Source organism: Poecile atricapillus, chromosome 7 (genome assembly GCF_030490865.1).
Source record: "Poecile atricapillus isolate bPoeAtr1 chromosome 7, bPoeAtr1.hap1, whole genome shotgun sequence".
In the NCBI taxonomy this organism is placed as follows: Eukaryota; Metazoa; Chordata; class Aves; order Passeriformes; family Paridae; genus Poecile; species Poecile atricapillus.
Genome location: NC_081255.1, coordinates 7,557,256 through 7,620,792, shown reverse-complemented (window position 1 = coordinate 7,620,792; position 63,537 = coordinate 7,557,256). Strand labels below are relative to the sequence as shown.

The window sequence follows — 63,537 nt, the reverse complement described above, 5'->3', positions numbered from 1 at the left end:
GGTGCCAGATTTCTTGGGGGAACACAGGGGTGGAGAATTATCTACCCCAAACACTAAAGGATCATGGTAACTACTGGAGCTACTCATTTCAATTTTTTTTTTTTTTTTTTCTTCACTAAAAAGGATTAACCTATTTTTACATAGCCTCTCCTCTAGTAAATGGTTAACATTTTGCATGTAAGTTATTCCAGTATGGGAACATCATAGGAAGACACCATAAATACTGAGAGATTACAGCTATGAAGTTTAGGTAATGCCAAATTTAATCACGTCAAAATTACAGGATACTCATTTAGCCTTAATTTGGATCTTTTACATATACAAGCTAATTACAGAGTACATTTTCCTGCATAAGCATACCACTTTTGGAAGAAAAGGTAAGGTCGAGATGTCAGTGATTAAACCTTTGGAAATTACTTTGTTTTGCCAGATGAGGAGAAAAAAAAATGCCTGAGCATGGAAAGACAAGCACAAGTCCAGTGGGAAAGAGTGGTAAGTAGTACCAAATCCCCTCCTGAGTCCTCGAAGAGCAAACTTGCTGCTCCCAAATGCAAGAGACTGTAAATAATAATAATAATAATAATAATAATAATAATAATAATAATGACAATTTCAGTCAATGAAAACAGTATTACTGCAATGTATGGGAGCACTGATTGCAGACTAGGGCAAATTAAATTTTCACATTCCCCATCATTGCATAGTGTTTGCTTAAAATTACTGCTTAATATTGCTGGACTGGCAGCCTGTTTAAATTATTCAGCACTTTTGTAATGTACTGCCTCTTTAATTATGCTTTTAAACATAGTTTCTCTTTTCTGCTTGGAAGCAGTCAGTCTAGTTTCACGCTCCTCCTTCTCCAGGCAAACTAGGCATCACTTTAGAATTTTCTCAAACATGGAAATTATTTAGTCTCAGCCGAATATAAATTAAAAGGCTTGCATTCTGTTTTTGCTCGTGTTTGTTCTCTGCCAGTGGAACCTAACTGAAACACTTTAGATTACACTTTCAAAGATTCCCTTGCAGCGAGTGGAAAGCTCTGATGGGCAAACGTCCTCCGCGAGACTAGAAGGAGATTCTTGTGGAAAACGCAATCACCTTGTGAAATTCTCAGCGATCAGAAATAAAGAAACCGTTTACCTGCAAACAGCCCCAGCTGAGAGGACGGGAGGAGTTGAACACTCTCCAGCTGGACGAGCCTCCCTAAAGGGCAAAGCAACGCAGGGAACAGCAGCGAGCGCTGCCCCAGCACTGGAGGTGGTGGATGGAGACACGCAGTAAGTTAAAAGTAAAGAGCCACATTCTCATCTTTCACTAACTCGGTTATTGCAGCTTTAAGAGAGAGGTTTGGAAAGTTTTCCACTCCACACTGTTCTTGCACACCCCTTCTAAAATTAGAAATGGGCAGCTGGCTCCTGCAGCCAAGAGCCCCCAGACTCCCTCCCCCCTTTCTGTGATTGACTCCCAAGGGCCATGGAGGAATTTGGGGAAGGGTGCTTCCACCTGTTGGACATGGAATGAGATTTTCCAGGCATACAATTATAAATCCAACTGTCAGGAGCTGACAATAAAACAGGACACAGGACAGCTGTGAGGACTACAGGACACCCGCCTCCCTTCTCTCTACTCCTACGATTTTGCAGTCCATCTGCCAGCAGAAACAATGCATGAAAAATTGTTCTCTTATAAAATAAAGGCATCGCTTCAGATTTCTTCCCACAGTTTTCCAACTGTACCACAAGGTCCTAACACAGAATCTGGCAAGTTGTTCATGTTTCATTACACCCCTCCAAAACCAGATTATTTTTCCTAAATACAGCATGCTGGCAATTGCACTGCAGATGGTGCATATAGCTGTGTCCTGTACAGCAAATAATTTTATGCCTGCCTTAACATGGAGCTCTTACCTTACCTTTTGCACTCAGTTTGAGCTGGACTTTTCGTTCCATACACAATTTTCAAAAACAAGGATATGAAAGCCACAAGTTTGTGGGTTTTTGTAGTTTTATTTGCAGAAGGTATGATTTTGTTGATGTGAAAAAATGGGGGGAAAAAAATTCCTTTTTCCAAACCTGCTTAGCACGTTCCAAACTCAGCACAGCATGACTCAGAGCAGGGTGTGAGAGACAAGGTAACAACAGCTGGGCAGTGCTTTGTTCTGGGTCCCTTTCACAACATCCACTGCTGAAGGCAGTAAGGTGATTTCCATCCTGCAGGTGCCCACAGGTGACAGCAGCAGAGGGGCCACACTCCCCCTTCCACCTGCAAGGGGCTCTCACCAGCTCCTTCTGCTCACAAGCCAAGGAGCACTTTGACCATTTCCAGTCCTATTTGCAGAGTGCTGGAAATCTTACTGCAGTTTGGTGTGTAGCTGGTTCAGCCCCCCCTCCAAAATATCATGTTCTACTCAGAAGTTTTTTTGCTAAAGGCCACAGAAGAAAAATCCCCTTCTTGGTCTCAAGGCCAGATCTGGTGTCTTTGCTCTGTAAAACCACATTTTTTCTGTCACAAACTAATTTCCTGATCTGCTGACAGTCAGGGACACTTCAGCTTCACAAGTGAGATTTCTCAAGAAGGAGCCAAACTATTTTACAGTTTGGAAAACATCAAATGACTCCGTTTGCCCCAGGCAACGAAATAATTATACATGGATAGCAATCAGCTGCCTGTGAGGAACACAGACAGACATTACTCTTCACCTCTGGCTGAGTAGGAGTTGCTTAATGAGATCTGCATTAAGTACCTGTGGATATTTAATGAGAACCTTTTAAGGACAAAGCCACAAACAGCTACAAAAGGACCTGCTGCTTCAAGAGCAAGAAGAGTCTTCTAATCCTCAGCCTTTCCCCCTCCAATGGAAGGGGCAACTAACCATAATATCTTATTTTTCATTTTTTTCAGACTAAGCAGCACAATACATTTGGAAAGACACCCTTGTAGGCTTTCCCTACAGTTCATAACAGAAAAAAAAAAAAAGTGATTTTCCTTTGGCTAGCTACAACATTAAGTCTTTAGTTTCCAGACATCCTATTTTTTCTCTTGAACCAAGAATATACCCCTTTAATACCTATAAGGAAGAAAAGTTTTAAAAACAGAAGATAGCCTGCATTAAATATGTTTTATTTGTATGTGTGTGAATCTCCTGTCTTCATATCACATTTTTTTTTTTTTCGTGGTAGCCAGTTCTGGTAATTTATTTTTAAAGTTACTTTTCAGTAAGATTGTCCTCTCCAGTCAGTTCACAGTGCATTAGTTTGCAACACCAAAGGTACAGAACATGCAGCTAGGAGTGGAACAAGAATGAAGTCATCCCTTTTGTCAGCTGCTGACTCTTGTATAGGCTAATGAAACAAGTGAACCATATCTTATCATTAGTTCCAGCTGAAATCAGAACTGGGGAATTAGTAAAAGAACACCAAGTAAAAGACAGTTCACAGCCATTTCCTGAAATCTTGTTCCATGTTAGACATAAGACCTGATATTATGAAATACATGCATCTGCATCCCAGTATCTACCACTCCACTCAAGTTTCTTAAAAGTTCCAGGTTTTGCAAAAGGTCGTATTTTAGGCACCTGTAGCTGGTCAAAGGTGAAATGAGCAATTTAAACATGGGGAAAAAAAAAGTCTGACCATGTAAAATTCAATGGGCAAGTCTTAAAACAGCTTTTATAAAACAAGTAAGTGTGTTTATTTTGAATCATTGCTAAAATAGTTTACGTAATATACAAACAAGTATGCTATGAGGACACATTTGAAAATAAGTCACAGTTGGTTTTTTTTATTAAAAACAATTGTCCAGTGAAATGTTCAAAATGTAAATGCCATCTTTTCCTTCCTGAGCTATTAAACATCCAGAATAACAGCACTTCCATGTCTGTTTACTGTTTTTATTTCTGCCCATTAAAATAGTAAGCATTATCCATTGCTGGCTCTCCATAGTTAGAACAAATCCACCTCTGGTTTAAGTGAGCACAGCTGTGTGTCTCCCAAACTGCTCCTTTATTGCTTCAGGTGATTTTGGTTGATTCCACTTAACACCCCCAACCTTGCCTTGCACAAAGGAGCCAGAAGCTCCAGCTCCTCAATGGGTTTTCCTGGTTGAAAAGGATTATTTTGCAACAGGACAGTTCAAGGGGCTTGTGAATGAAGGATGGGCCAAATCTCTCAGCTGTTACAAGAAAACATCCTACTGATTTGAGAGCATCTTCTCACATTCCTTCATATTCAATAAAACCAAATGGACGTGGACCAATAGCTCAGAGCATGAAGTAACAGCAATGAAATGGAAGTGCTGCTATTCTCTTTTATTTTTTTAAGCAAAGTACTAAACAATAGAAACAGGTACATGTTTTTAATCTGGTGTGAAGAATTCTTGACATGAGAGACTAAAAAACATATTAAAAGCATGCTCTGCAAATCTGTTCTTTGCTAGAAATGTATACAGCAAGCAGCCAGTTATACACAGATACAAGAAGAAAACTTATTTTTTTAGGATATCAAGTACCACAAATAAATAGATTCTCTCAATGCAAAAATAATTATCTTAGTAAAATGAGAAATAACCTATGTCTTCCTAAAGTTTTGTTTGGAAAGGATATAGTATGTACACAGGGATAAACATTTTATCATTTCCATCCAAATTTTAAGACTTGCAAAACATTGAAAAAGAGTAGAGAACTCCTGCAAGCAGCCAGGCAAAGAGGTACTGAGGAATCACTTAACTGACATTAGTACTACTGACTTTATGCAACCTTTGTACCTCAGCTTTTCTCTTGCTCCAGAACTGTTTGTGCCAGGCTCATTTAAGGAAGAAATGCTTGCTGAAAGGTTCTCTACAGGTCACAGATCTTTCAAGCAATTTTGCCACTTCTACAGTGGCCAGAGACAGCTGACATCTATGTTGTGATCCAATGGATCAGGAAGAAGCTTGTGCTTAGACTCACATCACTTTGTCATAATTTTCAGTTTATTTCTTATGTTAGAAGAAAAGTAAGCAATTCTGGGAGATGAAGGTGATGGTTTTACATTCTGTTACCTTGTCAAATGTGATACCAGCTTTATGCACCACCAGAGGATCCTCACAACAAAGCCAACAGTGCTTCAACACAGGTTGAGGCAAATGAGTGACTGCTCTGATGCACAGCAATGTCCAGCTCCAGGACACCAAGGCTGAATGCATCACTGAATACAATTTACCAATAACCAGCAAATTCCTTGCTTATATCCTGTAGTTTACTTAGAGAAGTCAAGTCCCAGTTACTTTGGCAGAAACAACCCTGCCAGTTGGTGGAAAGTCTCTGCACAGAAAGGACTGGTTTGCTGCTGCCTGAGCTCAGCAGCCACACTAAATTCTTCCCTATTCTGCCTTGCAATATATATTTTGTGTCTTCCTCCTTTCCCAAGTGCCCTCCAGCAACCTTTACGTGCATCCCTCCAGAGGGAGGCCCTTTTCAGGCCGAACAGGCAACACCAGATGAGATATCCGGCTCCACAGTCCACTCAGCTTATCTGTGTCCATGCCGTTGTAAGAACTAGGAACATCTGAACTGGTGAACTTTGCCCAGAGGAAATCCCGGACTTTCTCCTCCACTTCTTGAAATGTGAGGCTCTTTCTCAGCGACTGCTCATCCAGGAGAACTGTCAGCAGAAGAGCCACATCCTTAAATGCTGCGTTTTCATGGTCACAGTACTTGTAAAAGATTAAGGTGGAGCCTGCAGGCAGTGACTCAAATCGATGCACCACTGCCACCTTCTTGCCTTCACTGAACCCAGAGCTGAGCTCTGTGTCCACCTCCAGTTTGACAGAGTCACTGTCCTGTACAGCCTTGTCCACTGCGTTGATGCTGATTGTAGTGGCATTTTGGGAGGAGGCAAAAGCGTTGGCAATCTCATTGCTCAGGCACCTCAGGGCCTTCTCAGCTTCCTGGCCAGCTGTGAGCAGCAGGATAGCAGGCTCCAGATGCACGTGGGAAGAGTTAAGACGTTTCTCAAGGAAAGCATGGGCTCTTCTCCACAGGTTGGGATCCTGACTTTGGTAAGTATTTTTTAGTTTTTCCATCTGGGCCCGAAACGCTTGCAGAATTTCAGCATCTCTCCTTGAAGAGGTTCCATCTTGAATTCCACTCCACAGGACATAAATCAATGGGACACTAATTAACAGAATCAGTAACAAAGTCCACATCTTGTGAAATCCATTCTGCGATTCACCATCATCTATAGAGAGGGGAGCAAACAAGAAGAAAACAATGTTTTAAAAGGCATCAGAAATCAACAAGTGAAAGGAAAATAGGAGGAAACAGTGAAATCATGCCATTCTCAATACTGGTACGGTAGCTGAAAAGCACAGAAAAGATGATCTAGTTAAAAAAACCAAACAAACCACAAAAGAGAGAACACAGTTTTGAACTTCTTAAGCCACTTCATGAAGTGACAGCATTAAAAAAATCCCCATTTTTACATGTTTCCAGATTGACTGAGACTATATTAGATGATCTTCAGAAAAAGGAGCTCCTAAATTTCATTAATATTCCATTCAATTTGATAAAATCCAAACTAAGAGCACAAAACAGCTCTGAAAAAGGTCAACACTTTTCCTACATTTATGGTCTGCAGAAAAGATCCTGTGGAAAACCTGGCTGCACCAGAATGGTTTCTGTGTTATTTCTCATTCCTGTTCCCATAAGGATAAAACTGCTGCAGCGATTTTTGCATCTCAAACACTGGTGGGTTACCACCATCAGAAAACATTGTGGCCTTTGGATCAGTGAGCTTCAAAAAATACACACAGCAAACAGTGCACATCAAATACTAAATATTTTGATTTGATTTCGTATTTGAACAGTTAAATTAACACTTGTTTCACATACTGCAAGCAAAAGGCTTGATTCTGTTCCCAGTAAAATGAGTGACAAAATACACCAATCTTCCTGGAAACAGAAAGAACTGTATTCCTTTTGTTACCTTTTTACATCCTTTTATCAGGACAGCAACCCAACAATGGTTAAATAACACCACCACTAGCCCTGCCTCGGTTTTCATCTTGTAAACATTACAGATGAAAGACCTCAAATTCAGGTGAAAATGTTATTCATTATACAACACCCTTCCTTCAGATGAAAGACTTCAAATTCAGGTGAAAATGTTACTCTTTATACAACACCCTTCCTTCCTTCATGCTGATGACACGTCCTAGCAAGCAAATCATCTATTCTGGCAAGGACCCTCAGCTTAACACCAACTCCCAGGAACTGAAATACTTGGAAAGGCATGAAAATGGTTAAATGTTACACAAGAATAAAACAGAAGTGAAAGCAGAAGTCTTACTTTTGGCCAAAGGCTGTGACTGCTTCTCTGTACTGGACTGATACCGAGATTTACTTCCGCCTGTTAAGAGATTAAGAAAGGAACATGAGAAGAACACTAAGATAACAATTATGAACAATCTTCCAGCAGGGAGTTGAAATCACCAAACTGCATTATTTTCAACAAAAAGCTGTCCCTAGCTATGCTTTTACATACAAAATTCCACAAAGCTTACAGGATGGCTAACAATGCACCCTGCTGAAGCAAACACAGTCCTGCTAAGTCAGAGCAAAGGTGAGGCTGTCACCTCACCCCAGGTGGGGCTGTGTTAAGATCAGGGTTTTCAGTTCTTTTCCACATTGTTCACCCTCTCATGTTCAACAGAAACATCTTGAACAAGAAAAATAACCTGCACCACTATTACCAGCCAGAGAAGTCTCACTCAACTGTCAGAGCAAATCTCCATCTCTGCTCTTCGCCAAATGCCAGTTCCCAAACCATCCTGACGATCTCACCTAGAAAGCCAAGTCCCCACTCTACCACAAATCACCCCCAAAGATTTTCAACTCTTGAACAATTATGCAAATAAAACTCAATTTCAAGGTGATAAAATAGAAGAGATTTAACAACCTGTTACTTTCTGCACAAGGATCCCATGTCCCAGTTAAGTTTCCTGATTTTGCTCAAGAATTTAAGAGGCATAAAAATGGAAACTGAATTAATGGACACATTAGGTAAACAACATAATGCAAGACATAAATAGTGTCTTGGGTTGCAATGCAAGATGTAACTAAAAGTATGTATTCTATTACCATCTGTTAAAACCAGGTGGGGCACTGTTCTTTATCTTTTCTATGATCTATCTTTCATAACTGCAGGGGGATCTCTTCTGTTAATGGGCCATTGGGTCTCACTGCATGACTGATAAAATGACATCATCCCATGGGGAGATGCTCCACCCAGGGGGAGCAGCCCAGCATTCCTACCTGGATATAATCTGAGCCTTGGAACACCACAGCCTTTCTTCCTCTGGCCCATCTACACCACCCCTGGACCTTCAGAGGAAATCTACACCCTTCCACAGGGTCACTGCTTCAACAGAACCACATCTGCCACTCCAGGAGGACTGCAGCCACCATTTAATTAAACTGCTACCAACACCCTGCCCAACAGGGTGTCAGCTTGTATCCTGACTCTGCTAGTAGGTTTTTTTTTTGTACTGCTGCATTTTTATTTTAATTTTCCTAGTGAGGAACTGTTATTCCTATTCTCATATCCTTGCCTGAGAGCCCCTCAATTGCAAGATTATAATAATTTGGAGGGCAGGAGGGTTTTTACATTTTTCCATTTCAAAAGAAGTTTCTGCCTTCCTTGGCAGACACCTCTCTTTTCAAACCAAAGCAATAGAAAAAACAAATGTACAGTCTTATTTCCCACTCTCCATGTAGCTTGGGTTGGAGGCCTGCTTCATCAGCAGTCAGTTTCTTGGGATGAATTATGCTTTTAAAGCAAAGTGCGAGCTTTCAACTTCAAAATAATACTTTTGGTCTATTTAAATGGGCTCACACAGCTCAGAAAGTACAAGAGGCATTATCCATAAAGTATTATGAACAACTTTCCCAAGAGACCAGTATGAATATATACCATGCAATTTTTGGTCAGCGTGTTTTCTGCATTTAGCCAGTTAATTAAAAAGACAGGAGAATTTATGTCTCCTTGTGAACTACAGCAATTAGTTCAAAGCTGAAGGCTCTTTAATAATATATAACCAAATCAGGACACTGTCAATGGCACTATTGAGAATAAATTGAACAAACATACCCTGCAGTAGTTATTTAAAGACACTGAAAGAAACTTTGACCTTGTTTCTGTATGAATGTAATCGCAGAAGGTGCGAAAAGCAGCTCTGGTTTAAGCTGGGGCTTAACTGGCTTAATGAACTGCCCTATTCTGTAATTTCAACCCCCTACCCCAAAAGGGCACAGCCATGGAGCTTGTCACTGGCTAAGCTTATCTCAATCTTCTAAGAGTTAACAGTTCAAAATCACCCCGATTCTGTAATACGTCACAATGCAGCTCTGTTTGCACAGATCAGCTTTCATATTTAGGTGAATGAGCTGTAACTCGTACACTAAAGGAAAAAATAATTCAATAAACAATCTAAAACCATATCCTACTCTGCCTAAGAACTGTGCCTTATTTACAACAGTTTTCACAAGGGCCCAGTAAAATTTGTCTTACTTAATTCAAAAAGTCTAACTTCTGCAGAAACCTGAAAGATTTCAGAGTTTTAGGTGATCTTCCAACTAATTCAGTCACAGCAAGTTACCACTTCTCAGGGAAAGGATAAAAGGGAATGTTTGTGTACAAACTAACATTCACTGCCACCAAAAGGTGAAGGTTTTGTTCCCTTCCTCAGCTTACCCCCACAATATCTCTACACCATGCTCTGCACTTACTGTCCCATAAGTCAAGTCCAAAAAGAAAAATAAAAGAGAAAGTGGAACATTTTCTGTGGTCAGCAAGTTGAGTAACCTCACAGAAAGGCTCTGACTGGAATGTACTCCCTTCTCCAGCTTCTGTTTGAATCTGCCTCCTGATTGCCTGTCCATCTTCCCAGACAGCGTCCCAGGGTACAAGAAAAACCAGAAGCAGAGGAAAGGAAAATAACTGTCCTTTTCATCTCATGACAGGGAAGGACTGGGTTCTCTTGTTTTACTTACTCTGCGGTGCAGAAGTTGAGCAGCACCCTTGATTTTTCTCAATGAAATCAGCCTTTCTTTCTGAAACCAAAGCACAAATGGAAGAACTTGGTTACCACGTAAGAGGTCAGAATAGGACAGAGCAGCCAGACATGCTTTTAGCTCTTTTCATGAAATCCTCAAAGCTTATTAGGGCAGGTGGATATGCTGTGCTGCCAAACCAAGCCTGCAGTGTATGAACAGCCTCTTTGACCCCTCTGAGCTGGAGAAAGCTACTGTTACCTATTAGAAAGGACTTGATTTGGCCCTTCACCCCGCTTTTGCCAATATGACAAATCAATCTCCTTATGTTTTCTTTTAAAAGGACATATATAACTTCCTTCTGTTTCTAAAAATTATCTTGATTTTTTTTCTCATTGTACCTCCCCACTGCTTCTGTAATACACATTGAGAAAAATCTCTGAACAACGAGCAAAGTGCTCTCTCACCTTGAAATCTCTTGGTGTAGTCATTCTCCTTGCTAAAGTCAAAGATAACTCACCTTTTAGAAAATTAACAGTTTTATTTTTTTTGCCCGGGGCAAATAAAGATCCACTCTCATAAGTTCTTTGAAGGCAGTTTTTTGAATTTTGGTATTACTTTTGTTTTTGTTTTGCTTTTCAAAAACCACACAGTTAGGTATTTATCAAAGTCGGTATCTGCCTTTTCTTGAACTTTAAGGTTTTGCACCCAAGCAGATTATCATCATATTATAATCAGTTTTACTTTGGCTCAGGCAGGAGTATACACTGAAACTTTGGGTTTTTTTAAAAAAACCCCACCTTTTTCACCCATTCAGATTTCAGCTCAAAAACTCCCCCTTTCCTAACAGAACTGAATAATTGTTATTTTAATACATTTAAGCAACCATTTGTTAGACCATGGAATAAGTACTGATAAAAGCTGTTACCTTTTAATGGTGTATAAATGTTTGGTTTCTCAGTTTCATTACTGTCACAAGCCTTTGCATTTTCCCTTACTGGATTCTCTTCAAAGTAAGTACCACCTGTCAGGAGCAAAAAAAGAATAAAAAGAGGATTGGCAACCTCATAAATCTGAAGGACCAAGTTGTAGTTTCCAAACATCCATGATCTAAATCGGTGATTTTCCAAGCTGTGAACTCACAAAAGTTACTCTTAAAATGCAACAAAAAGCAACTAAGACTTGAATTGCTTATGGTAAATTTGAGTTCACTAGAAATACAGCTGTCTACACCACCACACACTTCTTTTAAAAAAAATAAATTATTATTAGTTCTTGGCTTAAAAACATGAACACTAGGAGCCAAGAAATTCCTTACACTAAGGGGATTCAGTGTAAATGCCATGTATTCCCATGAGTTTTTCCCACAGCTTTGGGCACTCAACTTACAAACAGTAATTGTACTGTCTTATGAATCATTGGACAGAGGGGGAAAAGAGACAAAACTAAATATAGAAAATAAGTTCCCTTTTAATGGAGTCTAAGCTATCCTTCAGTTAAGTCTCATTCTCATCCCTAACAGCAACTTAATTTCACCCCTCAGGTAGCTGGGAAGAATCTAAACCAACATCTTTCAGGTGTTTGCCAAATCACAGAGTCATTCAGCTGTGAAACCAAACTTATTTAATGTCACTGACTAGAAAAAGTAAAGCCCTGTGGAGTATCAGAGGTTACAGAGCAAAGGTCAGGGCTGGGAAACCAAATGCAGGAAAGGATAAAAGTGCAACCCCAGAATCAAGGGGCTGGTAAGAAAAAGCTCAGGTATAGAATAAAAAGCTATGCAACAGTTGGGGGACAGAGATTGTGGCACAGCTGTCAAGCATCAGCAGAGCAAACAGCAAAGGGAAGAATACAATTGGTAATTTCTTTCTAACATTTACTCTGGGCCCTTTTACTCTTTAAACAGCCCAGGGCTCTGCTGGGGTTTAGTGTGTTTCTGTAGCTCTTTCACCATATGCCAAGGGCAATGCACAGCTTGCCACCTAGTGTTTAGTAATTTTACTTCAACAAAGAAAACAGCCTTTTTCGAATGTGTTCTGGCTGTTTCAGCACACCAATGTATGTCAAACATACTAAGGAGAAAAACAAAACTACCAGACCCATCCAAACCACAAAAAAAAAGTGAAAAAGCTGTAAGTTTTAAACTATGGTAAATCACAGGTGCAACAGTAAAGTATTTGCAGACACTTAATGGGGCCTTATGTTTTAAATCCATCTTAAAAAGCTGTTCAGTGACTGATTTCCCACAAAGCTCAGAACAAAGAGACTCACCAAATTACTTTATTTTCAGGAATGCCAAATCACATATATCCATAATATTTCACTATGTATGGAGGTTTTACAAGGAACATCTCCCTAGTAATTTTGACCAGAAGACCAAAAAAAATTTCTAAATCTACAGATGGCTACTCAGGCAGTCCCTGCTCTTAATTCCTCTCCCCTCCTTGGCATCAATCACTGCTCTTTGTGTCTCAAAGACTTCTTGGAAATTGCAGAAAAGAAAGGTCTGTAAAAGACAACTTCCATGGAGGACTGCTAGCACGTATCTTCAGCTCACTGATCTAGAAGCTGACTGATTCAAGGCAGGGCTTGTTAGGCTCTTAAAACTCTGCAAACTCCTCTTACAGCTCTTAAAGCTTTTCAGCTCCCCAAGCAAGTTGCCTAACCTGTATTTAAAACCTCTTAGTAGAAGACAGGAACCAGTTTCTCCAGGTGTGGTTTTGCTTCCATTCTGCTCTCAGGGAAGCAGGGCAATCATGCTCCCCTAACGACCCAGCCTGCTAATTCTCCTGTCTCACAGACAAACACCTAAACTCTGCAGAAAAAGCACAATATTGCATATACTGCACATCTACAGACAAGGGAGGCTACTAATCCTCTGCCTCTACATAAACAATTAGTCTCTTATCATACTTTTACACCTGTTGTGCCTATAATCCAATACAGCTGTTAAGAGCTGGGGGGGGGGGGGGGGGGGAGTAGCCTCATTTTTAGAGCCATCTAATTAAAAACCCAACCCTCAGCTGCACAGCCATGTTTAATACACTAAGCCTATTATACCCTGTTAGCCACTATGTGGGAGCAAGACCTGTTTTACAGATAAATCTCTGTATTTGCGTAAAGAAACACTCATGACCTTGCTCTTCCTTCTTCAAGGTAAAATTTTTTCCATGCCTCCTGAAAATTCTGCTTCTGGAGCAGAATACAAGCGGACAATTTTTGATGACAAAAACAAAGATGGGAATGGAGAACAGTCCCAGGCTAGCCCAACTGAGCACTACCCCACACTGACAATGTACATGCTCCAAAATAAAGAGGAAGGAAATACAATTTATTCACAGTTTCCTGTTCAAATGACAGGCTAAATCTACATGACTGTGTTACATGGAGTTAGCGCATTTCTATAGTTTAAAGAAAGACGCAGGTTTCATCAACTAAAGCAACAAGAAGACACCACACTGTGCTAACACAGCAGCTTGTCCAGCCCAGTGTCCAGGAGCAAGTACAACTCTGTACAAAGTCCCAGCACATGCTTGGTGTTTCAAAAGGAGAAGCCACAATTATGCACTTCCTCATAAGCAACGCTGCTCCCTGTAAGGAGCACAGCCACTGAGGGATTGATTTCTGCAGCCCAGGATACCTTATTTAAATCCTGCCTTTCAAAACCAAGCAGTGTTAGTAAAACTTGAATGCTGGGCTCAGATACTGTTCCAGATATTTACTGTAGGAAAAACAGCCCCCTGAGGGTTTCAGCGTGCTCTGCATACACCAATCCTTTACAGCACTGCTTCTCCTTCCGTCCCTCGTGTATGGGATAAGAGCCACAGTGCGATTTCCTCACCTGCGTGCCAGAGCCACGGTAACACCTGCCAAGGAGCTAGAACCCTACAAACCACATTTCCCTAAGTTTGGGGCATTTTCAGCCCCTCTGCCTGTGGTGCGGACTGTGAGCTCCGGGAGCTGGAGCCTACCTGGCGATCTGTAGGCTTTAATAGGGGGTCGCGTCAGGGAGTCTGGGGTCCCAAAGTGATGCTTGTCCCCTGAAACGAGATACGGGTAAGGAGCACAGCCGGCAACTCAGCTCAAGCCCAGCGGGCCCAGGCCCGACAGCCTTCCAGGAGCACCGGGAAGGCTCAGAAGCACCTTCCAGGACTCACCGGGAGCCCGCGGCGCGGCCCCGTCCCAACACCCCCGGAGGGGGAACCACACGGCGCCCACCCGCCCGCCGCACTTCGCGCCGCCCCACCGCGCCCTCAACCACAAGATCCACAGCGGGCCGCTGCGCCCGCCCGCGCCGCTTACCCTGCAGCGTGCCGTGCTGGGCCGCGGCGTCCACCTCATCCTCGGCCTCCTCCGGCCGCGCCGCCGCCAGCCGGGGGCTCTTCCGCCGCCGCTTCAGCCCGGGCCCGTCCGGGGGAGCCAGCTCGGGGCCGTCCGGCGCAGCCGCCTCATCATCGCCGCTGCCCACCATCCTGCCCGCTGCCGCGCCGCGCCTCCTTCCCCGACCCCGTCCCCTTCCGCGTCCCCGTCCGCCCACCGCCGCCTGCCCGGGCCTGTGGCTGCCGCCTTCCCGCGGCGGCGGGAGCGGCTCCGCGGGCCTCACTTCCCGCGGGGCGGGACCCGGGCCCGCCGCTTCCGCCCGCGCCCGGAGCGGCCGCCGCGGCGTCACGTGGTACCGCGGCCGCTCCGCCATGGCCCCGGCACCGCCCGAGCCGCGCGTGGGGGCCGGGACCGGGACCGGGACCAGGACCGGGATCAGGCCCGGCGGGAAGAGCCCGTGGAACGCCCGTCCGGCGGCCCCGTGGCTGCCGCCCCCCAGTGAAAAAAATGCGGGACGGCCGCGGCCCCCCCAGGCCCGCGGGGCCCCGCTGGGGCGGCCCCTGAGGGCAGCCCGGGCCCGGCGCTCCCCACACGGTTCTTCTCTATGTGCGGTCCGATCGTAGCCAGTTTTGCATTTCTCGGAGGCAGGAAAACCTGTAAAATAAGCAGAAATAGCAACTGAATAGCAGAGAGAGGAAACTAGGAGCTACTTCGGGGGATCCTTTGCCACTGATAAGGTTGCACTAGCCTGTTCCTTAGTGTGGGAATCATTTTGGCTAATCAGATCTGGAATATCGCACTAAGCATTTCACTTTTCCTACCCATTTGTTCAGATGCCTTGCTAGTAAACGGGGATTTTAAGATGTGTTTGCATTCTTGATAAAGCATTTTTACCCAGGCACGTGGCAGAATTCCTATGAGTGGAAGTTTTCAAGATGCAGTTTGATGGGACTACAAGATCTTCTCTAGACTCCCTCCCTAGCAGCTCACGACCACCTTGGAAATGAGTTGCTAAGCAAATAGAGACCTTTTTACAAATTCACAGAACGACAGAATTGTTCTGGTTGGAAGGGACGTCTGGAGATCATCCAGTCCAACACACCTGCCAAGGCAGGGCCACCTGGAGCAGGTGACAGAGGAACACCTCCGGGTAGGTTTGGAATGTCTCCAGGGACAGAGACTCCACACCCTCCCTGGCAACCTTTCCCAGTGCTCTGCCACCCCCAGTGTAAAGAAATTGTTCCTCATGTTGAGGTGGAACCTCTTGTGTTTTAGTTTATGGCCATTGCTCTTTGTCCTGTCACTGAAGAGAGTCTGGCACTCCTGTGCAATCCAACAGGAAGGCTGCGTGAGGCAAGTGCCATTCAGCCTCCACTACTGCTCTTCTCTGTACAAAGACTTCAAAGCAAAAAATATCTTAAATTCTTTACTAACACACCGTAAGTGTTGCAGTTTCACCCAAAAACAAGTAATTATTTGTGAGATTAGTTATTCATGCCTCCTACTGTACCAGCAGTAAATATTAACTTTCTTTTCGGACCTAAAAGCAGAAGACACACATTGAGCACTGCTTTCTAAAGCAAAAATTTAAAAGAGGATGTAACAAATACCACACCAGGGGAAAAAAAATCAACATAACAATATCAAGATCTTTTTTGTAGCTGTTTTGTGATTCCTCCATGCCCTAGGCTAGCCAGTTAATTTTCCCACCAAAATGACCCCCTGATTTTGTCCCACACTTACCACCAGTTTTGTGACACTTCTGCTTCTGTGGAAAGGGCAACCCCTCAGCCCCAGACATCTGCTGTGTTGAAGGGAGTGGAAGGTTTTAGGGACAGAGGGATAGAAAATGAAGCCTTTGCCACCTGCAGCTCCTCTCTGCAGCTCCTTGGCTGTTCCTTACTGATGGAGATCAAGTCAGGGTGTGAGATTGATGGCAGCCAGGAGCAGGGCCCTCAAGGTGACCTCTGTGGATCAGCCATGCAGAGTTTTTCCTTCCTGCTTTTCCTGGTTTTACAGCCCCTGCCGCACCTGGTGAGAGGTTGGTCGTGACAAGGGAATGTGCTGTTTGCCATGGCCACTGTCCCCTGCCAGCCTCTGTGGGTGAGGGAGGAAGCCACTGTCAGAAATAAAGTGCAGTGGGCAGCACACCTCACCTTCTCATCACTTTCCTGACATGAGCAGTGTCGGTATTGATGCCTGTGCACATGCTGACAGCCCCGAGTAACATGGCACACACATTTTATTGACCCCTCTGACATTGCTTCTGTGCTCCCTGGGCCAGTAAGGGTTCCTCCACACAGCATAAAGTATATTTTTCTGCCCATTTGAACCCAACCTCTTACCTGTTTTACAAGTACCTCCAGTACTAGTAAGGGGGACATTTAGTTAAAATGAAACAAACACATTAGTCCAATCCCCCCTTTCAGCCCTCTGTCCCCCAGAGTGAGGAGTCCCAGCCACTCTGTGCCTGCTCCTTTCCAGCACTGTTTCAGTTGTCTTTCCCTGTGTTTTGTGCCAGCCATTTGCTGCTGGGCACCTCTGAGGATGCTGGTGAAAAGGCAGCCAGCTGAGTTCCAGGGGTGTTGCTGTCTCTGTGCTGCTGCTTTCCATGAAATGTGTCCTGGGCAGGGGGAACAGGGAAGGGATTGGAATATACCCATGCCTATACATGCAGGCACCACAAGTTAGAACAGAATCTTTTTTTGGAAAAGCATTGCCTAAAGGAGGCCAAGGGCTGACACACACACGAAGAGCTTTCCCCCCTCCCTTGCAGTCTCTGGACCACTTCAGGGGACACTGGGTGGGCTCCACATCCCTTTCCCTCCAGGCTGATGCTGAAGACCCTCCTTTTCACATCCTCCCCAGCTTCTCTGCACTGGCAACGTTACATTTGCAGTCTGGGCTTTGCCGCCTACGAGTTTGGGCTGCTTTTCTCGTAGTCCTTTTCCTAAATCAACTCTCAAACGAGTTCCCTCCTCACTCCGGTTTCTTGCCTTCAATCCGCAACACTGAATGCAGGAAGCCGCCGGTCACGCACTGGAAAAAAAAGCGCACAACCACAAAGTCGCGGAAACACGGCCAGAAAAAAAGAAGTTATTGTTTCCTGAACGCTCCCGAGAACGACTCGGGAAGGAAAACTACAGCTCCCAGCAGGCAGCCGGGAGCCAGGGAAGGGCAGAGTTCACCGTCACGTTTCCAGGAGGATTCAGGGTGTGCGCTGGTGTCCTGCCACCAAAGGGCCTCTGGGACGGAGGGCAAGGGGAAAGGCCAGCTCTGGCCTCCTCTTGCCACCCCTTTGCTCCTGATCGCCGTCCTGACCGGCTCCGAACCTGCCTGGGTAAGCGTCCGGCTCCACTTTGTTCTGCTGACTTCCTTCTCCTGCTGGAGCGTCAGCATCGGGAACAGGGAGGGGACGGACGAGAGCCGGGCGGCAGGGCAGTGACTGCACCCTCGCAGCCCCGAGTGGTGTGTTGGAGACAGTGCTGGGGGGTGAGGTGTCCCCCAGCGCCCAAAGCTGCTGAGGAGGCTGGGCTGGAGATTTCTGTACAGAAAACCGCACGGACTATTCTCCAGCGGGAAAAGTTTCTTGGGAGTTTTCCATGCCGCCTTAGCTGTGCTTGGGAAAGCCGTCAGCTGGGTTACACCAGAGAGCCCGGCTCCGTCTGTGCTCTGTGCCAAAGTGCTGTAACCGGGGGGAATCAGCTCTGGAGGGGTGCGGGAGTCGGGCTGCGGCTCCGGGCTCGCAGCCCCCGGCCCGGCACTGCTGAGCCCCCGGCGTGGCTCTGCCGGCTCCATCCCACACGCCGGAGACAGGAGGGTGGGAGTGACGGGAGGAGCAGGGTCATTGCTCCGTGTCTGGCCTGGCTGCGAGGTACCAGGAGTCCAAAGCAGCCGGGGCAGCCTGCCGAGCCCCAGGCTCCAGGCCTGCCGTCCGAGAGCAGCGCTGAGTCCGTCGGGATGAGACAGCAGTGCCTCACCCCCCTGGCATGTCCCAGGATAAATGCGGTTCGCATTAACCCCTGGACTGACGGGAAACAAAATAGCTGACAGTCCACGGGCTGAAGGTTCATGGTTATGGGCGACATCCGCCCATTTTCACCTTGGGAATCGTGGAGGAGGAGCCTCCTTCCCCGTGAGTCACGGCTTCTGTGTTTCTGCTTATCAGGTTTGTGGGCGTGTAGTTGGAATTGCCCGGACCCGGACGGGATGGTGCCTGTGAGTGGGGCAGGACTTGGTCACCCTCTCGAACAGCAGGGAGATACAGCTCCGTATGAACATCGGAGAAAGTGAAACCAAACAGTGCAGAAGCCACAACTCCAGGGGAAAAGGAAAATGGAAGAGAATCCAAGCGTGGATCTGCCTGCAGGTAAGTGAATCCTTGGCTTATTCCATCTGCTAGGAAAATTCCTTCGCTGCAAGTTTTCAGCAGTGATATGGGGAACCTGTGCAAAAGAAAAATAAACCAGTAAAAGAATCTCATCTTTTCCAGGCCAAGGAAAGCAAGCTGCCATCATTTTTTAAAGGGTGAAAGATGAACAAGTTACTTTCAGTTTTAGATTCCGATCTGCATCAGGTTTAGACTCTGTGTCCCAAGATGACAGCACAAGGAATGTTGAAGAGAGAGATCCAGACTGGAAGAGCTTTCTTCCTTACATCCTGGTGCTTCCCACCATCAGATGCTTAAATAATAAGCCAGTTTTCCACCACCTGTGGCTGGAAAAATTCTGGAAGAGGCAGGGCAAGGAGTAGTTTGTGCCCAGCTTGAGCAGCAGGATACATCCAAGTTCTTCATGTTTCAATTTCCACCTGTACTTACATTCTGTGGGAGCCTTGTTATGACTAGTACCTAGGAGTGTGTCAGTGATACAGTGATGCCATCACCAGCTCAGGTCTGTCCTAGATAGTCACAAGTGTTACTGTAATAATCAGCAACAAAAAAAGTAAAAATCATGTTCTGACAAGTGACAAGTGCAGCTTCTTCTCTGTTTTCAAATTAGAAGGGAGTTCCTTGCCCTTTTTATCAGTGTTTATTCTAATTATAGCGTAATTGTTTATGTCATTGTAGTGCTTGATCATTCGTAAGGAATTTTTCACAAATAGTGCCTGAAATTCGAGCTGCACTTAGGTTCTGTAAGAGTCAGAATGTCAAAAACACTGTTCAGTCACAGAATCTCTCTATTGAATTATGCTCCAGTGTTTGTTTCTAATTAAATGTTGCCATAGCTCTTTGGGAGAGCAGCTCCAGGACAGAAACAGAGACAGAGCATGAGCAGAATTATCATTTACATTCAGACAGATGCTTGAAGTACATTAGAATAACTGTATTCAACAACAGCTTTAGGAATTCCTCAAATCCATTGCTGTCTGTAAAAACCCACTATCAGTGGAATATGTGGTAACATATCCTACCCCTTAAGGAAGGAATTGCCTGCCCATCCCACCTAGGACATAAACTGGGATTGAGTTAGTTTTAGCATGGCAGCTCTAAGTTCTGTGGTTTGGATTTATGGTTTTAGAGAAAAAATTGTTGAAAACAGAGCAGTGTTTTGGCTATTGCTGAACAGTGCTGGCACAGCATCAAGGCTTGCTGCCCCTACCCAGCAAATACCCTGGGGTGGACAGAAGATTGGGCAGGGACCCAAGGTGGGGAAAGGGTTGTTGAATACAATATAATGTGCTCAGCAACAAAACTGGGGCACAGGAAGAAAGGGAGAAGGGGATGGCCATTGCTGGGAGACTGATGTGGCATGAGTCTACTTGTAGGAGGTGGTGAATGATTCCCTTTGCATCCTAATTCCCTCCTTCCCTTCACTCAGCTGTCTGGATCTCAACCCAAAAGTTTTCTCACTTCTGGTCACTCTGTTGTCTCCCATCTCACTGGGGTTGAATGTTTCTGCAGTGCCAGAACTGGGAGTTGTATGGGTGGTGGTAAAGCACTGGGCATTCTTGACTCCTGTGTGGCTCACTGGGCTTGTGAACTCTGATCCCAACAGCTGGACCAGCCCAGGGTGTGGTGGGGAGCACAGCAGAGCATCCTGTGCACCAAGAGCCCAGCCAGGAAGCCCCTGGGCACCAAGAGGCCAGCCAAGAAGCACCTGAGTGCCAAGTGACAAGCAGGTGGCTTGAGACATCCTGCAAACCAGAGGAGGACTCTTCAACGTATGAATCAGCTGCTAATGGGGGAGAGACAACACTGTTGGGTTCATCTGGTCCCACACTACAGGAGATAGGTGCCCAGGAAACTGAAGTATTGCTGGAAGAGTCTGACAAGACAAGAGAAGGTGTCTCAGAAAGACCCCTGGAAAAAGAGGACTTGGATGAAGGTGAGTCGCTTCCAACCCTGGGGCTTGATAACTTGGCTTAGAGGAGGCAGAGCAGAAGAAGGGGTTGTTGGTTCTTGGGCTAAAAAAGACTAAGTGTAGGTCTGTGAATATTATTCCCCACAGCTGAGCTGGGCCATGAGAATGTGAAAATCAAAGGAGACAGCCCTGTCCACCAGGAGACATCTGGGCAGTGTGAAAGCCTCTGCAAGGCAGAGGAAGATGCCTCATCAACAAGCAAGGCACAGAGCTCTGACAGTGAAATGACACATTTGGATGTGACTGGTGTGGAAGATGTCCCCAGGGGCCTCATGGCAGACAAGAGCAGCAGTGCCACTCTCCCAGACTGGGAGCCAGAGGCACCCAGAGAGCAAGAAACACAAGAGAGTGGGTCCCAAGGCACGTTAAGGAAAAGACCAAAAGGTGAGCTGGGGGCTGCACACTGCTGCTCTTCCACTTCCTACACTTCCCATAGGCATTAGAACAACAGTTGGGTGAGATCTCTAGTAGCTGTTGTCGCTTTGCTGGAGTCAAGAAGAAAACAAGGTATAAGAAATTTATTGGTTTCTCTCTTTCTCCCTCTCTCCTTTGGCTTCTGTTGTGCTTTGAAAGGTGTGAAGCCACTCTGCACCCTGCATTGTCTTTCTCCTTGCCCAGCCCAAGAGGAGAGAGAAGCCCAGGACTCAGGGCAGTATTAACCCAAAGCAGTATTCACTTCTAACTCTTCCCTCAGCTGAGAGCTCCTGCTCTGCTCACTACAGCTCCATTTACCCGTTCCCTCAGCAGTGAGTTGCACATTTCTTTTCTCTTGCTGCAGGGGACACAGCCCCAAACCCAGAGACTCAGCCCTCCCTGCAGAACATCACCACCCAAAACACAGAGCAGGAAAAGGCCAAAAAATCCCTCCTGTGGAAAGGTGAGGAAAAGAAGCTTCCCTTGCATGTTACTCATCGACCAGAAGGCATTGATCCTCCAGGAGCAAGTAATGAAGCATATTTAATTACTCTTCTCTCTTGGGACCTTTCATAGCCTCTTCTGAGGGTTTGAGAGAAAAAAACATTCCCTTAAATACAGGCTCAGTTTGAGCCTCTAGTGACAGCTTCCTCTTCAGCCTCAAAAGCTGGAATATTGTGGTCATCATGCTGTGAGTGCCCTGGGATGTCCTGGGAGGTCTGGGGGGTTACTGTGCTGAGGGTCCCCCTGCCCAGCCCTGCTCTGTCATGGGGCTCTGAGCAGGAACAGTGATGCTGATCTGCATCAACACATTTCTCCTGTTAGAAAGACTCTGCTTTGCCATGGAGAGGGACACAAGCCATTGTGTCTGGAGCTTGCTGCCTTCTGTTTCCTGAGCAGAAGCATGGTGGCCTTTGTTCACTCATAGCATGGAGGAGGGCAGTGAAAGCAGTGCTTTACCTGGGTCAGACACCTCCATATGTGGTGCTCTGAATGGCCACAGACCCTAAAGAAAACGGAGGAGGAGGAAAGGGAAGAAAGCTTGCGGGCAGCTGCAGCTCAGGAAGTTTCCTGCTTCAGGAAGTTTTTGCACAATGCTGTAACCTTGCCCTCATCCCTGGAGCTGCAGCCCCCTCATCTGGTGTATCAGAGTGGGAGTCTCACAACACAGAGCCAGCAGCCCCTTCACCTTTCCTGGCCAACTTGCTCCACTTTCCTCTTACAGGGGGGAAGGTCTGAGCAGGGAAAAACAGCCATTGTGGCTGCTTTCCTCCATGTCACTGCAGGTCACTTGGGTCTGACTCCTGTTCCCCACCTCGTGTCTCTCCCCTGTTGAACAGGGCTTTTCATGGCGGGCCTCGCAGTGCTCGGCCTCTGCATATTCTGCTTCAGCAGCCTGACCTCCAGCTCCCAGCAGCCGCGCAAGAACCCCACGGTGGAGGCATTCCTGTCCCAGTTTGACCAGCTGCAGCACAGGTTTCCTGGCCAGAGCCCCCACCTGTGGCTTCGCGGGCGCAAGTTCCTGCGGAAGCACCTGAACGCGTCCCAGCACACGCAGCCGGCCATCATCATCCTCACGGCCGCCCGCAGCGGCGAGTGGACCCTGCGGTGCCTGAGCACCCGCGTGGCCGACTCCTACTCGGCCGCCCTGCACGGCAGCACGGTGCAGATCGACGGCAGGGATAAAGCCAGGCTCCACAGCGACCGCGCCAAGCTGGAGGTGGACTCGGAGCTGAGCTCGGCCTTCCAGGCCGGGGGCCGAGCCGCGGTGATTCACCGCTTCGAGCTGCTGCCCGCGGGGGCCACCCTCATCTTCTACAAGTACTGCGACCACGAGACCGCCGCCTTCAAGGATGTGGCCCTGCTGCTGACAGTGCTGCTGGAGGAGGACACGCTGGAGAGCCACATCAGCCTCCAGCAGGTGGAGGAGAGGGTCCGTGACTTCCTCTGGGCCAAGTTCACCAGCACCAGGACCCCCAGCTCCTACGACCACATGGACTCTGACAAGCTGAGCGGGCTGTGGAGCCGCATCTCCCACCTGGTCCTACCCATACACCCGGTGCAGACCATCGAGGAGGGGGGCTGCTATGCCAAACCCTAGGGACAAAAGTAGCCAGAGCCCTGAGGAGGGCTGGACAGATGGTCCTGGCTGGCTCTGGTACTGGCAGAGGCACAACCAGTATTACTTCTCTTCAGTTTGTTTCTTAGAGGTTCCTGGGAAGAGTTTGACAGGTACAAGTTGATCCAGGACTTTTGGGCAGCTGACTCCTGGAGGTGATAAAAATGCTTCCTTCTGGTAGATGTGAACAGGGGGTATTTTAGAGTTCCACAGGAGAACATCAATGTGTGGGGAGACGGGAGAGAAAAAAGGACCTTGCAGGTAGTGTTTCTATCAAGAAATAGACAAATCGTGTTCACAATTAGTATGACAGAAAGATGCTGTGATTCAGCAGCTGTTTCACCTCTCCCTGCCCCTCAGCTTGCTAAAGTTGAGTACATCAGTCTCACAATATACTTTGTCTAGGGAGCTGCTAGAACACAGAAAGGTCAAATTCCTCAAAACCCAACATTTTGAAGGCATTTTCCTCCAAAAAGGAAAGCCAGTTTGCCTATCAAGGGTGTGACCAGCCCCAGTAGGGTCCCACTTGCACAGCCTGATTGACACCAGGCAAAGGCCAGATCCTCAAACAAACCTGCAATTCAGAGATCCCCCAAACATCAATTACACGAAATTTTGGGCTGTCAGCACTTGAACACTATGATAATGGCAGGGATCCCATGAGGGGATCCCACATGCAGAGAACAAGCTCCAGAAACAGAGCAATGAAACAGTTGCTGTCATCCTGATAGTGTGAAGCCTCAAGGGATTACACAGGTAACAAAAATGAATAATACAAGGTAACTTAATGCTACCTCTCTCTAAAACAAGCCCACTCAATCCCTTTACCACACAAAGGCTGTCACTCTCTCCTCAGGCCGATACTTTGGTCCCATACAACAGATTGTTCTTCACCTGGGTCTCTGATCTGTGTGCAGGGCTGGAAGCCTGTCTGCCAACCTCCCCCAGGGGACTTCTATTGATGAATGTAGATGTTAACATCGATATTTCAAACCATGTAGGGTAGCACACCATGTCCTTGTCCTCCAAGAGTACTTTTGCCTCCCTGCCAGGCTGATGGAGCTCTGGCATCTGCCAGAGAGAGTAAGAGCACAGCTGGGTTAGCAGGTAAAGACAAAATCTCTGCCATTAACACTAAAAATTCTTGACAAAGCAGGTTAGTTTCTTTCCATGCCTCCTCTTCTGCGTCCTAGGAAGAGAAATCCAAGTGCTGGAAACACTGTGGTTCCCCAGCACACTGTGTTTTTGCAGGTGCTGTGGGGCGGAGCAGCCAGCTCAGGAACACCTGGAGGGCAGGTGCAGGTTACAGCATTTGTTATAACCCAAGGGGCAGCCCCAGGTGCCAGCCCTGTGTGCCCCTCCAGAAGGAGCAGCTGTAGCAGATCATGGCTCATTTCCCCAGCAGCAACACACGCAGAGAGGCCTTGCAGAGCCAGGTTTTGTATCCAAACAAGAGCAAATCCGCACCACCACGGTGATTTTCAGCAGCTGCACATCGGGGTGCTCCTTACAGCAACAGGACCCTGGTGTTGGATGGGTCTCCTGCCAACAGTGCCTTTGCTGATCTGCCCCACCAAGGACTTGGGGAGGCTGAGCCCTGCACCCTAAAAACCACAGCCTGTCTCTTCTTTCCCCCTGCCGTGTGCCTTGACCTGTCTCAGGAGATTAGTGGCCCTTAACTTGGAGGAGGGGACAAAATGAAGGAAGAGGGAGGGTTATTTGTTCATGTTCTGGCCAAAGAACAGACTTTTTGGTTGGGTGGGGATGTGAAGACAAGACCCCAGGGGTTTGAACTGTGGTAAACATTGGGCTAAATGTGAGAACTACTCACTGGAGCCCAGGGCACAGTTTGATACAAGATATGGATTGCTTCCTCCTTTCCCTCTTTTCTCTTGCTGTGCACTACTCTGGTGAGAGAAAACACTGTAGCCTGCTCTGCAGGGTTAAGTTTGGGTGTTGATGTAAGAACCAGCAGAGCATTAATCATGCTATGCCAATATTTTGATGGAAATCTGTATTTTAATGTTCTCTCTCTGTTCCACATACTGTGTTTGCAATGAATAGCCCAGGTATGCAAAGGCAACTCCCCACTGCTGAAAGTGTCACCAACCTGAGTTCTTCCAATACAGAGATATTTTTATGGCCTTTTAAAGACAAATATCTGCTTACTTCTGGAATAGGGCTTCTATTTAAAAATAAATGGGAGATTGTGAAAGAAAACAGCAAAGTGAGATTGGAGTCTGTCTGTATTCCATTCTTTCTTCTTAGCTATTTTCATTAAGCTAAAGAGATTATCATATTAGGTAAAGTTTTATTTAGGTCAGGGCTGTAGTTGTGCAAACAAAGTGAATATTTGCTTTTCCTGGAAAAACTCTAAACAACATTTTTCTCAGTTGTTTGGGGCAAGTATTTGCAGCTTTTTCAGCTGAGCCAAAATTAAAAATGAATCCCCAAAGAGCTGCTGGATTCAACTCAGGCTGGAATTCACTGGGGTTTGCATAATACTTAATAGTAATAAATGAAACTGAAAACCACTGACAACTGAAATATTTTAGAAATATGAAAAGCAAATAGTTCTCATTTCAACACATTGTTTCCCCTTGATATTCCACCACCTCAGCACACACAAACTTACTTTAGTGGTGAATTATTTTGCCCAGCTCTAGCCTAAACAGAGAGAGGTTTGGAAAAGAGAGGAGGATTTACCCTGTTAGATTGGATTTTCTTCAGTCCCCTGACAACAATACTCATAACAATGGCACCTGCCTTCACATTAATGTCCATGTGATTGATTGCCAGAAGTAAACATCACCCATCTCTGGTTTTATGTCTGAGGACAAGATTTGGTCCCACACCAAAGATTTACATGAAAATCCAGTGTCCCCAGGTACAGCCACACTGGATGCAAAATCCAGGCTGCTTTCTTAAGCCTTGCACATGAATCCAAGAGCGAGTCCAAAGGGAGCAGCTGAACAAACCCAGAGGCAGAAAGGTGCACTTGGGGTTTTTTGAGTCCCAATCTCTGCAGCAGTGGTTCTGCAGGGAAGGATGTGTTGCCACAAGGCGCTCAACAATCCTAAAAATCACCTTGAAAACTACACAGGAGCACAACTGAGGGGCAAAACCAGTCCTGGAAGGCCAGCCTGGACTGCTCCACCACAAATTCAGCGCTGATTATCCCTGTGAATGTGCTGATGTCCTGTGAGCTGATGTAACTTTGTCACCTGCAGCGTTTAAAGCCAAGTGGCCCAAGCCAGGTGTGGCACATGTGACAACCCTGTGCTGGCTGCAGCATCCCTGACCCTGTGACAGGTACATTCCTGCCACATCTCTTCTCAACCTTTTTGCAGGCTGGAGCTGGAAGAAGGCAGGGCACAAAGAGGAGGGGTGAACCCATTCAGTCACATCTCTCCTGTTGAGCTTTAACCTCTGGGAGCTCATCTGCAGCTTAACCCTCTTGCAGCTCCTGCACAGGCTGCACTGCCACAGGGCTGCTCCTTCAGGGGCCACTTTCTGGCCTACAAAACCTCCATTGTAATTGAGATTTGCAGATATTGGGAGCTGGAATCTGTTTCTCCCACCTTCCACTCCGCAGGGGAAGCAGCTGGACAATGAATCACACAAAGAAGCTCGGCCTCAGCCTGTGGGACATGGACCTGGGATGAAAAGGCTCAAAGAATGCAGCTTAAAAGTGTGTTCCCCACAGAGGGAGGGGGCTAAGCCATGGCAGGCACCCCCCTGGGCTCTCACAGTTGTGCTGAAGCTGAGGAGAGGCTCTGCAGATCCCTCGTGAGGGCACTCAAGAGCTGAGGATCCTCTCACAGCCAAAGCAGAGACATCAGGACAGCAAGGGATGGAAATAACCTCCACACAGCTCACAGTCCTTGGAGGTCTGCTCCATCCCCTGCCCCAGCAGCCCAGGGACCACTCAGACACCTCTGGGAAACAAAAACCAGGACATGGCAATGTCCACAGGGCAGCAGACCTGGCCTCTTCCCACAATGACAGCTTGAGCTGAATGGAGCCCGTTTTCTGTGTGAACAGAGCTGAATCCTTAGGGCTGCTCAGAGCAGTAGGAAGAAGGATCAGCCACAACCCTGGGCAAAGCTCTGTCTGCAGAGTGCCTGAACCACACAGGTTCCTCCTCACAGGGAGAGAAAAGTCCAATTGTTCCTGCCCCCAGGGCCAGGAGGGGCTTCTGTTCTGGGGCAAGCCCCAGGCTCCCTCCAGCAGGCTGGGCAGCAGCAGGAATACACACAGAGAAATTAAGAGGTGCCTAAAGACCTCTCCACACCAGGACAGTCTCAAATACATTTTTCTTAACTCTCAACCTCTATAACTATGATCCCAAGACTTTCCCCATGGGAAGGCAGCTGCTACCTGTGACAGGTGAGTTATGAGCAGAATGAATCTCTTCAGGTCATGTTCAGGACCTGATGCAACAGCAGCCACAAACGCTGCTTCTCCATTCCAGGGGCCTGTGGTTCCCCCCCTGATTGTGTTTGGAAGATTTTTTGAGAAACTGTTGGAACCAAATTCAATGAAACAAGAAGTTGAAATAATCCCAGGCAACTTCCAGAGGGCAGGGAATGAGTGTGAATCAGTCCCAAACAGGATTGGCATCCTTGTAATGAAAAACACTGGCTATGGAGAGACAATTGGGATGAAACCATGGGTGCTGCTACAGGGGAGATCCTCAAACTCATCAATCCTTTAAACAGAAATCCTGGTGGCAGTACAGACCTGCTTTCTGTTAACAGGACACGTGAAGCTGGAAAGCAACTGAGGAAAAGCCCCTCGTGATGGCAGAATTGAATGCAAGACCACAAAGGGCTGCTGCATGTGCCAGGCTCAGTCTGCTCACACATAACATATCCCACAGCAGAACCAGCTGGCCCAATTAGAAAGTGGCAGCTTTACTTTATGGTCTGAATAAAGACAGTAGGAAAAACAAAATTAATTGAGAGAATTGGATTGGAAATTATAAGGAGTCTGGGAGTAAGTTGTGGTGGCTTTGTTGACAAGATTTAAAATGTATTTAATCGGTTGAGCAACACAACCAAACCTTCCCAGACGCTGGTTAATGTGAGGGGTGTTTCAAGATGAAGAGGGAACCTTTATCTCCCATATCCTTGCTCCCACACTGACTGAGAGTAATTCAAAACCTCCTTTGCACCTGGAGGAAACAACCACACTGCCTAAACTCAGGATGTGAAATGACAAGCAGCATTTTAAACACTGTCTTTCTGCCTTCCACACTGCACTTGTATCACCCCTGTGAGCACAGGAGGCTCGGGAGTGATGAAAGGGGATGAAAGCAGGACTAGCAAGAAGGGTCAGGAGAGAGGGCCACGCAGGGGCCCTGGAGGGGAGAGCACTGGAGGCCACCTGGATTTGCCCCATCACAATCCCACAGAGCCTCACATGCAGATCCCCCTCTCCGAATCATCTGTGCTGCACAGCCTCCTTCTGCCTTCCAGGGCTCCTGCTCAGACACTGCTTTTGAGAGGGGCTGAAGAAGATCAGAGGCACTGAAACTCGCTCAGCTGGAGCCAGCCAGCCCCCCTTTTCTTCTTAGGCACAGCCTCTCCCTCACCTCCGTGCCTCTCCCCAGTTCTGCCTATCTGCAGGGCAGGAGGAACATTACACGGGGCTGCAGCAGGGCAGGACAGCCAGGAACTGACTGAAGCTTTTCTCCCCTCCCTGCTCTTGCAGGCAGAACCGTGCTCTTTGTCAGTGCTTCTTCTCCCTCATTTTCTCCGGCTGGGTCAGAAGCAGATCGCCCCCTCCTCCCTTTGCCCCTCCCTGCCAGCAAGCAGCTTTGATCAGGAGTCCCCCTGCTGACATCCCTGTCTTTCCTCTCCCCTCCCTCCACCTTGAGGCTGAAACCCTCGGTGAGGGAGCGATGAGGACTCGGATCGCCTCCCCACGCTAATTACAGCACATCTGGCAGGCAGGACCGGGCCCGGGGACACCTGATGCCATTTCTGCACAGCCTGTGGCCACGGATCACAGCGGGCAGCTCCCGGGAGGACCGAGGTGTGCCAGCACGGGCACTGGCAGCATCTTGCCAAAAGCTGCCTTCTGACCACCAACACAGCAGGGGCCAACCCAGAAAGGAGGGGGCAAGAGACCTGAGAGCCTCTTCCAGCGCCTAAAGGGGCTCCAAGAGAGCTGGAGAGGGATGTTTTGTTAAGGGCATGGGGGAATGGCGTGGGAATGGGGAGGGCAGGGTTAGATGTGATATTGGGAAGAAATTCTTCCCTCTGAGGGTGGGGAGGCCCTGGCACAGGTTACCCAGAGAAGCTGTGGCTGCCACATCCCTGGAAATGTTCAAGGCCAGGCTGGATGGGGCTTGGAGCAACCTCGGATAGTGGAAGCTGTCCCTGCTTGGAACAAGACGGTCTTTAAGGTCCCTCCCAACCCAAACCATTCCAGGATTCTGTGACTGAACCAGCAGCCCGGCAAGAGCAGCTCCCCGTGTCCCGGGGGATGCTGTGCTCCAGCTCGGACAGAGGGATGCCCTGGAAGCAGAGCTTGCCTACAGAGGGCAGGAAGGAGGAATCGGGTAGCAAAAGAGTTTTGTGCGGGAGAAAAGGAACGGAGGGCTCCGCTTGAGAAGCGAGGGGCAGCGCGGGTGGCTCCGCAGGGACCTCTCGGGGCTCGGGAAGAGTCGCAGAGCGCGGCGAGAGAGCTCCGAGCCCCGGGGACGGCGGCAGCAGGGCGGTGCGAGGGGCAGGCGGGGCTCGGCGGGGCCCGAGGAGCGCCCGGCCCCCATCCCATCCCATCCCCATCCCCATCCGCATCCCAACCCCATCCCAACCCCATCCCTCCATCCCTCCCCCGCCGAGCGGCCGCGCCGCGGGTCGCCGCCCGCCACCCGGCAGGTTGTAAAGTCATTAACTCCCCCAGCCATGCCGGGCCGCGCTCCTCGGGCCCCGCCGCGCCCGCTGCCGCCGCTGGTGGGGCCGCCGAGCCGCCTCCTCCTCCGCGGCAGCGGCAGCAGCAGCGCGGCATGGCCGCCGCTCCCCGCCGCCTCCTCCTCCTCCTCCTCCTCCTCCTCCTCCGCGCCGCCGCCCCCCTCGGCGATAAGGTAAGCGGCAGCCCCCGAGCCCTCCCTCCCTTCCTTCCCTTCTTCCCTTCTTCCCTTCCTTCCCTTCTTCTCTTCTTCTCTTCTTCCCTTCTTCCCTCCCCTCGGGGAGCCGCGGCGGGGCAGGGACGGAGAGGGGTCCGACCCGCGGCCCCTCGCCTTTCCCCGCAGGTTTCAGGTTCCCGTGCTGCGGATCTTTCTCCCTCTCTCATGCTCTGCTTGGGAAGGGGTTTCGTCGCCTCTCCCCAAAGTTGACGCCGAGGACCAGGCTTTGCCCGCTTTGCCGTGCCTGGCACTAACAAAAGGATGATGGGGGTGTGAGGATGCACGAAGAGGGTCCCAAGCATCCCCAGAGGGACCACGGGGGCGCGGCGCCTTTCCCTGGCTGCGGGTTCGCCCGAAGCTGCCCACCACCTTCATCCCTCCACCTTCATCCCTAGCAGAAGGTTGGCTCAAGTTTAGGGCTGGAAACAAACAGATTTCCCCCTTCCCTGTCCCTCTCGCCACCTCGAGAGTGGCTTTAGGCAGCTGCTTTCCCCACTAGCCACGGGGTGCGTGCCAGGCATCAGAGCCCCGCGCTCCCCTCATCTCTTCTCTCCTCCACAAAGGACCCCCTCAACCTGGCCCTCCTCCCGTGGCACTTGTTTCACCGCAGCACCGACACCCCTGTGCCTGTCCCGGGGGTGAATCGCCCCCGTTCCCATGGCAGGGCCGGCAGAAATCCCGGTTTCCCGGCAGAAATCCCGGTTTCCCGGCAGAAATCCCGACTTCGCGGGGCGCCGGCGGTGCCCCTGCCTCCACGGGTCACTGCCTGCTTTGTGCCTCGGCGCTCCCGTTTCCTCGAGGGGAACCCAGCCGGATTTCTTTGCTGCCTAAGGAATTCTGCTCTGCTAAAGGAAGAGGGTTTTGGGTTGTGTTTCCCACCCCCAGACTCATGGCTGGGATGAAGCAATCCCACATGAGCCATTTTAGATACAGAGAAGACCAGACACTGCAGATTTACTGGGGATAACTCAGGATTGAGGAGCAGCGGTGTCTCCTGCTCTGGGGTTTGTCTTAATTTTGAAGCTCAAGTGTCTCATTTCTACTTTGTTTTTACCTGCCTGCACATCTGCTGCCTGTTCTGTTTACCCCTAAGCTGCAGGGCTAAGTCAGAAGCTTCAGGCAGAGCAGGCCAGGTCAAGCTAAGCAGATGTGAAGTCCTTCATTCGGGACCTACCTGGATGGATTTCTCCATCAACACATGTGCACAAGCCTTGGCTGCTCGGTTCTCCCTGCCCCCAGCAGCTGTGTTTGCACAACACCTCAGACAAGGGCATCCCCAGGTGGGAGGAGGGCTCCCCAGGATAAACACACACCAGTTCTGTGTCCAGCTCTGCCCTGAGGATTCCCTTGCTCCAGGAGATCCCCACGGAGCAATCTGATCACAGGTGATGTGCTGTGAGTTGTCCCAATTGCTGGTACTGATGGTTGTTGGTCTCCAGTGCAAGGCAGGGCACAAAATGCTCACTGGAGAATTAACCTGTGGTTCCTCCTGCCCTCCTGTTTTCCATAGAAAACATTCTACAAAGAGTGACAGAAAACCTCAATCCGTAGTTTGGGCAAGCAACTTCCCAACAAACTTCCTTCCTAACTGCACTCAATGCTTCTGAAAATCCTGGTGATAGACATGTCTCATTACTCCCTTCTCCATGGTTTTCCATCCTTTTTACCAGCTTGTCCCAGGATAAATCTGATATCCTGCTTGCCGGGAAGGACCTAGCTTGATTTAGACCAAGTGTTTTGTAATGACGTGCAGCACCTGCCTGTGAACTTTTTGTCATGGCAGGATTAGGAACAGAATTTGGTAGTTCTCCTGGTAGCCAGTTCTCCACTGGCTTCTGTTCACTGGTCTTCTAATTTGCTTTTCATCTGTGCCTCATTATACATCCAGATTTTTGTTACTTATCTGCTGCAATTCCACATCCTTAACAAGCTTCCTTTTTTCCCACAGATTACTGCTCCTCCTGATCCCTTAAAAATTATTCTAAATTGCTGGTTTTACCTCAGGATACCTGCCCCTATGAAAAACTCCTCAGATCTCTTGTTTCAGCTTTTCTAGGGAAAAATTTGGTTTGTGTCTGCTTCCAATATTGAATCTCTCACACAGACTATGTAGTCTACATAAACAGTGTAAAACAATTACAGGATGAGAAATAGATTTATACAAACCCACTTCTTTTGTAAAATATCAGTGCATAATTGGAACTGCTATTGTTTTATCCTCAGGGCTCTGGTAGAGCGTATCACCACAGCTTTAGTCAGAGAATGGGACAGGGAACCCAAAGCAGGGGCGTTGAACACGGGTCATTCATTCCCAGATAATAATCTGCCATTCATTCCAGGCATTCAGACATCTGAAGCTATTTAGTATTTCAGTAAGTGCTGTGGCTTGCTGCAGAGAGAGAAGCCCTTAAGTAAAGGGATTGTGGAAATTTTTGGTAGAGGACATGCAGTTAACGGCCTCGGAAAAGGTCTGGGAAGAATTTATTTCATTTTCAGCTGCTGTTTTGAGTTGTCTTAGGCGCTCAGACAGGGTTGAGCAGATTTTACGACAGCTACTGTGCCCTTCAGTGGTGGGCCAGCCCTGAAGGCTGCAGTGAGAGCCTTTCCCCCCTCTCCTCTATTAAGGAGGCATGTTTGTGGTCTCTCTTCCCAGACAGCTCTTTTTTCCAGGAGCCAGGCTCTAATGAATCTCAAGATTAGTCACAACAATAAGCAACACAGGGGACTGGGCCACCGACACGGTAATTGCAGTTATTCCCAGGTTTCTGGGAAACCCAGTGTAGCTCCGAGTTGATGCAGAGCATGACAGAGAGGCAGCAGAGAATTTATTTTATCCCTTTCAACTCTTCAGAAAGGCCGCCTGGAAATCCGATAGGATGTCAGGCCAGGCCCTCCCTTCTGTGCAGGGCTGAAGCATTTTTTGCTTGTGGCAGCCTTTGTTTGGCAGGGGGGAGAGGGGAAGCAGCTGCTGGGCCTTTGCTTGGGCAGAAAGAGATTTCAGCAGCACTGGCTTGGAGAGTGATGTTCCTTTGATGCTGGCAAACCTGGAGGCAAGTGTTTTATCCTGGAAAAATTCCCTGCAGGTTGGGGTTCAAGCTCTGCTCCCCCAGTGTCTCCTGGCCAATTTCTTTCAAGGGGACGGGAGGGCAGCCCTCACATGGCCTCCAGCACAGGTGTGGAGGCACAGGAATTCCTTGGTTAGCCTCAGAGAGGAAAAGCTGCAGCTCTGTAACCACCAGGTGCCAAACCACAAGCACCTCGGGGGAAATTCTTGTGGGGAGCACCTGGCTGAGCTGGAATATGGTCTGTCTTTTCTAGGGATGGAAATTCTCATCACCCAAGGAATTCTATCTCCTTTAGGCAGAGCCCTTGGCCAGAGCCAGCCTTATAAAGGCCAGACCCATGTGCACCTCTGGTGTTTCTATCCTGCTCTTTTTCAGTGATTCTGCAGCAGAATGCAAATTAGAGCAGCTCCAGCATCTCCCACAACCAGAATAGTGCAAAAGAATTCTCTTTTTTTTTTTTTTTTTTTTTTTTTTTAAATTTTTTTTTATTTCTCCCTCTGTGAGTAGGTGGAGAGGGAGATTCATTTGTCCAGAATTCACTCTTGGGATTTGTCGAGAGGCTTGGGAAACTGAAGCTGGGAGTGAATCTAATCTGGAGTCTGTCTCACAGTCCTTAATTTATTATCTGGACTTTTGGAAAATGCATATATCTTCAATTAAAAACAAGAACCATTTGTGTGTCGTGGTCAATGCAGATTTATTTCTGACAAGACAATAAATTCAGCACAGATTGGAACCAGCTGCCCCAGCTCTAAATACCTGAAGTTCCCACTCCTAATCCAGGCCTAGGACTCGGATGCAGTCATGCTGTAAGGGACGTGGCCAAGGGGACAGCTCAGCATTGTCCTTGCTTACAGAAGAAAATAAATGCTCCCAGGGAAGCTCTGGCAAGGGAGCTTGGTCATGGAAAACCTGAGAACCAAATCAATCTGCTTAAAAAGTGATTGATTCCTCCAGTACAGAGAGGAAGCAGGAAGAGGGATTATGGATATGGGAAAACACATTCTAAAAAAAGAACAAGTCTCCCTGACTAGCATCTTCCAATAAATCTTAATTTGGGCTCCTACCAGTGAGGAGCAGTGCAGAGATGGACCCTGTTCTATTTGTGAGAAAGCAGCTCACAGAGTCAGGGATGCTGATCTCCACCAAACCTCAGCTGTGCTCCCACATGCCTGATCTCCTTGCACCCAGGCAGAACACCCCAAGAGCAGGAACCCTGAAAAGGAGCCTGCAACTCCTCACCATTCCAAAGACACACAGCCTGCTTCGTATCTGGGGGTAGATCAACAGAGAAGTTTTAATTATTAGCAGAATTAACTATTCCACTTCACCTGTTTCCCTTCTGACCCTTCTCACCTGCTTGGATCACAAGATGCTCAGGGCAGGGCCACCTTGTAGGTTACAGCTACACAAGTTTTTATTGCCATTTAGGGAAAAACTGTGCAAATATTGCAGCTTTTGGTCCACATGCCTTCTATCCAGGCAGTCCATTTGCCTCATGGAAGGGGTAAGACACCAGCTTTGGCTTTTTTCCCCAGATATGGGAGAATCAGTTTTGTGCTGAGCTCTCCACTCAGACACCAGATAGATCACTGGAATTCTCCTTCCTGACATCTGTGAAGAGCTCTTCCACCCCAGTCTTGAAATATGTATCACAAAGAAGCATAGGAGCAGTCAGGGAAAGATTTTAGCTGAAAATACCTCACATTGAGAGACTTTTGGTTTGTTTCCTTTGTAAATGTGGAAGCTGCATAGTCAGAATTTCCATTTACAGCCTGATAATGTACAGTGAGACAAAAATTCTCATAGGAATTTGGTTGAGATGATCATTTGGAAGAACAGAAAAAGGTATTTTTTGAAAACATGTCTGTTTCTTTTAATTTCATTTTCCTAATGAGCAGCTGAGCTGCTGGCCACAGCATTTGGTCCCTGTCAGGCAAGTCAGCTCCAGCCAGAATATTAAAGTACAACAAGGAGTTTTGTTGTCTTGTTTTGAAATCAACTGTTGCAATCACTGGAGAGCAAAGCATCAGGTAACACAGTGCTTTCCTTGCAGCAGAATGCTCCTCCATTGTGCTCTGGCCATCAAAAAGAGGCACTATGCACATTTCAACCATTTAAGTTACAATTTACAAACATCTGCATAAACCAGCTGCATCTCCTCTGCCCAGAGGCTGTTCTGTTGGCAGGCACTGAGGAAACACAAGTTGTCAGGCAGGAATTACACACCAAAATGAAGAGCACTTTGGCTTTATTAAAGAATAATAGGTTGGAAGAGATCATTGAGTCCAACCCATCCCTAACACCTCAACTAGACCATGGCACCAAGTGCCACGTCCAGTCTTTTTAAACACATCCAGAGATGGTGACTCCACCACCTCCTTGGGCATACCATTCTAGATCACCCTTTCTGTAAAAAACCTTTTTCTTAATATCCAACCTATATTTCCCTTGGTGCTCATTAAGACTGTGTCCTCTCAGGATTACACCGTGGAAGAGCACAAATCCAAGAGACAGCCCAAGCAGTGAGCAGTGAGCAGAGCACATTTAGTGATGAGCAAACCCTGCTGAGTTTTCTCTCACATCCACCAGCTCTGCTTTGCAGAGGTTTATTTACAACAGTACCATCAGCCACTAAAACCAGCGTGTTTTGCCAATGGTAGCACTGACACAACTTCCCTGAGAAGCTGTGTCATCGTGAAGCAACGTGGCCTGAGAGTGACCAGCGCTTCTTCAGCCTGGAGCACACAACTGAATCTTTAGGCAGATGATTAAGATGGGGATGGGTCTTTGTATTGTTATAAATGAAATTAGAATTTTGACAACTAGGTCCCTTGGGTTAATGGCAGTTGAATTAAAAATGAATGCAATTTAATAAATTGAATAGTAATTTGGTATAAAAGAATATAGTTTAGTAAAAGAATATAATTTAGAAAAAAATTACAATTTAGATATATATAATCTGCCTGTAATTAAGTGTGATTAAAGCATAAGCAAAACCGACCGGGGTACAGAGAGGGTTTCTTACCCTGCCTCACATACAAAACAAAGCACTTCAAGCTAAACTTATATACTGTATGCTTATACATATTCATTAATGTTTCCTGCAAGTTTCCTCCTATTTCCCATTTTTCTGACTTTATGTCACTTTTCTTCACGGCACATGCCTCACTTGTTGTTAGGGGGTCTTCAGTCTTCTTTTGGTGGTCTTTTGGCGAAGGCTTCTCCTCTTCCCCGTTGTCCTTTGGATAACCTTACAGGTTTGTGTGTGTGTACTAAGAGTTGTGTTATGTAAATCTACTCATTAGTCTGATATTTACTGGTTTTTAGACCCAATGCCTAAAGTAGTTCTAATTTTGTCCATCTCAAGGCCGCTTTCATCTTGGTACATCACTTATCTTCCAAACTACATCCTGTACCTCAGTTTTAACACGTAACATCTGTAAAGGGGTACATCTGCCTCGTAACACTTTTGATTCTTTTGATTGTTTCTAATAATAACTTTAATAACAGTCAGAATTTAGTTAGCACAAATCAATTCCATTTATTACAGTATGGTGCTCTGGGAAGGGTTTAGTTACTGAAGAGAGTCAGGGACAAAGACAAAACTGTGTGGAGGGTCCAGGGTTATATATGGGAAAGAGGGGGTGGATCAGAGGGTCAGGGTCCAATGGGAGCAGGGAAAAATGCTGCAGAGGCGGAGTCAGGGACAGGAACAACCAATAGGAAAACAGGGACAGAGGATTGCACCAAACTGGGGCCAATAGGGATTGAGGGAAGGGAGAACATTCTAGGAAAAATCCATATAGGGTAAACAGGAGCTGAACAGGGATTACATCAACTTGGCAAACCAATGGGGGAACAAACTTAACTATACATTAACATATAACAGTGAAGATCGGCGGGAGAAAGGCCTTCTCTCACCCCATCCTCAGGAGGTTGTTGTTGCTTCCTTTCCAAGATTGAGGTATGGAGATTTCATTATAGCCCCTTGGGCTTCCACACAGAGCCTGTTGCTCACACTTTACCTCCCACTGAAGTAAAAAGAGGGTCCATACCTTAACAACTGGGTTTTCTTCCAGCAAAAGCCATCCTCCCATTTTCTTGGTGCCATTCTTCTGTTTTAAGGGTATTTACAAAAGGGGTCTGGACATTGGTTGGCTCTTCACACCTTGGTCAGCTCTCCACGCTGTTTTTGGCAGCTTTTTTTGCTGCAGACAGGTTCTCCACGCCTGCCCTCTGTTTCACCTGCTCTACACGCGGACGCTGCTGTCATCATGTCAGGAATTCACCACTTGTTACCTTGGGGTCACAGTTTGGAGACAGGCACATGAGCAGGTTCATGTGAGAAACAGCTCAGGTCTATTGCTGCCCCCCTCTTTTATAGGGGGTTCAAAATTCCCACGCTTACACACCTGACTGGTTGAGGTCTCAACACCACCCAGCTCCCTGGTCAATGAAACATCTGCATTTAGGGTTGTGTGGGGCTGGCTGGGGTCCCCTGCTTGGGTTAAAATCCAACCTATCATTGCCTCACCTGGGGACTCATTTACTTCCAGGCTGGTCGAGTTTGGGGGCCTGTTATGGCCAAATTTATCTGTGCAGTTTCAGACCGGCTGCAGCTGTCACGATTTTTGTCCATTAATATTTAAGCACTTGGCATTTTAGCTGGATAAATCCCTTCCAGTCACTGTCCTGCGTTAAACTCAGGGCTGCATTCAACACTACTCACAGCTGTGTTTCAGTAAACAGCAGATTAGTTCTTGCACAGGCAAGTTTGCCAAAGTCCCTGGGAGCTTTTAGACCATCAGACGCTAAACAGGAAAATACTGCCAGGAAAAAAAGCCCAGCTAAACTATGGAATTGCTTACCTGCTGGGAATTGTGGAGGCACAGCCAACAGCAGCAAGGACCCCACTGGGGCCAGAGGAGCTCAGGTTTGCCAAATTTAAAGGCTGAGCCCCAGTAAGGTGTGCTGGGAGAGGGAGCTTTCCTCCTCTGATCATAGTGGGGTTTGTGGGGAGAGGCTGTGGTTCTGAAGTTCCCTTGAAAATTATTTTTGTGAGGGTTGGAGGATGAGGAGCCTGGATTTGAGCTGCTTTAGTCACAAAGGGAAGGTTATTCATGGAAATACAGCTCTGAGGATTGACACCTGTGTACTCCCAGCTTCCCTGCACGGCCAAGAACTGCAGCTCTTCCTCTTCTCTCCTGAGCCAGGCTGGGAGTGATGCTGTGGGGCCAGGCTGCAGCTGCTGTTACTGCCACACCTGTGCAGCCCTACAGCCCTTCTCTATCCTGTGAGATCCCAAGGCATCCTGCTTCCCATGCAGAACTCAGTCCTGGAGGGAAGTTTTGAGATCCTGGTGTGGTCCTACAGGACTCAGACCCTGGCACCTTCGTCCCACTGCTGCCTGTTTAGGAGGCATCCAGGTGACAGGACAGCTGCCTGTGGTGCTGAGCAGCCAGGCTCTCCAGCTAACAATGCTCTGTTTCTGTCAGGACAGTAGTGAGGCAGCAGATGGAGCTGGTGTCTGGGATGAAGAAGTCACCAAGTGGTGGGGAGAGTGGAGCTCCTGGTCCACCTGCTCCCGCTCCTGTGGAGGGGGTGTGATGTCCCGGGAGAGGCACTGCTTGCGACAGAGGTGAGTTGTGGCCCAGCCTGAGCCAGGTTTCAAGTGGCACAAGGGAAATGGGGTGCCCCAGACCTGTGTTTTGGGGCTGAACCTCCTGGGTTTGTAGGGTCAGCCATTCCCTCATCGGTGGCCTCTGGGAAAGGAAGGCAGCTGTTGTCTGTGGGCAGTGGTAGGGGAGGGTGACAGGAGCACGCTGCAGTGGGGCAGGTGACAGGTGCCATGAACATCACTCAGCCTGACTTACCTGATGGGGAGCAAGGGGTTGGTCCTCTCTTGGAGTCCTGAAGATGATGGGGTTATGGGCTGGAGAAGGCTGGCTCTGTTCCTCTTCTTTCCTTCACGAACCCTCATTTCCATGGCTGCTCTGACCATCCCAGCCCTGATTTGTGGCCAGTTCCTGTGCTCAGGATGTGGGCACATATTGCCAGACACCTTGTGGGGACTTGATTTACTCCTGGCAGCAGCCAGCTCAGCCACATCTCAGCAATTTCACCTCTTTATTCCCTGCAGAGCTGGCAAGATTTTTTCCCCTCTGTCATTTATCTGGCTGTCACCTGACAGCATCTGCATTTGTCCCCTACAGCTGCTACAGTCCTGGGATTGGTTAGATTGGGTTTGTGGGAGTGGGGAGAGCAGGGGAACTGCAGCTGCCTGAACTTCTGCTGTCCTCTCTGGGCTACCTTGCCACCAATTCCCCCTCCTCCAGCAGCTCTGGAGCCTGCTACTCCAGGCTCCTGGGGTGTTAATGAGAGCGGGCATCCTCAGCACAGCGAGCTTTCCCTTCTGCGTGAATGCACTCCTGAGCAGAACAAGCTCAGAGCAGGGCCCCTGACCTGCCCTCCTTCCTGCAGCAGAAAAGTTATTTTTTCTGAGCTGGTTGACAGCATGGTGAAGGTCCAGATGTGCTGCAGGACCTTCCCTCTGGCTGTGGCCTCCCTGGATGTCTCTGCTGCTGCTCCTCCACTCCAGCATCCTGGAAAAGCAGTGGGGAGCAGCACGGGGAGGGAGCCTGGGGCTGTCCTGCACCTCCAAACAGCCAGAGCAACCCTTTGCCTGCTTCCAGAAGAGAGATCTTTCTCTCCATTTGATGCCAGCTCTATCCTTGACTCCACAGCCAGGGAGGGAAGGGTTTGCTGCGGTGTTTTAATCCAGGGATCAAATCTGAATTTAAAAAAAAAAAAAAAAGAAATCCCAGCCCAAAGGTTTCTGCAGCTTTAAGGTGAATGGCTTAAGTGAGCCAGGTATGGTCACAAAACAATTTCTGCCTGAGTCTGCAGGAAGCCTCTGCTTCTGAAAGGCATGACATTTTTGAAGTCTTACTGCAAATTTAGGTTCTGCCCGTGTCATGTAAAGCATTGCTCTGGAGGGACAGCTGCAGTACCTCCTGCCAGGCCAGCCTGAAGATGCTTATGGTGTTCCTTGTATCCTCAGTTCCCAGAGCTGTTAACACATTGTCTGCTGCAGATCTTTACTCATTGCCTAAATTGCTTTGCAGATAATTACTGCATTGCCTTAACCTGTGGTCTTAGCTATTCTCCATATAACTTCACAGCTTTCAAGAATTTCTTCTGTCTTTGCATCAGTCCAGTATGTCCTGGATAGCTCATGCTGAGAAATTCCTATGGTTTTGGTTCATCACCGGTACCAAGCCTTCCCTGATAATCTGTTGGGGTGGCCAGTCCCCCTGACAGGCACCATCTCTCTGCCTACTGCACAGTGGATTCTGAAATCAACTCCCCCAGTCCCTGGGCACATCCATAGGACTGATGGACCATCAGGTTCTGTTGTCTTTTGGTCACATCAACCCTTTTGGAGCTCAGAAGTGAACACATGGGTGTCAGTACTGCAATTACCCACTGTCTGCTCAACCAACCCCTAAACAAGAACAGCTTAAAATCATAACCCACTTAAAAGCACTGGAGACATGTTTCAGAGGAGATGTTGGCCAGTCTAGATCCAGAAAGCTCTGCTCTGATAAAACACCTGCCTTGCTTCTCCCATTTAAGTCAGGCCTGACTCCTGTGTCATCCTCAGTGTCTGGACACTTCACAGACCTCCAGCTCATGTCTGGAAACTTCTGCTTTTCAGGCTCCAGATGCCCCAGGGAACGAACAGCACCATGTGTGTTGGTCAAGCCAAGCACTACCAACTGTGCCAGCAGCAGGTGAGAACCACTTCCAATTCTGACTGGTCCTTTCTGGGGGGTGTGGGACTCAGGGAGTCCTACCTGGAGCTGCAAAATCATCCACCCAGTTGGGGTGGGATTGGTCCCTCAGAGGATGGAGGCAAGGGATATGATCCTCTCCTGGGGTGGTGGATGGTGTGCCTTTGAGGATGTGGGAGATGGGGATCTATTCTTTGGGACTGGGAGATGGGACAAAAGGATGTAAAAGCATATTTGTTGTGGGGTGAGGGAAGGGATGAAGTTTTTCCAGGATGCATTTCCCGTTGCTGCTTTTCCCATTGCTGGAAGGAATTTTTGCAGGGCTGTTAAACGCAGCTGTTTGGGAGGCCCTTGGCAATGAAGGCCTGGCCTTTCTGCCTCTCTTAAGGGACCTCAAAGTCCATCACCAATTCCTTCCATGGTGGACAGGGCATTTTCATCCTGTGAGGATGCAGCAGGGTCAAGCAGCTGTCACAAGAATGGCTGTGAGATAGGGAGCTTCTTGATTGCCTTTATTCCCTCCATAGCCCTGCCCAGCCAACACAGCCAGCTTCAAACAGCAGCAGTGCTCCAGTTTCAATGCCAAAGCCTTTGGGAAGCGCTATTACCACTGGATGCCCCTCTATCCAGGTGGGTTTTCACAACTTCACACTAGGGGTGAGGGTCAGAAAACACCCACAGGATCTTCTCGGGCACAGAAAAGTAAAGTCCTAGGGGACAAGGGATGGATGCTTTTGGCTGCTCTGGGTTGTTCTGAACAGGATGCTCATCTATTTCCTACACAGAAACTTCACATGGGTGTCCAGTGTCCCTTAAGGTTCAGATTGAGTTCACCTAAGATATTACCCTGTTTCTGGACTCACCTGTTTTTCCATTAGCTGCCAAGGGGACATGGAACATCTGCACCTCCAGCTGCTCAGGTAAACGGAGCATAGCTGGCCACCAGCCCACACAGCCACTGCCCCTCTCACAGCCCCTTTTTTTTGCTCCTGTGCATTTATGTGTGGCCTGGGATCTGCTGATGCACATTCCCATGCTGGGCACAGTGATGGCACTACAAGGATGTGGCAAGGAAGAGGTTTTATCAGCAAGAAGGATTTCTGCTTGGCACAGTCCCCAGTGCAGCCTCACACCGTGACCCCTTCGCCACTGTAAAATCCGTAGCCTTGGGGTGTCATCACCAAGGTGACATCAAACCATCAGCAGGGACAAGGAGAAGGTCCCCTTCCTTGCTGCCCATCTCTGGGCACCTTGACCTGCCTGGTGACCCTCTGTCCCTGCAGATGACTACACCAGTATCTCCAACAAGCCGTGTGACCTCCAGTGCACCACCCGGAGTGGAGAGAGGCAGCTGATGGCCCGAGCACAGGATGGCACCTCCTGCAAGGACAGGACCTATCAAGGGGTCTGCATCAATGGGAAGTGTGAGGTGAGGCTCTGGCAGGAAGCAGTAGAGAGATTGGGATTTTAATTGCATGGCTGAACCTCCTGGTCATCCCAAAGCCAAGGGATCCCAGCAGGGAATTGAAACAGAGGCCTCGCATTGGATTCCTTCGTTACAACCCCCCAGAACCTGCCCAGAAGAGCACAGTAGCATTTCCTGGGAAAGACCCTACCCCCGTGGAGATAAGCTGGCCCCAGGAAACCCTCTCTTGTTTTGTCCTTTGCAGCCAGTTGGGTGCGATGGGAGCCTGTACTCGCCCCGGACGATGGACAGATGCAGGGTGTGTGGAGGGGACGGCAGCACTTGCCACCGTGTCTCGGGCACCTTCCGAAAGGCAATCTCACAGATAGGTACTCCCTGCTACCAGTCTGGAGACTTCACCTGCTACTTCTTACCACCAGCTGGCATGGAGGGGGACTGGCTTGAACGTGGGTAGGAGCTTTCCCAGCTGCTTGGTGGAAAGAGTTGAGGAGTGCCACCACCCCTGCTTAAATGCCTGTATTTTGTCCTTCTCACTTAATCATCAGAGGAGATTGGTTTGATGTGCTCTATATTAGGCTGGTAAGGTTTCCCTTCACCTGTTTAGAATAGGAAGCAGCTGGGGATCTATTTGTTCCTATTGATTTTGGCATCTCGCCCACCTCAGATAATGTGCAGAGATCAATGAATCTTCTTTCATTTGTGCTACGTGGTCATTTGAAACTTAAGCTGTGATGAGGGTCACAGCATTTGTTTCAGCCTGCACTTAATCTCCTGCTTTCACCAGTCCTGTGGCTGGCACCAGCTGAGGGACAGTCCCCCTCTGAAATCAGGCTGAGCTTCATCCCTGCAGCCTGATGGCCCAATCCTCCAACCACAGGAGGAATGGACTGTGGTATGCTCATTAGTAATTAATGAACTGTGGTTTGAGGATGTTTTGGAACAACATCTCACACTGGTGTTGTTTCACTAGTTTGCCTCACTCCCTGCAAACAGCAGCCTAGAAAAGCACCTTTCCAGGGCAGGAGTAATGGTGTTACCCCCTGTAGCTGTATGGGTACAGGTTTGGCCTCCCATTCCAGCCCTCAATATCTTACAGAACAGACAAGACCTGCGTTTCCAGCGGGAAAGACAAACTGCCAAACCACGCAACTTTAAGAGCCTCTTATTTCCTCTCCCTTTAAAGGTCAATTTTTATGTTATTCCCGAGACAAATTCCATGGAGTCAGGAGCTGAGGGGACCTATGGTCTTTTTCCACCCTCTGTTCAGCATCAGCCCTGATCACTACTAAGCCTTTTTTCTGTGCTTTTGCCAGAAAGAGTGTGAAAGCACATTCATCCACACCCCCAAAGCCAGACTGTTTCACTGTGCAGTTCCTTCCCGACTCCACACCCAGCAGTGCTCAGACTGACATCTGTAATGGTGATCTGTTAATGGGATTCCAGAGGAAATCTGGGATGAGAGCTCACAGACTGGTACAACATGTATTTATTTAGGTCCTTGGTGCCCTGCTCTTGAAGGGCAGTGCTGCCTCCCTACAAACACACTTGTCCCATGAGCTACTTTTCCCACCCAGAACTTTTTATTCTGTCCTTGAGGTCTCCTCATGCTCTGTTCTGTTCCTCAGGTTATGTGTTCATCACCAACATCCCTGCTGGTGCCACAGACATCCTCATCATTGAGCGCAGGAAAACAGAAAACATCCTGGGTGAGCAGAGGAGCTGGCTGGGTGTGGAGACCCCAGTTCAGCTGCCTGGGAAGTGGGAGGAGGCTCTGTGCACTCTCACCTATGCTGTGAGAGAGCATTTCCTCCAGGGTAGCTACATGGCTGCTTCATCTCTCCCAAAAACAAAGCTACCACATCTCCAGTGCCAGGAGAGACGTTTGGAGCCCAAGTTCACTACGGGCAGGGCCTGGGGTTCTGTTTCTGCTGGGCTTTTCTCATTTGTGGGCTCTTTCATCAGTGCCAGAGTTCTCCAGAATGTCCCATTTGTCTGTTTTCTCTCTCTTTGAAGCACTTGCAGATGAATCCGGGCATTTCTTCTTCAATGGCAACTCAGCCATTGACAACCCTCAGAACTTCAGGGTGGCTGGAACCATCTTCAAGTACCGGCGGCCCTCCAGCCTGACCTCGGATGGGCTGGAGTACATCATAGCTCACGGGCCCACTAACCAGTCTCTGAATGCCATGGTATGTGAGGAACCACTTTTAGGCTTTCCTGTCTTGCCTGCCTCCCCCAGAAAACAGGAATAAACCTGGTTCCCAAGCCAAACCTGCCTGTGTAGGTGGGCTGAGGAAGCCAGACAGGTATGGGGGGGGTCTTTCCTTTTGGATTTATTAGGATGTTGTCTTCTCTTAACAGCCATCACCAGACAGATGTGGCTAGAAAAGGCTTTTGGGAAATTCATGCCCTTAAATAAAAGCAGTTTTGTTTTCTTTCCCTGTTTCCTCCAGTACTATAACTTTAATGGGAAAATGCCTCACATAACTTACGACTACACTGTCCCACGGACACCACCTCTCCGAACTGCAGCCCCTGCTCTTGCCAGGCCTCTCTATCACCCCCTACCAGAGACCAGCCAGAGCCATCCCATTCCAGCCAACTCCAGAGCTGCCCAGGACTTCAATGCCACGTGGCTCTCCCTGTCACCAGATGACACCAGTGTACAGCTTCCTCTAAGGGAAGGGCAAGAAGATTTAGACTTTGGTCCCCCGCACTTCTTCCAGACCAACTCTACCAGTCAGACCCGGGACTGGGGCTGGGAACAAAGTGAAGAGAAGGAGAAGTACGACTTTCAGATCAGACAGGTCTACCATGCAAACACAGCAGGAGAGGAAGAGGAGGAGGAAGCAGCAGCAGTTGGTGGAGAAACAGAGTTGGGTTGGTTGCTTTGTTCTTCCTTTCCCCATTTCATTGACTGAAAGCAGACATTCTGCAGTGGTCTTCTTGAAATCTAAGGTGGCTTTAGCATCAGAGTAGACAGGAGGGAAGGATGGTAAATAGTGGGGTGGAGACTGTGAGGGAGCAGCAAGGGCCAGTAGCTCTGTGAGGGAAGGGGAGACTGTGAGAGGGTGGCCACAGTGAGGAGGTGTTAGGCCATAGGTTGGACTTGACGATCTCAAAGGCCTTTTCCAACCTAGTTCATGCTGAGGTTCTGTGATTCTGTAATACAGGCTGGGCAGGGCACTCACTCGGTGCCTGAGCTTGGCAGGCAGGGCAGTGACAGCAACAGGGCCTAGCAACAGTCCAGTGATCATCAGGGGACAGCAAGAGGACAAGCCAAATCTGAGGTGGATCTTGGAGAGATCATGTATCACTGATACAACAATTCAGAAACAAAGATCATGTGCAACATTGCACAGCCCAGGACTGAAGCCCCAGGCTAGATCTTAAATGAGGCTCCAGAGCAGTGGGCAGAGTGAGGGGTTGGCCAGGGGAATTAAAGCCTGCTGATGCTCCCTGCTAGAAATTTTTAATTTTTAAGCTGAACAATTAATGTTTTTTGCCCTGTTAAATGCCACACGCTGAAGTACAAGCCATCCCATATAGTTAGAGCATGTATTTTAATTCCAGCTCTCAGGTTCAACCAAATCTCCATCAGCACGGCTGTGCCCTACAGCATGAGGAGACCCGAGCTGGAGAACAGCCGTGTGTCATCCTCCAGGCTCCGGCTCTTCAGGCGCCTCTGTCACCGAGACCCTCACAACGCCGCCTTCTGCAGGGAGCTGCAGCCCCTGGCAGCCAGGCTGGCCCCCAGCAACTCCACGGCCAGGCTCTGGCCCCGCTGGCCACAGGACCTCCACAAAGCGCTGGCTCGCAAGAACTCCCTGGAGGACTTGAAGGTGGAGGCGTTTGCTGGGAGTCAGGGGGAAGCAGCCAACTACAGCACGATGGCATCTGTGGAGAGCCCTGTGCTCGGGGCCAGCCCGACAGACGTCAGCCAGGCAGAGCCTCTGCGAGGCCCTGGCACTGAAAGGTGGCACCTGATTTCCTGGGCAAAGCAGAGCATGGTTGGCTGGGGAGGGACGGCCAAGCCAGTCCTCTGGGAGTCTCCCTGCTGTCCTTGATGTCCCCATTCACCAGTGTCTGCCCATGAAAGCTGCTGTAGGTGCTTCCTCCAAAGACTGATTGTTACAACTGGCCTGACACGGAGCTCCTGGAACATATTTCAGGGTCCATTTAAACGGTGCTGAAGGACCTGGTGTGGTTGTAAAGAGGGCCAGGAATCCATAGCATGTCACATATACCATCATGTCACACCCCTCCTGTCCCATTCCTCTGGCCACATAAGCTTCTGAAAACATTTGGCAGGAGACTGAGGACCAGCTTTTAAATATTTCTGGCAAGCCACATATGAACTTGCCCCACTACATTATATGATATGAGAGGGACCCTGCTTGAACTTCCCTTTCCAACCCAAATCATGCCTCAGGGTGAGGTACAAGCTGAGGCTGAGGGCACCCACCAGGCTGGCAAACCATGATATACACAAGACTCCCTATGAACAATGCTTCCTCCTTGCTAGTTGAATCTGGGAGGTAGATCAAGGGTTTGCACTCTCTGTTCATCAGTGGTCTGCCTTGCCCAAAGTGGGGGGAAATGGAAAGCAGAAACACTGGCTTTCTTTCCATCTTCAAAGACAGCAAGGAGGAATTTCCCTTTATTTCATGTTTGCAGCATTTTTTTTTTTTTCATTTTTAGCTCACACCACCTCCTTTTTCCACAGCAATGAGTTCGATGTGAGCCCTGTGGGCCATGACGACATCAGCTTGGCTGACATGTATCGGTGGAAAGTCTCAGCTTATGCTCCCTGCAGCTCCACCTGCACTTCAGGTAGGTTTGGCTTCAGGTGACTGATCACACAAAGTCCTTTTGGGCAGTTGAGGGAGAGAATCCTGGTATTTTTTTATACAGCAGGGAGTGATTCAGATGCAGTGAGCTCTCCAGTTATTAAATGCTGGTGGGAGGAGGCTCTTGGATCTGATGGAGCATGGCTGAGGGTGTTGCTGGCCCAGCAGGTATCAGCACCTCCTATGCCATGTGTGTGCGCTATGATGGAGTGGAAGTGGATGAGTCCTACTGTGATGCCCTGACACGACCAGAACCTACTCACGAATTTTGCACAGGGAGAGACTGCCAGCCTAGGTGAGTGGAAGTGACATCAGCTGGCCACAGGGAGATGTCTTCCTAAGGACCATTTTCTGCTCAAGGCATACAGCCATTTTTGGGCTGAAAGGTATGCTTAAACTAAGATGACCTCGTATCTCCTTGTAAGCAAAAAGAGGGGAAGAATTTGGCACCTAAATTGCCTGCTAAGAGCAAAGCTGTTTTCAAGGCCAGCACCGCATTTACTCAGATGTGATGAGCAGAGCCAAAGCAGCAGCTGCTGGGTGAGGGAGCCTCAGGTGTGCAGGCACAGCCCTGCCACCCCATGCCCCTGGTCCCCCTTACCTGGGTGTTCCTTTGTGCTTTCCCTGCTCCTGGAGGTGGGAGACCAGCCGGTGGAGCGAGTGCTCCCGCACCTGTGGCGAGGGCTTCCAGTACCGCACCGTGCGCTGCTGGAAGATGCTGGCGCCGGGCTTCGACAGCTCTGTCTACGATGACCTCTGCGAGGCAGTGGGGCTGGCCAGACCCATGGAGAGGAAAGCCTGCAAGAATAAGGCCTGTGGGCCACAGTGGGAGCTCTCTGAGTGGTCTGAGGTAGGTTTTGCTCCCAGGGCTGGGGTGGGGCCTGGAGGAAGGTGGCTGGCAGATGTTGGGTGCTGAGGAAGCCTCTGGCCAACTGCACCCTGGGGAAACAAGGAGTGCATTTATCTGCCCTGTTCTGGCAATGCTCAGCAGACAAAGCCCATCGCAAAACATTTTTTCCAAGGTCACTTCTAAAGCAGGAGAGTGACCAAGTGAAAGCCCTGCCGGCAAGAAACTTTCTCTTCTAGAGGACCCAAACTGAGGGCAAATTGGGAAACAGTACCATGGACATACAGAAAAACTAAAAGCCCATTGCAGCCCCTTGGCTGACTTCCCATAGCCTGCTTGAGTTGTGGCCCAGTGACTTTGAACAGCAGTTTAGGCATCAGCACATTGATGAGTTGGAGCTCTAGGTCCCAAAATAAATGAACAGCAGAGACAGAGACAGACACAGCTTTTATTGTCCCTGCTGGGGCCCTTCCCCTCTCTCCTAGAGCAGCAGGAGGAGAACAGGAGGTGGCACAGCTGCTTCCCCACCCTGGCTCTGTGCTCCTGAGCCCCAGGCTGACTCGGTGTGGCCCTTGCAGTGCTCGGCGCGGTGTGGCACGCCGGGGACCATGAAGCGGGAGGTGCGCTGCTCCGTGGAAGCTCCCCTGTGCGACGAGTCCCGCAAGCCCAGCAGCGAGAAGCCGTGCACGGGCCCACCCTGCGACCGCCGCTGGACAGCCTCCGAGTGGGGCCCCGTGAGTCCGGGCATCCGCACCCAGCACTGGGCTGGAGGGTGGGAGCAGCTGGGCAGATGTGCTGCAGATCTCTGTCAGCTCTCTTCTGGCAGAGGCCAAGCTACAGAGGTTAAAATAATCTCTGTTTTTGCCTCTCCTCGCTGTAAATTTTGGTTAACTGTGAGCTGAGCTCCATGCAATAATCTGGGAAGCTCACAGCACCTGGAGATTGGAAGCCCCTGACCAAATGAACCTCTAAAGCCCCTTGGGATCCAGTGCAACAGGCCCAGTGTCAGAGCTGGCCTCTGGACTCAAGTCTACTGGCACCACCAACCCTGGCCTCTCCAATGCCCCGCTTTCTGATGTGTCTAAATGCCTTTTGCTCTCCAAGTGCTCAGGTTCGTGTGGCGAGGGGCGCATGAGCCGCTTCGTCGCGTGTCGCAACCTGGAGGGCAAGGTGATCTCCAGCTCGCAGTGTGACCCGGCCACCAAGCCCCTGGCTGTCCACCCGTGTGGAGACAAGAACTGCCCTGCACACTGGGTGGAGCAGGAGTGGGAGCAGGTAAAGCCAAGCCCAGCCCCGCGTCCGCCTTTCCATCCCATATCCCACAGGATGTGTTGGGATGTGTTCCCGTGGCAAAGCACAGTTGTAGAGTGTGACCTCCAGATGTGGATATGTATCCTTGTCCCAGCTCCTTTGAGAAAGAGGGAAGGAGTAGTGAATATGCCAGCTTGTCCCTGCCGTACCCCATAAAAATCCCAGTTTGTGGCATTTGCTGCCTTCCCAAGAGCTCCACGGGAGGGCAGCAATGCCTTAAGGAAACTGCTCTCCCACCCGGCTCCTCAGCAGAGCCTTGCTCATTCACCCTTACAGAGGACACGAGTTCCCCACCAGTAAAGAGAAAGTCTGAACAAAACCAGCTTTGCCTCTGATAACTAACAGCTGGAGGTAAACCTGAACCACAGCCCGAATCCCTGTGCTGAAAGTCACATCCAGACCATAACTGTGTACTTGCTTCAGGGATGACAGTCCAGTGGACGTGATCCAGGTGCTCTGTTCCACCCAACACTCAGTCTCTGCACATCTTTTTACTCTCTTTCTGTTTCTCAAGGCCTGAAGACTTCAGGCTTTCCCACACGTGCTTATCCAAATCCCAGAGTATCCAAAGAAACACACTGAGTCAGTTGTGAGGTTTGGGCTTTTTCTTTGAAGTCCTAAACAAAACAGAGATTCATATAACACTAAGGAAGAAGGTTTCTAGGAAATAGAGGAAGCAGCCAAGCCCTCTTCCCTCCAATCATGGCTAAGCCTCTCTTCTCACTTTGGTCCCTTTATAGCTGCTGACTGCATTCAGCTGAGCCTTCTCCAGCACCAGTAACAAGCACAGACTGGTTAAACCTGGCAGTTCTGTAACTCTCCCCTGCTCTGGCCCTCTGTGTGGGTCACACACAGTCCTGAAGTGCCACTTTCAGCAGTGACCTGGCTATGAAACTCATCAGAGCTCTGAAAGACCAGCTGAGCTCCTCACTGCTGCCTGTGCCAGCTTCTTTGCTGTGTTCTCTCTGCTGATGAGCTCTGAATTCTCAGGATGACTAAGGGAGGATGCAAGCCAGTTGTGCTGGCCCTGCTGTGGTGAAAAAGGACTCAAAGCAGTGAAATCTCAAACTGGCAACTGCCTGGATGGGCATCAGAGAGTAGATCCTGCCTTCTGCTGCTTTTCCTGGTGGTGTCCTGAGGGAGAGAGCCCTTCCAGCTAAACCTGCATAGCTCTGGGTTCAGCAGTGCTTGTCTGTCCACATCACCTGCACTGCACCAGTTCGTTCCCCTTGGGCCCACGCAAAGCTTGGCAGTACTCCAGGATGTAGGCTGCTACGTGCATATGCTATGTGGATTTTCAGAACATAGATACACATAAAATAAGACAGAAACAGCCTTTTGCAGTCTTAGCTTGGCTGCTCCAGGCATCCTGTGGTAGCTGCTCTTGAGGCCAGCCAAGGTGAACTCAGCTGAACATTAATTACCAGCGTCTCTCCCTGCTCCCTGGGAAACTTGGAGACACCCCTGCTCCTGTGGCCTGGACTGGTGTTAGCACAGGCATTAAGCCTTCCTTCTGAGCAGGATGCCCTCCTGCCTGAAGCTCGAGCATCATTTGTTACCAGGCTGCTCTGTTCCCTCACAGTGTGACGCCAGCTGTGGGCGCGGGATGAAGACCCGGCTGGTGCTGTGCGTGGGCCTGGAGAACGGGCTGTACAGGGAGTACCCTGAGAAACGCTGCGAGACCTCTCCAAAACCTGAGGAACAAGCTGCCTGTTTCAGGAGGCCCTGTTCAACGTGGTTCACCACCTCCTGGTCCCAGGTAGGGCTGGGAAAGGGGCAAGGGAGGCCTTGTAGCCCTGGTTGGTGGAGCATGACCTGTGCTGAGGCTCTCTGGAAGCCTGCTCTGCCAAGGACCTGCCAAGTCTGGATGGGACCCCAAGTTCTGCTCTTCTGCAGAACGGGCAGCAGGATGAGAGACTGGCACATGCAGGCTAGAGAAAAACTTGGAGCATGGGGGTTATTGCCTCAAGAAGAGCGTGCACTACTCTCCAGGCCTCCAGGATACAGCCGTGTCTCCTCCACTGCTAGGAGTCCATGCTTTGCCTTTCCCTTAATAGTAACTGGTGAACCTTTAGGGAATTTAGGACATTTAGGGAAGACTAGGGAGCTGTGTCTGGCTTATAGCAGCCATGTTCTCCATTTTCTGTCATAGCATCAACGCTCCAAACAAAAATAGTTCTGAGCTGCAACAAAGAGATGAAAAGCAAATTCTCCCTTGTTCTGCCCCAACCCCAATTCAGGGATGCTTTCCTCCAGCAAATAAAAAAGGGAGAGTAAGTTTGAGATCAGTGTGCCAATTTGACCCAAACCTCCTCAAGAGCAGGGATACAAAGTAGGGATTGGGAGACTTCAGTAGAGCAAAGAACTTGGGAGCTATTGAAAAACAGAAAATGCCTCTCATACTCTTTGCTGTTTCTTGACCCTGACAGTGCAGCAAGACATGTGGTGCTGGTGTGCGACTGCGGGAGGTGAAGTGCTACCAGGGGGAAGCGCTGGCTCAGGGCTGTGACCCCTCTGCCAAACCAGAGGCCAGGCAGACGTGCCAACTCCAGCCATGCCCCACAGAGGCACCAGGTACATCTGGGAGGGCAGGGAGGTGGAGGAGCCCTTGGCTTTGTCTGAGATGTCCATGCTGGGGAAGCACATCCCCTTTGTAACCCCTTCTGTGTGTGCTTCTGCTCCCCAGAAGATGCCTGTGAAGACAAAGCGACGGCCAACTGCGTGCTGGTGCTGAAGGTGAAGCTGTGCTCACACTGGTACTACAGGAAGGCCTGCTGCTGGTCCTGTCGCCTCAAGTCACCCTGAGTGCTGCCAGGCCCTACTTTCCTTCCAAGTTCAGGGGCAGCAGCCCCCTCGAGCCAGACTTTCCACTTGAAGCCACCCCACTTGGCTTGGCTGTGGAGCCAGTCCCTGTAGAGCAGCCTGCTCAGCGAGTAAGTCGTAGGAATCCTTCGTCATCACTGCTCCCTCTTCACTGAGAGGGCTTCACACAAGACAAACCATCAGTGCCTAGAAAGCTACTGAGGAGTGAGTTGGGAGAGCCTGTCCCTGCTGTCACCGTCTCCGAGGGCACTGAGGCCAGCCTGCAGCAGGGCAGGGACAGCAGCATCCCTCTGCTCTGCCCTGCAGGCTTCCTACTACAAGGGCAACTGCCAAAACACACTGAAAAATTGTGTCACAATAAAGAGATAAACTATAAAACTGGATTTGGGATGCATGTGCCTAGGATGCAGAGCCAAGGGAGGAGCAGGGGACACAGGAGGAGCAAAAGCAGGAGCAGGAAGGGTGGGAAGGAAAAATCCCTGCACCAGTAGAGCTTCCAGGCAGCACTGGATAAAGTCCTTTTGGTGTTGTCTGCCAAAAGAACAAAAACCACTCCTGGTTTGTATTTCAAAGTCCTCATTTATTTCTGACATTGAATTTGGACCCATAGCTGAGCAACAAAGACAGAGAATAGTAACAGGAGGAATCTGAAGTGGAAAAAAATCTGGGATCCCTGCCCCTACCCCATCCTGTTCTTCCACCAGCTCCCAAACCTTCTAATTCTCAGCTGCATCCCCCGTGTTTCCAGCCCTTCCAGACTCACCCATTTCCCTGTAGCTGTGCCAGAGCCAGGGTGTGTGTTGGCTCCGAGGCCAACCCTCATCTTGGCCATCTGGCTGCTCTGGAATTGCCTCCCCAGCCTTGGCGCCTCGTTAGCCCGCGACAGGTCACGCTCAATTTGCTTGTGGTGAAGATGACAATGGAGTGGCCTTCCTTCAGCCACAAGGGTGACCCACAGAAGTGTTATTCCCACCCTCTGGAGGTCACAGCACTGCTGTGGTGGTGGGAAGCCTTTTTGTGTGCCAAGAGGTAGAGTTGGATGCCGGGAGCCGCTGTGTCCGTGTGCTGGCTCTGCGCCCGCCAAGGGGACGGCATCACGAGGCCGTCTGGCAGAGACCACGCTGGGACACGTTAACTTCTCGTGGCTCCCAGCATGATGAGACCTAGCTGAGCAGATGCTCTAGTGGGAAAGAATGGGATTTATCACGTTAGCCAAGATTTTCTTCCAGTTACAGACCATGTTTTCAGGGAGGAGCGCTGGCTGGATGGGCAGCAGCAGGAGCTACAGACTACTGAGCAGTAGGATCCAGAGAGCTTTGCTGCTGGTAACTTTCATCTTCCCTCCTGCCTGCCCTTAATGTGAGAGGACATTAAAACCTATCACTATTTGGAGGATGGAAAGGATGTAAAAGTGATGCAGCCAGACCGAGTCTCCAGATAATGGAAATGCAATGTCTTTTTGGGCTGGAGGTGAGGGAGATGGTGCATAACATTTGCTCAGAAAGTGTGTGTAAAATGCAGGCTGGGGCAAGGTGTTTGGTTACAAGGACCATCACCATGTTTTGTCTGGCTCCTTTCTTCAGATCAGAGGTGCCAAGGCATGGGCAGGTCCAATGTGTACATCAGCCTTTTGCCTGGTAACGTGGATATCCGAGGCTGGTGCACCCTGTGTCTCTGTGCTGAGACCTACTTTTTCTGTGTGTGAACGGGGAGGTCAAATCCAAACCCTTCTGTGAGCAGCGGGATGATTTCTAAATTGCAGTGGTGAAAATAAAACCCCACCACTCACGTTTCTGAGCAGTCCTGCCCTATATTGCAAAGGCATGGCAAGGGTTTCCTGCCACTGCCTCCAACAGCCTCCACAGGGATCACTGATGTCCCAGTCCCTCCTCCCTGCCATGAATGGAAAGTGCTCAGCAAAGCAGTCCTGCACTGGTTGCTATGGAAGTGCCTGGGAATGATGGAGATGTCCCTTTAGTAATTTTTCACCTAATTTGATTTATGGAGGAAGAAGAAACTTTCCCACATTCATTTCTGCAGAAAGGCAGAGTCACTGGCTGTCACTGCCGGCTGCAGTGCCGATGAACCCACGCTTACAAGGTGTTCAAGACACATTTGGGTCTTGCACCCTCTTCTTCCAGAAGCAAAAGCAGAGGGACCCCAACCACCTGAACACCACTCTCCAGTGGGGGGGCCCTGCAAAGGAGATATGAGCCAGTGGGCTCTGCTGTTGCTGTCAAAAGCAAAATCCATCCTAAAGCAAACCTTCCTCTGGCTGTCAGAGCTGTCAGGGTGGGGCTTTGAAAGCTGAAGGTGACCAAAACCACAGTTATTTAAGAATTCAATTCTTCCCATAAGTAAAATCTTTCCATATTCATGGGTCCAAGTTAAAACTGCTCCTAAGAAAGCTTGTGAAGAGTAGAAGAGGTGGGGGCTTTGGCGTGGGTGAGCACTTTTGCGAGGAACTTTGCCTCCCCCATCAGTGACCTAAATTCATGTCCTGAACTCTTTCAGCACGTGAGAAGCAGGTGGGAGAAGGTGCCCTATCTTACACTTGAACAGAAAAGCAAACTGGTAGTGGCGACTGACGCAGTACGAGGGGAGCAGGATGACCTGGATCTTCCCTTCTTCACTTGCCCATGGCCGAGGAGCGCTGCCATGCCCTGCTCGGCCCTGGGACTCAGCGGGGATGGCAGCTGGCATCAGCCCATCGCTCCGTGTGCGTCACCTGGGGTGGCTGTGTGGGGACACCGAAGGCCTCACTGGGCTCAGCGAGCCGGGGGTAATTAAATTAGGTTGTACTGTACATAGCCCTCGTTAGACAAGTCCCTTTGGGAGAGAGAGTAGATAATAATGACACTTATGATGGGTTCGGAGGTGGCCGGTTCAACGTTGCCCTTTGAGGTCTCTCTCGCCTTCTGGCCCGCGAGGCTTGGCCGTGCCGTGCTCAGCAGGACCCTGCTGGCCTCGGGCTGGGCTACGGGCTCCTCTCCTCAAAAACAAGCGAAAAGCCCCTTCCCTGGAGCGGGCGCCGGCTGGGGACACCCTGTGCTGGCGGCAATGGTGACTACACCTCGGTGCTGATGGCCCGCGGGTTCGGGAAGCTGTCGCGGAGCAGGCCGTGCCGGCTCACCGTGTAGCTTTGCAGGGCGGCCATGTTGAGGGGCGGCCCCATCTCCTTGCAGCACGCGGGGGTGTAGGCGACCCTCTCGCCCCCGTTGCGCACCATGTCGGCAGTCCGGATGTAAAAGGGGGAGCCGTACGGGGAGCAGCTCGGGCAGAAGGTGTGAGGCCCGTGCTGGCTGAGCTCGCTGGGCGGCGCGGGGCTGCCCTGCCCGTCCACCATGCGGGAGCTGCAGGCGTTGCACATGACGAGGTGGGAGTGCGTGGGAAGGTCGGGCTCTTCCTCTTCCTCCTCCTCCTCCTCCTCTTCTTCCTCATCGGAGTCATTTTTCTTGCAGCAGTAGTACTGCGGGAAGGGAAGGGGTTGTATGAGGGGAAGCGGAGCAGCTCTGCCACATCCCCGCTCCCCTCATGCCGCTGCCAGAGGAACCCTCAGGGGCCTCTGGCTGATCCGCTCCAGCATTCCTGGGTCCTGTGAAGCGGCAGAAGCCAGACAAAACCTGGACACGAGCTTGCTGCTCCTGCTGGGGAACTCACCCTCCTCCCCCTGCGAGGTTTGCAAGGGGAAGGAAGGGATTTCATCCTGCTGCTTGAAAACTGCTCCAAGCGCTGTGCTCTTCGTCACACGGGCATTGCTGCATGGCACAGACTTCACATTAACTTTTAAAGAGCAGGAGGTCGTAGCTAGCCCTTGTTGAAAGCCTCCTCGGTTAATTTACAAGAGGGGAAAAAAAAATTATATAAAAATCTCCATTTGGTATTGCAAACCTAGCCAAGCTTGCGCCTCAATTAGCAAGTGCTGCAGAGCCTCAAAAGCCTCAGGGCAGTACCCCCCACACCTAGGGGAAGGAAGGACATAACTGCATAACTGGGGGATAGGAGGTTTAAATTCCCTGCCATCACAGGCAAAAAAAAAAAAAAAAAAAAAAAAAAGCCCATCCCAGCACCACCTTGGCCTGGGGAGCACAGAATCATAAAATATCCTGAGCTGGAAAGATCAAGTCCAACTCCTGGCCCTGCACAGGACAGCCCAAAAATCATGTCATGTGCCTGAAGAGTATTGTCCAAGCACTTCTTAAGCTCTGGGAGGCTTGGGGCTGTGACCACTGCCCTGGGGAGCCTGTTCCAGTGCCAGGTGGGGGTGGCAAGGCAGAGGACACTCACCTGTAGCCTACAGTAGCAGAGCACAGCAATGATGCACAGTAGGATCACCGTCGCTAGGATTCCCCCGGTGATAACAACAGTTCCCGCTGTCATCCGACCGATTCTCCATCAAACTCTGGAAGGCAGGAACACAAAACTCACCTTCCCTGGTTTTGTCATCACATCATGGACGTGATGCCTACAAGTCATCCCAAAATATTGCATCCTCATTCCTCTTTCCCCAGCTGGAAAAGTATCATCCAATATTATCCTCCTCTTCCTCTTAATGAGAGGACACCTGAGATGCAGCATCACATCCCCTCACTGTTATTGCTGGTCTGGCTTGGGCTCTTTGTCAAACACCCCACAGCCCACTGGAAAAACCTCACCCTTACTGAGCCAAAAGGGATGATTTCCACCTTCCCGGCAGAAAACCCAGCTTCTGCTTCAAAACGCAGGAACAAACCTAGGCTTTTCACCAGGCAAAGCCAAAAAGGAGCCTCTGAACTCCACAACAGTCTGAGCCCAAAAATTGCACCCTGGCTGCCTGTCAGGCACTTCCAAGGCTAAGCAACCCTCACCCCCATCTCAGTGCCACGGCACCTGGGGATACTCACGTTCAGTGACGGAGGCGTTGGACCTGGAAGAAGTGGAGGGAGAGGTTAGACATGGTCTGACAGCATCCCTTGCACCTGCCTGCCTTTGGGATTTCCCAAGAATGTGCCTTGATTTGGCATCTGTGGGATGCCCTGCTTCACCCCCATGTGATTTTCTTTAATTTGAAGCAGGGAAAGGATGCATTTCCCAAGCTTGGAGCAACGTTCTACAGGAAGAGGGCACAGGCCTGGCTTAGTCAGCACTTGGCCTTTTCCACTTTAAAATTTATTACAAGGAAGGCAGATGCATCATCACAACGATGTTTTAGGTGCCGCTGGGAAACAAAATCTCTCTTCCATCCCCTCCAGGACAGGAGAGCCCCAGCATCCCCCCACCACCCCACGGACACTTACCCGGAAAAGGACAGGCAGGATGTCACGGTCACGCTGGCCCCGGGCCGGACGGTGGGGACAGGCAGCACCACATGGCCACGGGGACACTCAGCAGCCCTGGCAGGGAGAACAAGGAGAAAAACTCCACTGTCAGCTCATCCCCCTTCCCAAAGGGGCTGCCCAGTGTCTCCATCCCCACCAGTGTCACTGCACTGGGGCTAAATAAATTGGTTTTTTTTAAGGAGACTGCTGGAAAAGGTGGGTGCTGCAAAGCTGGATAAAGCAAACTGCCAGGAAAGGATGATCCCATGCCCCAAATCTGCTGTTTCACCAAAACTGAGGACTTGTAGCAAGAAGTGGGTGCGGCCATCGCCTCATCACCCCCCGCCCTCCCAGCGATGCCCAGCGCAGCCGCATTTCATTATTGGCCCTGCGTCCCTCTGTGCCTCGTCCAGAGCAGGGATAATTGATAGGGCCCAAGTGCCAGCCCGTTGCAGCTGAGGAGATCTAATTACCCGCTCACCACGCAGCCCTAATTAACGGAGAGAGGTGGCAGCTTCCAGGCGAGACCTTCCCAACTCTGCCCTGGCCCCTCTCTGCTGCACATCCCAGCAGGCACAGTGTGGAACCTTCCTCCCCAAAAATCACCCACCCTCCTCACTCTGCTGTGGTGGTTTGCACATCCTGCCTGCCACAAATTGATTTTCAGCTCATGGGAAGTTCCTGTAGGAAGCCAAAAGGCGGGCACGCATTGGATTTCCTCCTTGAGCCGCTCTCACACACAAAATAAAGGAAAAAAAAAAACCAAAGAAATCAATATGTCCATAACCCAGCTAATATCTCCATCCATCAGGAGACCTGGAACAGAGCTAATAATAGAGACCAACACACTCAGCTCCTGCTCCCTGTTACCAAACCGCACCCTGAACTGCTGCCAGGAGTGTGAGGGGACATGCAGGCAGCCTTTGGTGCAGTTGTCACCTCCCCAGGTGCCTTCCTTAACAGGGAAAAGGTGACAGTGGGTGGCTGCAAATGGCAAAAGCTGACCTTTGGTGACCCCAAGAGGGACACGCCGCAAGCTGGGCGGTGATGGATGATGCAGGCAGCTGTTCACGTCCAGAAAACTTCATTTCATGGGAGCTGTGATTTGATTTAGAGCTCAGAGAGCAGCATCCAATTAGCCTGAGGACTGGAGTGAGCAGGCAGCCCTGGAGAATGACCCCGGGCAAGGAGGGACCAGACTTGGGGATCCTTTGGTCACCTCTGAGGCCTGAGTGTCTCAGAGGATGGCTGGGCTTCCACATGCCCCATCTCTGGTATTCCCATTCCTGGGAATGCTGGGATCAGCATTTCACTAGCCCTGCTCAGGAACTGGGCCCTTCCTTATTAAAATAGTGAATGTTAAACAAAGGCAAAAATGAAAATGAAGCACAAGAGAAGCACTGTCTTTCCTGTTCTCTTCGAGGGGGTGTTTTTCAAAAGGAGGAAGTTCCTGCCCTTCTCCTCCTCCTCAAACCCAGCCCACCAGCAGCCCAGAAGTTCACTTTTTCTACCGAGTTTGTGCCTATAAAATAGCTTTCTCTAGCCCACAGCTCTCTCCTGCATGGATGAAGAAGGGAATGTAACACATCTCAGGGAAGGAGCAAGAGCCACAGTCTCAGGAGTAACTGGGGTTTTGGGAATTACAAACTAAATTATGTCCAGAAAGGGGCAGGACAACTACAGCAGCCTTTTCACATCTCTGCCACCAAGAACCAGCCCATACCTGTTTCCATCCACCCTTCCCAAACACATCCCAACCTGCTGGGAAAGGAGCATTTTGGGCTCCTCTGGCTTGGCTCCACACAGCCCCACTGCTCCATCCCAACAAAAGGCCATACATTTGTATGGATCCTGTAAAAGCCTGGGCTGCACTGTGAGCTGAGCTGTCCTGAAGCGGGACAGGACACAGAGGCATCCCAGGGGGATGCACAAATCCAGTTCCCTGAGGCACAGTCCCATTTCTCCTTCTGGCTTAAAAAGGGAGTCGAGAGTTGTTTAAATGTTTAAATATCCCAGGTGGAGCAGATGCCTTGGCACTCGCTGCTCACCCGCTCCTGGATGGCTCAGGAGAGGCAACAACCCACGGGTGCTGTGGGGACCCTCTGGCACACAGATCACCTGTACAAAATTAGGATTTATACATCTTCTTTAACTGATGTTGCCTCACAGCGCAAAGTTATGGCCTGAAAAGTGACTCTGGGAACAAGTGGCATCTCAGGCTTCTATATTTATTCTCCTTCAGTGACATCCATAGCAGATTTGCATGGTTTGCAAGTCGATGGCGAGGTTTTTGCCAGCCACCAGCACTCCCAACCCAGCTGAGACACTCCTGTCCTTACTCACCCTGGGTGTCCCTGCAGCCTCGAGCTCATCCCTGCCACCCCACGGGGGTCAAACACTCAGAGCAGAGCTCGGGAGCAGGTTTAGGCTGGGGCAGGGCATGGTTACACACCACGAGCATCATGCTGAACCTTGCCATGAGTCCTGCCCCGAGCCAGGCTCTGCTCTCCTGGTTTTGCTCTGCAGCTCACGGGATAATTCAATGAAATGTCTGCCTGGTAAATTATCCCGGCCGCTGCCTCACCAGAGTCATCTCCCAGGGCCTAATTGGAAAAAACCAGCATCAGGGGCTGCCTTCTCAAAACAGATTATGGCAGCAAACAACAGGGCAGCTCCCAGGCAGCTGCGACCTGCCCCGCAAGATTCAGGGGGATCAGCCCTCTGCTGCAAACCGCCAGGATGGGTGCTCAGGCAAGGCTGGGGTCCCCCAAATTCCCTGCATGTCAGGTGCTCTGTGCTGCAAAGTATGAGGGGACAAACTGAGCCACAGGGGAGCAGGGCCAAGGAGACCCCACCACATAAACGAGCGAAGCTAAATGAAATTTTACCCGGAGTAATGGCAATGTGGGATGCAGCTGGCAGCCCCCCAGTAGCCTCCCTCTGCTCCCAGTGCTCGCCCCTAGGCTTCCTTCCCAAGTGACAAACCCCTGGCTCACTGTGAAGCTGAATCAGCTGAACCTGCTGCTGGTTCTGCTGGAGTTATACTGGAGTCTGCACCAGTCTGCAGACAAATCACAGCAGCAGTTGGGAAAACTTTCATTTTTGCCTGCTGCAGAGAACTCCAAGTAAGGTTTTACCCAGCAGAAAGGGTGTTTCGTGTGACCCATTTCCTCCCCGAGGCTTTTTTCCAGCTGTGATGTGGTGCCTTGAGCCACCTGGGGTTTTCCCAGCAGTTTTGCTGCAGCCAACACCCTGCTCCCAGCTACCACAAGGGCAGCCAGGTCACAGAGGTGACACTGTCCCCCAGCTGAGTGGGGCTGGCAGTGAGTCACAGTCAGTCATCAAAACCAAAAAGTCTGTGCCCTGCTTCAAGTCTGCTCTTGCTTTCCCTCCACCACCTGGGCCAGCTTCCCAAGGCTCCCCATTGCCTCTTCCCAGCCCAAGGATGGGAAAGACAAAATACCAACAAGGATGCAAAACCAGCTCTTTTCTTGCAAAAGCTTTGTGGAAAAGGCACAATATTAATTGCAGGAAAAAAAAAAATCAAACACTTCTGTCACCCTGAAAACTCAGCTTCTGAGCTTGCTGACATGGTTTTCTAAAGACTTTCCCAGGAGAGTAACTGTAAACATAGATATGTGTACATTCTTTCTGTTAGACGTCTTGTGATGGGCATCTCTCATGGCCAGTGCTGTGAGAAAGTGTTATCCTGACCATCCAATCCCCGGCTGTGGTCAGGAGCCTATAAATCCTGGGGGGAAAAATAAACTCTGCTCTTTCCTTCACCACACCTCGACCTGTGTCCGTGTGATCTGTTCATCTTCAGCGGCAACACACTTCAGTGGTGGAAGCTGCCAGACAGACCCCAGCTCACAGGTGGGCATGAAAGGCTGCACTTCTGCTTTACCACTGTGCTCCTGACCCTCTGAGCCCAGGAGATCCCTTGTCCTGGCCACCAAACTCCACCAAAAACCACCTTCTTGCCCACCCAGGTTCACTGCCTCCCTCACCGTGCCTCATCCTGCCTTGTGGGAGTCCAGGGGAACTTCCCTGCCAACAATTTGTCCTTACAGCCACAAAGGACCAAGCATCCCCCTCTGATCTCTGTCCACGTGTGTGATCCCTGGAACATCCTGGGACCAGCTGGCACATCTGCATTCCTCTCCCTGGGAGACCTCCCAGTGCTTCTCAGACTTCTGGAGGAAGGGCAGCTTTGCAGGCTGGGATGTCTCAGGCACGGATTATCTGGTATCTTGTTACTTGGGAATCTCATCTGCCCTATATCTCCTTAAGCAACTATTCACATCCCATCTCGCCTGCCTGCGTGGATTAACTGCAGCCGTGGATACGACGGAGGGACACAGAAGGGGCTGGCACCCCACCCTGTCCCCAGAAACACACACAGGCACCAAACCCCGTGGGCTCAGCCAGGGCTACACCTGGATGAAGGCAAGTCTCTATATAACTACAACCCTATTTGCAGCTCCTCCTCGCTGCAGGGAGGCTTAAAACACAGCAGAGGAGAATGGCAGCTCCCTCTTCATCCCCCCACATATCTCCTACCCACTGTGTTTGCTCCGCCAGCTCCCAGTCAGCCCAGCTCGGGAGCCAGGGCGGGTGGATGCAGTCCCAGGAAGGGTGGTGAGCAGCCCCAGACACAGGGGAGGTGTCAGACATGGGCAGCCCACAGCGGGATGCAGGATGGGAATATCCTCAGCCTGATCCACGTGGCTCATCTCCGGCCGCTGTGCCCAGGGTTCCTCCCGGGGCAGCTCCTGGCAAAAGCCCCGTGTGGCCGAGGCCAGGAACGAGTGCCGGGGAGCCGCTCCGCTGTGCTCCCAAAATAACCAGGGACAAAACCGGTGGCGTGAAGCCAAGTCACACAGAGAAAGGCTTTTGGGATTATCCTGCACGTCAGATCCCCACGGGCACTCCGGAGGCAGCCAGCACCTGGCCAGCATCGCTGCTGCAAGCACCATCCCTCCCAGCACCCACACATCCCCGCAAGGAGCGGCTGCAGCAGCCGGGAGCAGAGCGAGCCAAGGATACCAGGTGTGTCTCAGGTGAGACTGAACCTTGCCAAAAAGCCAGAGAATTTTCCCTCACACGTGTGCTAAAGGGACCTTGCCTATGACCACGGCCTGAGGAGAGCCAGAGCCCAGGCTGGGTCCTGCTGTACTGTGGATTCCTGGAGGACACAGATTCAGAGAGTAAGGACTTGGATCTTACTTGCACTCCATGTTGCCCCTGTCACAATGGGTGCTTACAAAGTCCAGCAAAAGACATGGATCCTTGTGAGATTGGAAAGGAACAGTAAAGGTTATTTGCTTCCACCCTGATTCCATCCTTGGTGTTTGCACCTTGCACTCCTGTGGGTATCCCATGACTGATTTAACCCCGTGGCAAGGCACCAACCCAGCACAGGTATTCCCCAGCATCAGCCAGCATTCCCAGCACTCGCCCCAGACTCTCCCCAGCAGTGTGATGGAGCCAGCCTCCCATCAAGGATGCTCCACTGTTCATTCCCAGCCCTGGGCAGGTGTCCCCAGCATTCTCATTGCTCCAAGATGAAACCTTCAACTCCTCACAGCAGTGGGCTCTTCCTGTCAGGGCAAGGACATGAAGACCTCAGCTGAATCCCTCCATTCCCTGGGGGCTGCAAACACACTCTGTGGATATCCGATCTTCTCCCTGGTTTGATTTTCTTGCTCCTCCCCCACAGGAAGGTGCGTGCTCTGCCCTCCA

General features: G+C 49.7%; 4 protein-coding genes across 6 annotated transcripts; 2 read left to right on the top strand and 2 right to left on the bottom strand.

Moving 5' to 3' along the window:
- Positions 1 to 3,641: 3,641 nt before the first annotated feature.
- On the bottom strand, positions 3,642 to 17,386 carry LOC131581113 (torsin-1A-interacting protein 2-like). 2 transcript variants are annotated; one of them, XM_058843026.1, is made up of 7 exons: positions 16,091 to 16,772; positions 14,330 to 15,001; positions 13,999 to 14,067; positions 10,956 to 11,051; positions 10,028 to 10,087; positions 7,326 to 7,385; positions 3,642 to 6,215 (listed from the first exon to the last, which is right to left on the bottom strand). In XM_058843026.1, exons 1-7 carry the CDS (start codon positions 16,146 to 16,148, stop codon positions 5,422 to 5,424), a joined length of 1,809 nt encoding a protein of 602 aa, XP_058699009.1. In that variant the 5' UTR covers positions 16,149 to 16,772; the 3' UTR covers positions 3,642 to 5,421. The 2 variants fall into 2 exon arrangements, with proteins under 2 accessions (XP_058699009.1, XP_058699010.1); XM_058843027.1 differs by lacking the exon at positions 13,999 to 14,067 and having other exon boundaries at positions 16,091 to 17,386.
- Positions 17,387 to 17,478: 92 nt separating this feature from the next.
- Positions 17,479 to 25,473, top strand: TOR1AIP2 (torsin 1A interacting protein 2). Of its 2 annotated transcripts, none has more exons than XM_058843028.1 (6): positions 17,479 to 17,687; positions 18,516 to 18,716; positions 20,344 to 20,673; positions 20,797 to 21,093; positions 21,488 to 21,652; positions 22,464 to 25,473. In XM_058843028.1, the coding sequence occupies exons 2-6, from the start codon at positions 18,683 to 18,685 to the stop codon at positions 23,222 to 23,224; spliced, it is 1,587 nt and encodes a 528-aa protein (XP_058699011.1). In that variant the 5' UTR covers positions 17,479 to 17,687; positions 18,516 to 18,682; the 3' UTR covers positions 23,225 to 25,473. The 2 variants fall into 2 exon arrangements, with proteins under 2 accessions (XP_058699011.1, XP_058699012.1); XM_058843029.1 differs by having other exon boundaries at positions 17,483 to 17,687; positions 21,488 to 21,586.
- A 4,683-nt stretch (positions 25,474 to 30,156) lies between these two features.
- LOC131580988 (ADAMTS-like protein 2) lies at positions 30,157 to 52,484 on the top strand. The gene is made up of 18 exons (XM_058842819.1): positions 30,157 to 30,241; positions 38,861 to 39,083; positions 41,163 to 41,238; positions 41,766 to 41,868; positions 42,522 to 42,667; positions 42,909 to 43,032; positions 44,290 to 44,370; positions 44,678 to 44,853; positions 45,118 to 45,544; positions 46,238 to 46,640; positions 47,391 to 47,497; positions 47,680 to 47,809; positions 48,151 to 48,364; positions 48,940 to 49,095; positions 49,466 to 49,636; positions 51,255 to 51,431; positions 52,102 to 52,246; positions 52,359 to 52,484. The coding sequence occupies exons 1-18, from the start codon at positions 30,157 to 30,159 to the stop codon at positions 52,475 to 52,477; spliced, it is 3,063 nt and encodes a 1,020-aa protein (XP_058698802.1). The 3' UTR covers positions 52,478 to 52,484.
- Positions 52,485 to 53,167: 683 nt separating this feature from the next.
- On the bottom strand, positions 53,168 to 57,938 carry FAM163A (family with sequence similarity 163 member A). Its single transcript, XM_058842918.1, has 4 exons — positions 57,772 to 57,938; positions 57,379 to 57,401; positions 56,783 to 56,897; positions 53,168 to 55,964 (listed from the first exon to the last, which is right to left on the bottom strand). Exons 3-4 carry the CDS (start codon positions 56,873 to 56,875, stop codon positions 55,563 to 55,565), a joined length of 495 nt encoding a protein of 164 aa, XP_058698901.1. The 5' UTR covers positions 56,876 to 56,897; positions 57,379 to 57,401; positions 57,772 to 57,938; the 3' UTR covers positions 53,168 to 55,562.
- Between the last annotated feature and the right edge of the window lie 5,599 nt (positions 57,939 to 63,537).

What these genes read in the sequence shown, in the direction of transcription:
- LOC131581113 (XM_058843026.1), bottom strand. Translation starts at nt 16,148, where the DNA reads ATGTCTGGGGCTGAGGGGTTGCCCTTTCCACAGAAGCAGAAGTGTCAC. An exon ending in CTCAACTTCTGCACCGCAGA is followed by an intron (nt 7,386 to 10,027) that starts GTAAGTAAAACA and finishes ATCTCTTAACAG; the next exon opens with GCGGAAGTAAATCTCGGTAT. An exon ending in GTCACAGCCTTTGGCCAAAA is followed by an intron (nt 6,216 to 7,325) that starts GTAAGACTTCTG and finishes CCCTCTCTATAG; the next exon opens with ATGATGGTGAATCGCAGAAT.
- TOR1AIP2 (XM_058843028.1), top strand. Translation starts at nt 18,683, where the DNA reads ATGGAAGAGAATCCAAGCGTGGATCTGCCTGCAG. An exon ending in AAAAGAGGACTTGGATGAAG is followed by an intron (nt 20,674 to 20,796) that starts GTGAGTCGCTTC and finishes TATTCCCCACAG; the next exon opens with CTGAGCTGGGCCATGAGAAT. An exon ending in GTTAAGGAAAAGACCAAAAG is followed by an intron (nt 21,094 to 21,487) that starts GTGAGCTGGGGG and finishes CTCTTGCTGCAG; the next exon opens with GGGACACAGCCCCAAACCCA.
- LOC131580988 (XM_058842819.1), top strand. Translation starts at nt 30,157, where the DNA reads ATGCCGGGCCGCGCTCCTCGGGCCCCGCCGCGCCCGCTGCCGCCGCTG. An exon ending in ACCAGTCTCTGAATGCCATG is followed by an intron (nt 44,854 to 45,117) that starts GTATGTGAGGAA and finishes TGTTTCCTCCAG; the next exon opens with TACTATAACTTTAATGGGAA. An exon ending in TCACCACCTCCTGGTCCCAG is followed by an intron (nt 51,432 to 52,101) that starts GTAGGGCTGGGA and finishes TGACCCTGACAG; the next exon opens with TGCAGCAAGACATGTGGTGC.
- FAM163A (XM_058842918.1), bottom strand. Translation starts at nt 56,875, where the DNA reads ATGACAGCGGGAACTGTTGTTATCACCGGGGGAATCCTAGCGACGGTG. An exon ending in TCTGCTACTGTAGGCTACAG is followed by an intron (nt 55,965 to 56,782) that starts GTGAGTGTCCTC and finishes CCCTTCCCGCAG; the next exon opens with TACTACTGCTGCAAGAAAAA.